At 51.8% G+C, this 54,247-nt stretch overlaps 3 protein-coding genes across 5 annotated transcripts in view; 2 read left to right on the forward strand and 1 right to left on the reverse strand.

Moving 5' to 3' along the window:
- Nucleotides 1-3,065: 3,065 nt before the first annotated feature.
- Nr1d1 (nuclear receptor subfamily 1 group D member 1) lies at nucleotides 3,066-10,576 on the forward strand. The gene is made up of 8 exons (XM_075990813.1): nucleotides 3,066-3,854; nucleotides 6,460-6,783; nucleotides 7,054-7,142; nucleotides 7,247-7,391; nucleotides 7,688-8,331; nucleotides 8,645-8,830; nucleotides 9,252-9,462; nucleotides 10,090-10,576. The coding sequence occupies exons 1-8, from the start codon at nucleotides 3,824-3,826 to the stop codon at nucleotides 10,287-10,289; spliced, it is 1,830 nt and encodes a 609-aa protein (XP_075846928.1). The 5' UTR covers nucleotides 3,066-3,823; the 3' UTR covers nucleotides 10,290-10,576.
- Nucleotides 10,577-13,727: 3,151 nt separating this feature from the next.
- Nucleotides 13,728-37,341, reverse strand: Thra (thyroid hormone receptor alpha). Its single transcript, XM_075990814.1, has 9 exons — nucleotides 37,203-37,341; nucleotides 24,904-25,258; nucleotides 22,416-22,483; nucleotides 21,538-21,638; nucleotides 17,523-17,670; nucleotides 16,736-16,941; nucleotides 15,767-15,913; nucleotides 15,010-15,268; nucleotides 13,728-14,104 (listed from the first exon to the last, which is right to left on the reverse strand). Exons 2-9 carry the CDS (start codon nucleotides 24,954-24,956, stop codon nucleotides 13,854-13,856), a joined length of 1,233 nt encoding a protein of 410 aa, XP_075846929.1. The 5' UTR covers nucleotides 24,957-25,258; nucleotides 37,203-37,341; the 3' UTR covers nucleotides 13,728-13,853.
- An 11,460-nt stretch (nucleotides 37,342-48,801) lies between these two features.
- The window catches only part of Med24 (mediator complex subunit 24), a 25,216-nt gene continuing 19,770 nt past the window's right edge, over nucleotides 48,802-54,247 (forward strand). The window contains exons 1-3 of one of the 3 annotated variants that reach the window (XM_075990816.1): nucleotides 48,802-48,858; nucleotides 49,259-49,580; nucleotides 49,664-49,746. In XM_075990816.1, the coding sequence (XP_075846931.1) occupies nucleotides 49,451-49,580; nucleotides 49,664-49,746 (213 nt within the window). In that variant the 5' untranslated portion in view covers nucleotides 48,802-48,858; nucleotides 49,259-49,450. The other 2 variants (XM_075990815.1, XM_075990817.1) reach the window with 2 other exon arrangements.

The following is a 54,247-nucleotide window of genomic DNA, read 5'->3' on the forward strand; positions in this document are numbered from 1 at the left end:
AGGTATGGTCAGTCACCATATTGGCTATAAGTAGATTGTACCAAACTATACCTGTTGTCTTTTTTTGGGTTTTTTTTTTTTTTTTTTTTTTTTGGTTTTTCAAGACAGAGTTTCTCTGTGGTTTTGGAGCCTGTCCTGGAACTAGCTCTTGTAGACCAGGCTGGTCTCGAACTCACAGAGATCTGCCTGCCTCTGCCTCCCAAGTGCTGGGATTAAAGGCGTGCGCCACCACTGCCCGGCTGTCTTTTTTTTTTTTAAAGCTTAATTTTTATTTTATGTGTATGGGCATTTTGCCTGCATGCATGTGTGTGCCTGGTACCCATGAAGGCCAGACGAGTGTGCCAGATTCTCTGTTGCTGGAATTACAGGTGTTGTGAGCTGCCATGTTGGGTGCTGGGAATTGGATCCTTGTCCTTTGTAAGAGCAGCACTGATTCCTAGCTCCTAAATTATCTCTCTAGCCCCTACACCTGTTGTCTTACACCAAGGTTTAGGTCAAAGAGAGGCCATCCATCTACTCTAGTTCCCCCTAGGTGAGAGAACACATCCCTTTGGTGGCATTGGTTCCTTGGTTCCTCTGCAATTCTTCCAGAAGCCCCTGATATAGGAGCACAGTTTACACATCAGAATTTTTTAGAACCAAGAAAAAGCCCTACTTTTCACTTTATTCCCTTAGATTCAACAAAAGAGCCAGAGAGTGGGAAGTGGGCGCATATTCTTATACCCACTGCAAGGACATTCAGTTACTTCTTTGACTTGGGTGTATTAGTAACATCTGCAAACCCGGCCCGTGGGTGGCAGGCGTAGGAAGATTAAAACTGCAAGACCATCCTATAGAACCAGACCCCGTCTAAAAAAAAAAAAAAAAAGGCAGAGCCCTGAGTGAGGTGCAGAGGAAACAGGGGTCAGAGTTAAGCCCCTCCTTCCTTTCCTCCCAGCCTCTGCCTTCATACCTCATACAGACAGCAAAACAACCTTGCTTCTTGCTGACTGCATTTCAGCTCTGGTTCCCTCTGACTTCCCACTGGCTGCAAACTCCAGAGGAGAGTCTTGACCTCTGGCCCTTCCTTCTTCTGGAAACATGCTTAGCTAAAGGATGTGGGCCGGACCACCACGGCTATAAACAAAGCAGAGGGCCTTGGGGGCCCCCAGAGCAGCTAAGGGGAACGCGCTGTGTAGGAGGGAATGCGATTTTGGATTTTGAGCAGCTCTGACAGATACCTAGGTGGGGTCCCCTGGCACTGACCCAGTCATGAAGGTCACAAAGACTAGGCAGCAGGGGACAGACCAGCTCACCTCCCAACTCTCCTTCCATACACAGTGGGAGGAGAAAGGGAATGGAGGCTGAGTTCAAAAACCAAGTTTTCCTGGAAAGCCTCTTTCCTTGTTTGTCCTAGCTCCTCCCAGTTCCTCCCATGGTGCTCTGCAGCAGCCTCCTAGCTCTGGGCCCAAGGGGCAGGGCGGGCCAGAGAAAAGCCTGCTTCCTGTCTGTCCCACTCTTGTTAGGTGTGTGGGCGGGGACAGAGTTGAAGCCTGCTGCCTAGTCAACATCATTGCCCTTAACTCCCGACTTACTTTTTCCTTGCTGCCCTCACTCCAGCTTTGAGGTGGTGGTGGTAGTGGTGGTGGGGTGACTCATACTGTTTAAGTCTCAAACCCCTAGACTCAAGTGGTCCTCCTAGTTCTGTTTCCCAAGCAGCCCAGGACAAACCGCGGTGCCTGCGTATGTGGTTTTCTCTGCTTCCTAGGTGGCTGCCCTGTTTCCCAGGATTCCATTCTTTCTCCGGAGCTGCCTAAAAGCAAGTGAAGAAAGGCTTCGGCTAAAAAAGAAAGCCGTCCCCAGAAGCACTGCGATTAAGGAGGACTGGGAGAGAGAAGCAGGTGGCTCAGCGCACTTGGCTGCTTGCGGGTGTTTCCATCTCTGTACAGCCCAAACCCTAGAACATACCTCTTCTGCAGACCCGAGTTTTATTCCTGACACAATTGCTGCTCTCAAAGAGAGATGCTAGTTGCTCCTAAGCCCGTTCAGTGTCTCATCTTCTCACCTATCCATGATCTCTGTGGTATTCATAAGAAACAAGCAGTGGTCGGGTGGTGGCACACGCCTTTAATCCCAGCACTCCAGAGGCAGAGACAGGTGGATCTCTGTGAGTGCGAGGCCAGCCTGGTCTACAGAGCTAGTTCCAGGACAGCTAGGGCTGTTACACAGAGAAACTCAGGTTTCAGAAAACCAAACAAAAACAAACAGTGGATGCTCGACCTTAGGTCAGTGGCTTCTTTTCTTCTTCAGTAAGGGGAAGGAAGAATTTTTTTCCCTTCCTAAATAGGATCCTGCCATGTAGTGCTGACCAGCCTCAAATTCACGGCAGTCCTCCTGCCTCAGTCTCTCAAGTATGGTGATGACAGGCATGAGCCACCACACCCTGCCAATGGGGGGGGTGATCCACATGTCCTGTCTGGTAACAGGGAACTCCTGCTCCCAAGAAGCACTGCAGGGAGCAGACCCTTCCACGTTAAAGCGCTTTCACTATGAAGTTTCCCTGTTGTACTTTGTATTTCCCAGATAAAGGGAAATGACTCACCCCAGAGTCAGTTGAGTGGGCAGTGTGGTGTCATATAAGCAAACAGGGAGTCCCTAGGGATAGCCCGACTCTGTCATTCCTTTCTCGCGGGTGTTCTTCCTTGGACGGGGAGGGGGGGTGTAAGGGAAAGGGGAACACATTGTCTATCCCGCCTTGTCACCATAGCAAAAAGCAGCTTAAATTCTTGACTCCAGGGAAATCTTCTCCAGCTTGTTTACCGTGTCTCGTCACCCCATCCCCCCTAACCCCGTCACCAGTAACCTCAGGGCGAGGCCAATTCTGCAATCACGTGAAGTTCTCACGTTTGCTTAGGTTTGCAAAAAGGGCCTTTTAGCTTTGATCTCCCATGGAGCAGTAAGCCTTGCCAGGCCCTCCCCAGGAATTCACATGCCCTCGCCATACAAGGCTTTCCAAACACGCCACCCTGACTCTTCAGAAAACTCCACCCCAGTCCACTTTCAGCTCCTCCCCGCTGCCAACCAGCACTTTTGCTTAGCAGAAAAGGGGGACTATACGCACTCCGCCTACTTTATCAGTGGACTACAAATCCCGACAATCTTGGCGGTGCGCAGACGCATAGAGCTCAACGTGCCGGCTGCTGGAAAAGTGTGTCACTGGGGCACGAGGCGCTCCCTGGAATCACATGGTACCTGCTCCAGTGCCGCGTGCGGCCCGGGAACCCTGGGCTGCTGGCGCCTGCGCAGAGCCCTCTGTCCCAGGGAAAGGCTCGGGCAAAAGGCGGTTGAGATTGGCAGAGTGAAATATTACTGCTGAGGGAACGTAGCAGGGCACACGTCTCTCTTTGCGTCTGGGTGCCTCGTTTCTCCATCACCTACTTACTTCCTGGTTTCAGCTTCTCTCCCTTTGGGACTTTTGCACCCGGAGCTCCAGATTCGCTACCCTGCAGCGTTGCGGAGCCTTCAGGAGTGGCATCCGGTGCACTGCAGAGACGCGACCCTTCTTGCTACCTTATAGCCAGATCTGCTGCAGACTGATTGCTCACACACATTCTCTCTGCTCTTCCCATGCATATCAGACCTCGGTTGCCTCAGCGTCCTACCCTTCTGCAGGGCTGCAGTCCGGCCACCCCCAAACCTTACTGCTCGGTGCCTGGAATCCTGATTTCGAGCCGCGGGGTCCACTTGCCTCCCTCAGCCATTGCCCAGGGGACGAGGGGAACTACCGTAACCTCCAGTTTGTGTCAAGGTCCAGTTTGAATGACCGCTCTCAGCCGGTGAAGACATGACGACTCTGGACTCCAACAACAACACAGGTACTGAGATTCTTATCCTCATCCTTGCTCTGTCACTGTCTCCATTTCCATCCACGGCTTATGAGAGGAACTTTGTAAGGGACTGGGGATTCCCTCTGACCGGCGTTTGCTACTGTGCTGAGAGCCACTAAGTAGGGTTCCCAGAGCGGGTTACTCTGGCTGGGAATGCCCCTAAAGCATATCCTCACCGCTACCCCTCTGAATTCCCCTGAGCCCGAGGAACTTGAATATTGGGCAGATGAGATGGAGGGTGGATACTAGTGGCGAGTGGAAGAGTTTAGGGAGACCGAGCACTTTGAAGCAGTGTCTGGAAACGTCCCCATCTGTCCACCCCTTTGAGCTGTATGTAGTATGCCTGTCGCTTTTCTCTTTCCTCCAGTTCTAGCCTACTTCCAGGGAGTCTGGGAAGCTGTGGGACTAGAGGGTCTGAAGGAATGGGTCAATCTTGCAGGGGAATCCTCAGTGGCAGTAGGGAACTCCACTTAAGGAGTCGGGTGCTTGGGGCTCATCTCCAGGCAGGGCACCCACAGCGCCTGAGTCCGGGGAGGGCTCACATGGCTGCAGAGCCCGACCCACGTGCTGCATTTGTTTTCATTCAGTAGAGCCGTGGCCACCATCCCATTGGTCATTGCTTCCCGGCCTCGTTACATAATGAGCTCCGCCCCTCAAGTTGCCTGAGCGACGCGTGTTCCCTTCCCTCCTCCTTTCAGTTGTCCCGGCCCAGCTTGGTTTTAGGGCCCAGCCTTCGACCCACGACGCCGCCGGAGGGGCGGGGCGAGGGCGGGTTTCTGCTGGCGCTACAGAAGGGAAGAGGAGAAGGCGGTGCTTCGAGTTCCGGGGTTCCTCGTTGGGGAGCCACGTGCAACGGGCACACGTGGAGCGGGGACGTGAGGCCAGCTGAGGGCCAGGCTCCCGCCCCGCCCTTCTCCACCTAGATCTGGGTGAAGCTGGGCTGACTCACTGCCCCCGCCTGCCTTCTTTTCCTCTCCGACTGCCTGACCCTTTTTACCCTCCATGACCGAGACTTGAGTAAGATGGGGCCACCCCTGTGACTTGTTCTGGCCTCAAGTTTGTGCTTCCCAGCGAGACCTCACACTAGATCATCCTTACTCCCCTCTATTCCGATCGCACCAACATCGTCTAAAAACACTAAACTGCTCCTAGACCCAGTTTTTCCATGTTCGTTCCCAAAGTCATACTGTTCCTCAAGTATGTCTTTGCCCACCACGAATGTCTTCTCGGCCAAAACGTGAACGTCTTAGAATCAAAGCAGAAACCGTACTTCTTTTCATCGTGCTGGTTTTTCCCTGCGGAAAGGGAAACACTACAAGAGGAAGCGTTGGTTTCCTCTAGGTCGGAAAGCAGACTGGGAGCGATGCGCATCTAGATTAAGAACTAGGGTCTTTTGAGCAGTGCCCCTCCGTTCAAAGTTGGAAGACTTTTTGAGTGACTTTCTCATGCCCTCTTTCAGAATAGATAAACTAGGTCAAGTTCATCTAGGTCCACATAAACATCCCATCCCCCCAGCCCAGCGTGAAACCGTACCCGCTTAGCCACTCTGCAACTATTTTACGGGCAGCTGGGTTCACCCTGGACCAACCTTGAGCTATTTTAAGGCTGCCCTGCCTAGTTTAGTGTGTGTCAGTGGGTGAGCAAGACATGTGCTTCTGTAGACACGGTGGCATGGCATGTGTCAGCACACACACGTGTCTGGGAATCCTCCCTTTTCCCACTCCACCCATGGCAGGCCAAGCAAAGTGCTTGGCAGAGGTGTGGCAGGCAAGTCATCCTCCTCTTCGGCAAATACCACAGGGGCAGAACCACGTCATTGGCGATATAACCAGAGGGACAGAGTCCCCGAGTGACTGTAGAGCCAAAGTCATCATCTGGCTGAGCCCTGAAAAGGGGAATGCCTAAATCCCCAGGCTGGACCTTCCTTCCATCTCCTGCAGCTCTTATCTCTAGGTCTTTCTTGGACTCAGAGTCATTGTGACTCATTCCTTGGAGGCCAGGGGAGCCAGGCTGAACCGAGTCCTTCCCTGCGGTTCTCTGTGAGACTGTGTCTTTGGGCTTAAAGGGATAAATGACTGCCTTCCCTTTGTATGACCTCTGTTCTCTTAACTCTTGGCTAGCTACCCCTCACAGCCCCTCACTGGATAGGTCTTGATGTAGAATTGGCAGCTGGTTTATTTGTGAACGGCTGTCAGCTGCTCTTCCCATCCCCAAAGCTGCCCCTTATAACTGAGTTACTAGCTGCAGTTGCTCTTCCCCCGGGAAAATATCTAGGGCAGGGGTTCCCATGTCTGAGGTGCCCAGTAGGGTTTTGCCTCACACCCTAAGCAGAAGTTGGATGTGTTGTGTAAACAAATGGCCCTGGGTGTTCCTTGTGACGAGGTTGGCCATCATATGTAGGATATGATGGAGAGTTTCTTAGAGTTTTATGTTGACCGTGTCGTGGCTAGTGTGTGTGAGAGAATTGCTTATTACTTAAAGGTTAGGTGTTCCACACGCATATTTCCTAAGAGGAGCAGTATTTTGGTGATCAGGTGGTGCCTTGAACCCCAGACACGATGGCTGATACCCTCCTCTTGGATTCTCGTCCTAGGCGGTGTCATCACCTACATTGGCTCCAGCGGCTCCTCTCCCAGCCGGACCAGCCCGGAGTCCCTCTATAGTGACAGCTCCAACGGCAGCTTCCAGTCCCTGACTCAAGGTTGTCCCACATACTTCCCACCGTCACCCACTGGCTCCCTCACCCAGGACCCCACCCGCTCTTTTGGAAGTGTACCACCCAGCCTCAGTGATGATAGCCCTCCTTCTTCAGCCTCCTCCTCCTCCTTCTATAATGGGAGCCCCCCAGGAAGTCTACAAGTGGCCATGGAAGACAGCAACCGAGTGTCTCCCAGCAAGGGCACCAGCAACATTACCAGTGAGTGAACACCCAGCTGATTTAAGGGAAAGGCAGTGACCGAGGATTCAGTTGATAGTTGGTTTCCATCTGCCAGTTACCCTCAGAGTCTGCATCCTGACCTTTGGGATGCTGTTAGAGTTGTCCGAGCTTCTGTCCAGTCCAGTCTGGTCTGGTCTGGTCACCTGAGTGCTCCTAGACTTGGGAGCCCCTCCTTTGCAGCCTGGAAAGCCTCCACATCCCAGGCCCCTGAAGCCTCTCTGCTTACGCTCTGCCTGTCTCTTCCCACAGAGCTGAACGGCATGGTGCTGCTGTGTAAAGTGTGTGGGGACGTGGCCTCGGGCTTCCACTATGGCGTGCATGCCTGTGAGGGCTGCAAGGTGAGGCAGGTTGGGCTAGAGGCCCCTCCGGCAGGTGCTGCCCTCCCGCTGTGAGGCAAGGCTCAGTTTAGAGAAGATGCTCACTAGTCGCCCCTGCTTCCCAGGGCTTCTTCCGCCGGAGCATCCAACAGAATATCCAGTACAAACGGTGTCTGAAAAACGAGAACTGCTCCATTGTCCGCATCAATCGCAACCGCTGCCAGCAGTGTCGCTTCAAGAAGTGTCTCTCTGTTGGCATGTCTAGAGATGGTAAGGCAGCATGCCCATGTCTCCTCCTGGCCCCATTTCCTTCCACCCAGTTCATGTCATTTGCATGGAGGCTGCACATGTGTTAACATCTTGGGCAGACACACTCGTCCCCCATTCATCTCCCCCCACACACTGCCCCGTCATCTACTATCATATCCTTTGAGTGGCCTTGCTGGTTTCAGTTCTGAAGTGGAACCCCAGCATTCAGGGTCTTGCCCTTTCAGGAGGAAGGAAGGAAGGGAGGGAGGCATGTGAGTCTGTGAGAACTTCCTGGCACTACTCTCATCCTGTTGCAGCTGTACGTTTCGGGCGCATCCCCAAGAGGGAGAAGCAACGGATGCTCGCTGAGATGCAGAGCGCCATGAACTTGGCCAACAACCAACTGAGCAGCCTGTGCCCTCTGGAGACCTCGCCTACCCCACACCCCACCTCAGGCTCCGTAGGCCCCTCACCACCTCCTGCGCCAGCCCCGACACCTTTGGTGGGCTTCTCTCAGTTCCCACAACAGCTGACACCACCCAGATCCCCCAGCCCTGAGCCCACCGTGGAGGATGTGATATCCCAGGTGGCTCGGGCCCATCGAGAAATCTTCACCTACGCCCATGACAAGTTAGGCACCTCACCTGGCAATCTCAATGCCAATCACGCATCAAGTAGCCCTGCAGCTACTACCCCACACCGCTGGGAGAGTCAGGGGTGCCCGCCTACCCCTAACGACAACAACATTTTGGCGGCTCAGCGTCATAACGAAGCGCTGAACGGTCTGTGCCAGAGCCCCTCCTCCTACCCTCCTACCTGGCCCTCTGGCTCTGCCCACCATAGTTGCCACCAGCCCAACAGCAACGGGCATCGTCTCTGCCCCACCCACGTATACTCGGCCTCAGAAGGCGAGGCACCTGCCAACAGTCTACGGCAAGGCAACACCAAGAATGTTCTGCTGGTGAGGGCACGGAGCCAGTGTGGAGAGAGGGAGGGGGCCTGGAAGGTTGGACCCAGCATAAGGCAGCTAGCGTTCCCGGAGCCTGACAGTGGGGATACCCTCTGCCCAGGAAATGCTATTCTACCCTGAAGCCTGGGTTCTGCCTGGGAACCTTTAACCACCAGTTGGCAACTGAATGCTATCTTAGGTGAGAGACCCATCCTCAGGGGCCATAGCCCTTAGCCCAGGCAGAACCTGGAAAGCAGTCGGGCTGGGGGAGCCCAGGTGAGCCCGTCTGGCTGATATGCCTCTCCTTACTCCATCTTCCCCCTAGGCATGTCCCATGAACATGTATCCCCACGGACGCAGTGGCCGGACCGTGCAAGAGATTTGGGAAGACTTCTCAATGAGCTTCACGCCTGCTGTGCGGGAGGTGGTAGAGTTTGCCAAGCACATCCCCGGCTTCCGTGACCTTTCCCAGCATGACCAGGTGACCCTACTGAAGGCTGGCACCTTTGAGGTGAGCGGAAGTTGCTGTTCCCTGTTCTTGACTATGGGAAGGACCCAGTTAGAATAGCTTGGTGACTAGGGTGTAAAGGGGTTCACAGAGACTTTGGAACTGTGTTTTCTCTCTGATGGAGGAGGTGGAACTAACTCCTACTACCACAACCGGCAATGTGGAACTTTGGTGTCTACTCAAAACTCACGGCATCCAAGTAACCCCTGGAACATATTGTTCCTCACTTCTCAACAGTAGATGGATGGTCTTAGGTTAAATGTACATTCCAGAACTGGTGGGCACTTCCACCTGGGTTTCCCCGCCCCCCACCATTGACCGTTCATAGGCTTCCCCATTACTGGCAATCTAAGGCAACACACTTGACGTTTTGGGGGCAAACCGTAGCGGTCATTTGGCAAATGCTCCTCCCACCTCACTTTAGGTGTTGATGGTGCGTTTTGCATCATTGTTCAACGTGAAGGACCAGACAGTGATGTTCCTGAGCCGCACAACCTACAGTCTGCAGGAGCTCGGTGCCATGGGCATGGGCGACCTGCTCAATGCCATGTTTGACTTCAGTGAGAAGCTCAACTCCCTGGCGCTTACCGAGGAGGAGCTGGGCCTTTTCACCGCTGTGGTGCTTGTCTCTGCAGGTAGGCCAAGCTCTCGCCTGACCCCGGAGGAGGCACACACGCAGTTCAATTTAACATACCTTTTATGGAGTACCTACTCTATGCCAGGCCCTGCACTGGGCACTGGGGTACAGACATGATTCAGACACAGTCTAGCTTGGGAAACAGACTCATGCCCGACTAATTATAAAACAGTGAGATAAGTGTCACAGTAGAAGCATGAACCAAGGAAGCACAGACAACTATTTCTGCCTGGGAGAGCTGGGGAAGGAGGTGACACTTGAGAAGGGCCTCAAAGGGACAAGATATTGCAAGGCAGAGGGGGGAAGGGCATCCCAGGCAGGGGGAACTACAGAGCAAATAGCAAGGGAGCTTGGCCATGTGTGGCTTGCTCAGGGTAGGAGGGTGGTCTTGAGGGGTTGGAGCTGGCCAGCCTGTGGCCTTGCTCCCAGCATTTGGGCATGCCCTGCTCTGGGGCAGAGGCCTGGGAGGAGGAGTAAGTAGCGCCCTCCTTTTCCTCCCCCATCACCCTCCGAGGGGCCTTAGGGAGAGGCTGCCTTGCCTGCCAGGTCCTCGCAGACCTCCGGGTCCTCGTCAGAGGAGGAGGAGCTCAGGGAGCCTGCCTCACTGCTGTCGTCTTCCCCACAGACCGCTCGGGAATGGAGAATTCCGCTTCGGTGGAGCAGCTCCAGGAGACGCTGCTGCGGGCTCTTCGGGCTCTGGTGCTGAAGAACCGGCCCTCGGAGACTTCCCGCTTCACCAAGCTGCTGCTCAAGCTGCCGGACCTGCGGACCCTGAACAACATGCATTCCGAGAAGCTGCTGTCCTTCCGGGTGGACGCCCAGTGACCCGCCCGGCCGGCCTTCTGCCGCTGCCCCCTTGTACAGAATCGAACTCTGCACTTCTCTCTCCTTTACGAGACGAAAAGGAAAAGCAAACCAGAATCTTATTTATATTGTTATAAAATATTCCAAGATGAGCCTCTGGCCCCCTGAGCCTTCTTGTAAATAACCCTTCCCCCACCCCCACACCATGCTTCCCATCCTCCCCTATTTAAACCACTCTTGCTCCCCCACCCTCCTCTGGCCCCCTGATCTGTTCTGTTCCTGTCTCAAATCCAATAGTTCACAGCTGAGTTGGCTTCTGTGATGTGTGCTCGTTTGGGGGGGTGGGAGTGGAGGGGACTACTGCCAAGGCTGGGGGGGGGCACCTCTCCATCTGGTCAGCTTGTGGGGTGGGTACTCTGCCAGCAGATGGGAGAATATGGGGAAACAGCACGCAGGTCTAAGGGGGTGCCCAAGGGGGTATTTTCATCATATATTTATTACATAAATATATAGTAAAATAGACGAGCAACAATTACCATAAAAATATCTTTCTTTAAAATCCTGACCCAAAACACAATGGGGTGAAAAATCGCACATAACAGACATACTGATTGTCAACTGTGGGGCAGGAGTAGGAGCCCCTCAAGTCACCCCTACCGGTCCCACCCCTCTCTGGGGAAGGGACCTATCTCCTTCCCTGTTTTCTAGGCATAAACCCCCTCCCCCCACCCCAGCACCAGCTTCTCATACATTCAGTAGCGCCTCTGGGTAGTGTCCCTCTCCACCCAGGAGTTCCTAGGGCAGGAAGTATGTTCCCCCTAGTGGACGGTGTCTGTCACACGCCCTGCCCCGCCCTCTCCCAGCCCTGTAGACCCACCACCCAGGGAAGGGGTAGGGGCTCCTCCTCCCCCACCCTCCCCAAGTCTGAGCAGGGAGGAGGCTGGATGAGGTATGTGTGTTCTAAGTGATGGGACGGGGGATACTGAGATGGAGAGGCAGTGGTAGGGGCAGGGTAGTGGTCATGGCTCTGGCACCCCCTTGTCCTGGCCTGGCCCCCCCAACCTTCTCCCAGCAACCCATCCTCCCATCAATACTGCACCTGCTGCCTCACCCGGCCTGCCCTAGTGCCCCGGGCCAACACTGGGGGAAGGCATGCTAAGCACCCATGCCAAGGCCAACCCCCCATTAGCACCAATGGCCCCCAGGAGAGGGCCCTGTCGCCCACTTCCACAGCAGGGACTGGGACAGCTGCCTCTCTAGAACAGGTGCGTGGCACTCCTGAGTCTCTCTGGCTCCTCCCCACAACGTAGTCACTCATACATTCACACACAGGAACACACACACACTCCACATCACTGAGGGGAAGGGGAAGAAGGGCTGAGGGGAAGGGGCTCACAGCTCATATGATTTGGGGAAGGGGAGGGATTCCCAAGTGCCTGTAAGAGGCCATGCCCATGGCTGAGAATGGGAATGGAAAGGGAGGAGTGGAGCCAGGGGAAGGGAGACAGCAGGCAGGTCAGGAACTCCACTGGGCCCCCAGGTATTGGGGGGGGGGGTATGAGAGGGTTTACCCATGGGACTGGAGGAATATGTAAATCAGTACCCCAGGAGAGAGAAAGAGGATAGAGATAAAGATAGCACAGGTGGCCCAGGGGCCCCGAGGGGTGGGGCAGGCACATGCACAGGTGACAGGAGGTGCTCCTCCAGGCCCTCTGCCCAGTTGGAACACCTGAACAGTGGCAGAGGACACTGCCCTGGGGACAGAAAAGCATTGCCTTCCTCTGTGTGTGTGTGTGTGTGTGTGTGTGTAGGGGCTGTGGCAGGCTGAGGGTCAGAGTGGGGTGGCAGGTTCCCCACTGCTTAAGACATTTTTGCCCCAATAGTGCAAAGCGCAGGAAGCCCTGGCACCCCCTCCCCCGCCCCCTGCCCCAGTCATTCCCCAATGGCTTCCGGGGGGCATCTATGTCCACCCATCCATCCCTGCCGACATGCAGCCCTGAGCCCAGGGCCACTGGTCTGCTCTGTTTCTCCCTTTCCTCCCTTCCCTCCCACTCGTGGGAGGGCCACTTCCTCCCGCCCTCTCTCTCTGCAGAGGAGTGGGCTGTAGCCAAGGGGAGGAGAAGGAGGAGGAGGGCAGCTCACCCAAGGGCAGACCAACAGAGCACTCCTCACCAGAGGGTGGGAGATGGCTCAAGCCAAAGTCCCTGAATTAGAAAAGAAGAGGGGAGCGGGTTCCCAGGGGCAGAGGGGTGGCTGGCCTAAAGAGCTTAAAAAAAAAACCGGAGGAGTGCCAACTGCCTCCTCCCCTGGGCCCCTAAGTGCCACTGACAGAAACACCCCCGCTGCACGCCAACCTGCCCTATGTCTGGCTTAGTGCGTCAAGTGGGAGTCAGTACGGAGGGCAAAGGGAGCCCAGAGAACAGACAGGAAACGGAGTCCCACAGGGGCAGAGGTTCTGGGAGACACACGTCCACCCCACCCCCCATGCAGCAGCATCTGGATTGTAGCTAATACTGCAGGATATGAGGAGGGAAGGAGCCTGGGCCACAGTTTTTCCTGTGTGTGGGTGCCAAGGTATAGCAGGAGGGGGACAGGAGGCCCCTGGGGCTGGGCACTTGAAAGGGGAGCTGTGTGGGCAACAGGGCAGGCTGGTGAGGGGCCAGCTGGCATCCAGCGTGAGAGGTAGATGGAACTCAGCGGGCACGAGTGGCAGAGAGCAGAGGAAGTACTGGGGTGCAGTGCCAAAGGGGCACAGGGGTGGGGGCAAGGCAAGGGGGGGTGCCAGGACCCTGTTGTGTCACCTCACAGCTCCACAGCTCGAACCAGCAGCCTTGGAGGTCTGCTGGGGGCATCTCTCTGGGGGTCGGAAGGGCAGCTCTCAAAGTGCATGGGGGTGGGAAGGGGGGGGGTCCTTCCCCTTGGGCCAGCCTCAGCTAATAACTTAATATCATCTCTCTATGTCTCTCTCTCTCTAACGCTCTCTTTTTTGTCTTTTTTTTTTCTTTTCTGTCTAGTTTTTCTTCATTTATATTCTCCCCTCGCTTGGTTTTCCAAAGTGCAGTTAGGGTGACGACCATTTTTAGCCTCCAGGGGAGGAGCCAAACCAAGCCAAGCTGTCCTTTGCACCTAGGACCCAGGTATTAGGGGAAGTAGAGACCTGTGGCCTGAAGGGAAATCTAGGCCAAGGAACTTGGCAGGGCTCTCCTGTGTGTATAGGGGTGAGTGAGGGCATCTGCCCCTATTCCTCATTCCTCCTGACCCTACAATCAGGATGGCTCGTCCCTCTCAGTTCTTCCTCCCTTCCCCTAGTTCCTTAGAGGCTGGGGGGGGGGGGTCCCAGAAATTCTAGGACTTAGGTCCCAGTCTCCCACACTGTCTTTCATAGCAAGTTCATTTGTTGCCCTGTCGGAGGGCTGGAGGTTCTGAGGGGGACTGGGCAGTGCAGGGGTGTATGGGAGCTGCAGCTATCCAAGGATGGGAGGAAGGAGAGAAGAGGTGGGGGGGTTCTCCCTCAACCCCCAGCTCTGTCCCTTCTCTCCAGGCTCCTCCCCACCAGCTCCGCACACCCTCTGGCCGCCTGAGGCTTTAGACTTCCTGATCCTCAAAGACCTCGAGGAAGAGTGGGGGAAAGAGTTCGGTGGGGCACTCGACTTTCATGTGGAGGAAGCGGCTGGCGTGGCAGGCCCCGATCATGCGGAGGTCAGTCACCTTCATCAGCAGCTTGGGCCAGAAGTGTGGAATGTTGTGTTTGCGGTGGTTAACGTAGTGCTCAAAGGCCAGCAGGTACGCCTCCTGACTCTTCTCAATCTTGTCCACACACAGCAGGCCGGAGCGGTCTGCAAGGAGGGAAGGCATGAGTGTTGGGGGGAGTTGGGGAAAACACGGGCAAGAACATTCGGGAGGGCATGGAGGGACATTGAGGCCGGGAGGCTGGGAGAGATCGGGGAAGAAAACAGCACTGGGCAGGAGTGGCTCACGCCTTTACCCCAGCGCTTGGGAGGCAGAGGCAGGCGGATCTCTGAGTTCGAGGCCAGCCTGGTCTACAGAGGGAGTTCCAGGACAGCCAGAACTACAAAACCCTGTCTCAGAAAGAAAAAAAAAATTAAAAAAATTTAAAAAAAAGGGGGCTGAAGAGATGGCTCAGTGGTTAAGAGCCCTGGCTGTTCTTCCAAAGGACCTGGATTTAATTCCCAGCACCCAAATGGCAACTCACAACTGTCTGTAACTCCAAGATCTGACAGCCTCACACAGACATACACATGTGTGCAAAACACCAGTGCATATAAAATAAAAATAAATAAATTATAAAAAAAATAGCACTGAGGGACATGGGTCCATGAGCAGCCACCTAGCAGAAAGAGGTGACTGGGGCTCAAGGAGGGGCACTAGGAGCCTGGGTATGAAGCGATCCATAAGGAGGACAGAGAAACAGAGAGATGGCATGGGAAGAGAGGAAAACTGGAGACAGAGGAGGAACAGGTGCACAGAGTAGGCTGGAGGGCAAAGGCAATAAGTAGTCTGCAGATCAAACATAGGAGCAAAAAAAAATTAATTAAAAAAATAAAATAACAGAGCATGGACTCGGGGTCGGAGGATGGATTGGGTTACAGAGAAGGAGCAGGCGTGTAGAGATAAGAGTGCCAATGCAAGATTCACGAAGGGGGCAAGCAAGAAGCCTAGGGTGGAGATAAACTCTAGAGCCCCTGACAATTTCTGGGACCTCCCAGCCGTGGCTAGATACCTGTTGACATCAGCAGCACAGCCTGTAGCAGAGCCACTTCCGTGTCATCCAGGTTAAAGGCAGAGAGTGACTTGCCCAGTTCAAAGATGGCGTCAGAGACTACACCCAGGCCACCATTCTTGAGCTGCTCCCGCTTAACCGCCATCTCCCCACTCAGGGTCAGGGTGTCGCTCTCAGGGTCATAGCGGACAGCTGCCCGCAGGGACATGATCTCCATGCAGCACCCCTTCAGGAGGATGATCTGGTCTTCGCAAGGCAGCTGTGGAACAGCAGGACCACAGACTGCTCAGTACAGCCTCCCCATGCCCCACAATCCCCCCCCCACCTCTTTGCTGGGCCACGCCCACCTATGCACTACTGCACTTAAGCCTCACAGGTATTCCTAAAAGTGAGGTCCCATCATTCTCCCAGTCTTCTTCAAAACACTGAAGCACAGGGCACCCAGGTGACTTGGCCAAGGTCCCACAGCTAGTACAGAAGCCTATTTCCAGTCAGTGCTACGCAGAATGAAGGGATGAGTCATGCTGCCTGGAGGTAAAATGGTCACTCTAGGAGCGTGCATGTGTGTGTGTGTGTGTGTGTGTGTGTGTGTGTGTGTACGCAAGCACATACACTCACATGCCAAATCACTGTTAGTCTACTACAGGAATCAAACCCTCAGTCCAGAGCCCATCAGGGGACTCCCCAGTGAGACTGTGTGACCTGGGAGTGACTCTGGGTTCCCTCTAGCAAGTCCCTCCTTCCGTTTGCTGCTCACCTCGGAGAACATGGGCAGTTTTTTGGCAAAGTCCACCACACGGGTGATGGCCGGGGTGATGATCTTGGTAAACTCGCTGAAGGCCTCTAGGTCTACCTTGTCTCCATCCGGCATGGAGACAATGGGTGACTGGCCAATGTCATCCGGCTAGAGGGAGAGAGGAGGGTCAGCTGGGGCTGCAGACCCCTTGCAATCGCTCACTGAGGCTCCCTGTCCACCAGGGGGAGCTCCAAGGCAGCTTGGGGGGGGGGGGAGTCCCAGCCTTGACTGTGTTCCAGCCCTCAAGGTTTCTTTCAACTTTGGGGAAGAGGACAGTCCAGAGCGAGCATTTCAGATTTGCCAATACTAATAATAGTGAGAATATTAGTTAATAAATTGTAATAAAAACACAGCCATAATGGCTGACAACATGACACCTGGCTGTACATGTACCTATTCTACAGAGTTCCTTTTAGTCCTCACCACAAATGTATATGGAAGGCAGAGTCACCAGCACTTCACAGACAAAAGCCAGCAGAGCTAAGTAGTATGACCAGAGTCACACAACCGGTCCTTTACAAACACATCTGCGTGGCTTTGGGGAAATTATCTTTGTGTATTTTCCATCCCTTAGCATACTGTATCGGGGAACCAGGCCCCAATAGTTCATCTCCTTCCAGTCTAACCATCCACTTGGCAGTCACCTCGCTGAGGGTTCAACACAATGCCTAGAGCCCTGTAGGTGCCCCCAAATACTGTTGTGTTGATTTAAGTCCTCAGCCCCCGTGGGTTAGCTCTGCCTTGGAATTCAGAAGAAGAAAAAGCCTGGTTGTCATGGAGCGCCCCACTGGATGGGACAGACAGGCTCCAGAGAGCAAAGGCACGTTACAGGCACAGAAAATGCGAACTGCCGAACGGTACAGAGCGCCAAGGGGCACCAGCCGCCAGGAGAGGCCAGCCTCTGCGCTCTCACCGCGCATGCTTTCTTACCAGGAATTTTCGCCTCTGCTTCCAATGGCTACCCTGGGCATTGGTGCTGCGATGGGCCTCCGTCGCAACATGGATCAGATCCCACTCTTCAGGAGTGGGCTCTGGTCTCTGCTGCAGTGATCGGATCATCTCCTCCTTTCGCCTCCGCTCCCGGTTCTGCTCGATCAGCTTGCGTTTGGCCACCCGCTTTGAATCATCTAGAACCACTGTGGACAGACAAAAGACACTTTGCATGGCAATCCCCCACGGTGCTCAGAAATTGCTTGTCCTAGTACAAAGGTCAAGTGACTTCCCAAATCACTTAGCAATAAGGTGGCACAATACAAGCCATGCTTGATCACTGGGACCAAGTCAACTCTAAGTAGGCTGGCCCAAGGGATAACATGTCTTGGTCTGAGCTATGGAGTAAGGAGTCGCTAGCTGACCCTGCTACCCAACCCACAGTTGAGAAAACGGCCTGCAGGAACCCTACTAGGTTGGGTGTTTAGAAATTTTTACTCAACAGCTCCCTCTCTAAGGTCTTCAAAAGGCAAGATGCATCAAGCCTACATTTCATTTCCTTTGGGCACCAGATCCCAAATCTGAGATTAAGACTTTACAATCAACCTGACCTGGACTTGCTTCAGCCAATAGCCTTTAAGAGGCGGGCTATCGGCTGAAGGAGCTCCAACAGCACCAGCGGACTGGCTATCAGTCCGCCCTGAAGGTTCCCAGGATCCACCCACCACCCTTGCCGCTCAGCCCCACCACAGCTGCCTGACTCCACTGCCCCACGGGTGCCTCTTACAGTCCATGGCCATGCCCACAGCGATGCACTTCTTAAAGCGGCACAGCTGGCACTGGTTCCGGGTGATCTTGTCGATGACACAGCAGCTGTCATACTTGCAGGAGTAGGTGGGATGGAGGTTCTTCTGGATTGTGCGGCGAAAAAAGCCCTAGGGTGGGGGCATATGGGGCAGGGTCTCACCCTTGTGACTTCCTCTCCGGAGCCAACCACAGAGTTCACCGAGTAGGGGTGGGGCCAGGGAAGCAAGTGTCTCCTGGCACCCACTGTAGGGCGATTATTGCTGGCTCCTACCAGGCCAAAGGATCTGAGAAATACAGGCCCTTCCCTCAGGCTGCAGAGGGACGAGGAATGTCTGTGGCGGCAGAACAATGAGTGGGGTAGGCAGCGGTAGGCCTGGGCTGCTGTGGGTGCTATGAGACCTTGGAAGGCTACTTTAAATCATTTTAAAATCTGTATCATATATATTTTCAAGACAGAGTCTCCTGTACCCTAGGCTGGTCTCAAACTCACTGCGGAGCCAAGTATGACCTTGAACTTCTGAGCTCTGGAGTGCTAGGATTATGGGCTTGTGCCACAACAGCTGGTGTGTGTGGAGTTCAGCTGGAACCCAGGGTTTGTGCCTACCGAGCAAGCACTCAACCCGAAGAGCTACACTGCCAGTCCTAGGGAGTCCAATTAATAGCTTGCCTGGTTTGTTTAATGACTCTAAAAGCGATGCTGACCCCAAAAGCATCCTCATGCACAATATTTTGCCTGTTGTCTGTGCAGATGGGATTTATGAAATAGGAAGATCAATATTCAAGAAAATGCACCGACTGGGAACATTAATAGCTTTTCATTTTTTTCCAATTTGTTGCTTTAGTCTTTGTTTTAAATGAAAAAAACCTGAAGAATCAGAATGATGGCAACATAAAGTGCTGATTCCTGTTGACCCTTACCATGTGATGTGCCCTTGGCATGTATGTGCCTTTCATGCATGTTACATTTAATTTCGATGCCATGATTGGGCCTTCTGTGGAAGACATTAAGATCTGAGAGTCCAGGGGCTGGAGAGATAGCTTAGCAGTTAAGAGCACTGGCTGCTCTTCCAGAGGCCCCGGATTCAACTCCCAGCACCCACATGGCAGCTCACAACTGTCTGTAACTCCAGTTTCAGGGGATCTGACACCCTCAAACCAATGCACATAAAGTTAAATAAATTATTATTTTTAAGATTTATCCTGCATGTATGCTTGCAGACCAGAAGAGGGCACCAGATTTCATCATAGATGGTTGTGAGCCACCATGTGATTGCTGGGAATTGAACTCAGGACCTCTGGAAGAGCAGCCAGTGCTCTTAACCTCTGAGCCATCTTTCCAGCCCCCAATAAATTAATTTTTTAAAAAAATAAAAGGTCTGAGAGTCCAGACCTAGAGTGAATTAAAATCACAGCACCAAGATACACCCTCCTAGGCATCAGTATGGACCTACAAAACCAACTCTAGACGTGGAGATAGGGCACCTCTGTCTTTGGAGGATGTTCCCCTGGAACCCAGTTGTCCTTGGAGCTAAGGATCCTTGTTCTCGGTTTTGTTGCTACTATTATTTCCTGGAACACTGCTTTGAAACTTAGAATCTCAACTGGTTTTGGTTTGGTTGACAGTAGGAGAGAGAATCTTTAAGTTTCTGCATTGTGTGTGAATGCCTTTGTGTGTTAGTTTGAAGGAGAGTCTTGTTTTGTTTTCCTAGACAGGGTCTCTCTGTGTAGCCCTGGCCTTGAACTCTGTAGACCAGGCTGGCCTTGAATTCAGAGATCCATCTGACTCTGCCTCTCAAGTGCTGGGATTAAAGGTATGTGCCACCACCAGTGGCTGGCCACCTTGAGAAATATGTAGCCCAGGCTAGCCTCAAACCCACTATTTAGTTAAGGAGGGCCTTGAACTTTTGATTATTTTGCTTCCGTCTTCTCAATATGGGACTATAGGCATGCACCACCATGCCTGGTTTCACTTACTTTTAAGTGATCTCTTTCTAGAAAGACCTGTATTTGCAGAAGGTCCTGGAAAAGCCATACAAGTTGAAAAGGATTGAATCTAATAGGCTTTTCCAAGTCTGTGGCCTCTGACCCTCTGCTAGAAAGAACCTTTGGTTGTCTTTTCCTCAAGGTCCCTATCATGACCCTTCAGCACGGGTTCTCACCTTTTCAGGTACACTGGGATCACCTGGGACACTTGGTAACAGCAGATTCCTGGGCTTCACCACAATAACGTTTGGACTAAGTAGGGGGCAGATGCAGCTTGGGAATCTGTATTATAGCTAGCGCTGTAGGTGGCCCAGGAGTCACACACCCCTGTGTGTGTGTGTGTACGTGTATATGTGCACGTACATGCAGAGGCCAGAGGTCAACACCTACGGTCCTCGTCAATCATTCTCCACCCTTTTGATCTCCTTTTGCAAGTGTTCTCCCTGGAGAACTTACTGGCCAGCTAGACTGGCTAGCCAGCAGGCCCCAAAGATCTTCCTATTTGCCTCACAGTTTTGGATTGCAGACAGACATGCTGCACTCTTGGTTTCTGATGTGGAGCTGGGACCTGAACTCACACCCTCATGCTCAGGCAGCAAACGCTTTCCCCACAGAGCCATCTCGCCAGACCTCTAGGATCCATATTTTGAAAGACAGTAGTAGTTCCTGTTTGTAGATTGCTTCTTTGGTGGACTGCTAGTAGCTTGAGGGTAGGGTACATGCTGACATACTGTATCCCTTAGCCTTTTTTTTCCTTTTTGTTCTTTTTGTTGTCACTGTGTAGTCCTGGCTGGTCTGGAATTCACTACATAGATCAGCTTGGCTTCAGCTCATAGGCATCAGCTAGCCTGTGCCTCCAGGGCACTGGAGTTAAAGGCATGTGCTACTGTGCTACAAAAGACAGGGTCTGATTATATAGATGAGGCTAACCCATAACCCACTATATATCTATATATCTAGATCTATATATATCTCCATATCTCAAGGTAAATTCATAATCTCCATGTCTCAGTTTCCGAACTGCTGGAATTACAGGTGTGCAGTACCACAGTACCACTCTTGGATTCTCGCCCCTCATTCCTAGCACTCTGCAAGGGTGGGAGGAGCCACGCTAACTGCAGGATGGGAGGAGCCACGCTGACTGCAGGGTGGGAGGAGCCACGCTGACTGCAGGGTGGGAGGAGCCACACTGACTGCAGGGTGGGAGGAGCCACACTGACTGCAGGGTGGGAGGAGCCACACTGACTGCAGGGTGGGAGGAGCCACACTGACTGCAGAGTGGGAGGAGCCACACTGACTGCAGGGTGGGAGGAGCCACAGACTGCAGGGTGGGAGGAGCCACACTGACTGCAGGGTGGGAGGAGCCACACTGACTGCAGGGTGGGAGGAGCCACACTAACTGCAGGGTGGGAGGAGCCACACTGACTGCAGGGTGGGAGGAGCCACACTGACTGCAGGGTGGGAGGAGCCACACTGACTGCAGGGTGGGAGGAGCCACACTATTTTAGAGACTCTCACAGTCATAACTCTTACCTCTCCCATACTTTTCTTTTTTCAGTTTTTCAAGACAGGGTTGCTCTGTGTAACATTCCTGGCTGTCCAGGAACTAGCTCTGTAGACCAGGCTGGCCTCGAACTCACTGAGATTCACCCACCTCTGCCTTCAAGTGCTGGGATTAAAGGCGTGTGCTACCATCTCTGCCATACTCCTTTTCATCCCTCTACAGTTATGTAAAGCGGTACCAGGTGAATTATCTGATTTAATTTGCTTATTAACTCTATGACAAAGGCAGCATAATATCCCCATTTTATAAATAAAGAAACTGAGGTTTGAGAGGTTAAGCATATGAAAGGATTATGAATGAACAAATGAACGAATGAATGCATGGGAAGAGAAATGATATGACAGGTAGGCTCTAGGGTCCATGTTCACAGAGACTGACTGTCATGCCAGGTGTGGAGACTCACAGGGGTTGGGCAATGGGGAAGGGACAGGAGATGGCTCGTCCATACCTTGCAGCCCTCACAAGTGATACAGCGGTAGTGATAACCGGTCGCCTTGTCCCCACACACGACACACTGCTCGTCTTTGTCCAGGTAACTAGGGATATACCCTGGGAAGGGGGAAAGGGTGGAGGCAGTGGGCATGGTGCGGAGCCCGGTGGAGGAACTTTACTGTACCCACCCAACTTTGCCTTCCTCCTTTTTCTCCTAGGCCAACTTCACTGAAGGGTTCTTTATCTCAAAGCAGAAAGGGAAAGTCCTGGAGACATAGAGGGGGACGGAGGGGTAGGACTGCCCATCTCTTTCCCTTCAAACACGCGGAGTCTTCGCTCTTTAGACTGCCCGTTCAGTGCCCCCCCTTCCGTGTATTCATTTATTCTTGAGCCTGGGTCTTACTATGTGGCCCAGGCTGGTTTTGAACCCCTGGGTTCAGGTTATCCTGCTATGTCAGTATCCCAAACAGCTGTAACTGCAGGTGGGTGCCACCGCACTTGGCCTAGCGAGGGCTTTTTGTTGTTGTTGTTGTTGTTACATCTAAGTATAGGGAGTTGGGAGAAGAAACACCCCACCTTAGGAGAACAGACACCCTAAGGCTGGTAGAACTTTCAAGGAGGAGGTTATGGGAGGGTGAAAGGGCCCCTCCTGATCTAATTTCTCCTTAAAGGCCAAGATATGTTTTGAATCACCATTCTCACCCCCATACACACCCAACCCATGTTCTGGAAGCTGTTCCCTCTAGACAGAGGGGGTCCAGGCTCAGCCTTGGAGGAAGCAAGTGTGCTCTGCAGGGGTGAGGGCAGGGAGAGGGACATGTGCAGCCAGGCTCACCTGACATGCTGTTCTGCAGGGGTGAGGGCAGGGAGAGGGGTATGTATAGCCAGGCTCACCTGACATGCTGGTTTTCAGGGAACATTGGCCGTTCTTTCTTTTCCGCTTTCCATCTGGTGACCTGGCACTGCATGGGGCAAAGTGGGAAGAATCACACAGTGGCCTTGGGCCAATCCCTTCTCATCTAAGAGGCTTCCACAACCCCCCATGCCTGGCTCCCTCTGTCTTAGGTCTTTAGTCCACCTCCCACCCCTACATCAGCTGACGAAGGTTAGGAGGGTCTAGCTATCTGGTAGCTGCATGGGAGAGATAAGGGGCTTAAATGGGGCCCATACCATGTTTAGGGCCCCGGCACAAGACAAGTATTGCTATGAGACTCCAAAATACACACACGCCTCACATATACAAGCAACGTTCTAAAGCCCACCCCCAACACACACATACACATTTCCCCCACAGTCTAGAGGACATTCGCATAGTTAAGCCTTAAATATATGCCAAATATGCTGAAATGCTCTTTGGAATATTCTTGAAGCTATGTAACCTTTACAGTGTATATATCTGCAATATGACACCCACGCACGTGAATAACTATGCAGCCTTCAGGATAAACCCAAGTATGGCAATAAGCTTTAGGATCTACAAATTCGTGCGATTTTCAGGGCATCCTCTAATGTATTAAATGACTTGTAGGAGGTGCCCGTGTGTTACAGAACCCCCTGGACAGGCACCTGTTTGTGCCACCTCTCTCTCCCATGTGAACATGTGTCTTAATTACTAGGTCATGTACACACGCTGAATAACCCATGCTGACGGCAAATATTAGGTCAGCCTGTTCACGGCCTCTATGTAACAAATCGGAAAACTGAGGTGCCATTTGTGCCCTGTGATGCCAAGCACTGGAACCAGTCAGGAACAGGACCCTGGGCTGCTCCATGCAAGGTATTATTAGCAACTGTCAGCCACAGCACATATATGTTGCCAGGTTTTCCACATATGTGTTACGTAACTTCAGCACACACAGGTTACATAAGCCTCTACGCATGCAAGGATTGTATAACCTTCCACACCCACCCTGTGTGTGACTTGTTGCAGGGCCCCACCTCCTACAGCCTGACACGACTCCCAACACACTGACACAGTGACCTTGGCCAGGGTCACGGTCACGGACAGCCTTGGGCTTCACCCCCCTCCCCCCGGGGATTACCCCTCTCTGGCTCCGCTGGGGCTGGAAGGTCAGGCTTGCCTCCCGCCTTGTGTGTGAGAGTGTGTGAGTGCAGGCGAACTCAGGCCACCTAGATCCCAGTCGAAGTGGCGGCTTTGGCTGTCACTAGACTCAGAGCCCTCTGGTGCAGTTCCACACGCTGCCACAAGGTGGCACATAGCCATGGGGGAGGGGAGGGCTAGGAGCCGAGGAGCCTCCGTTCTGAGGGACTAGGATTCTCATTTCTACTTTTTTTTTTTTTTTTTTTTTTTTTTACAAGATCTTAGAGCAGGCTCGCCCAGAAGCCTGGGCAGGGAAACAAAGCAGATGCAAGTGACAGCTACATGGTGACAGTCTGTCTCATAGTCTGAGCATGGACCAAGGGCTTTGGGGAACGGGGCTCACCCCACCTACACAACCACGAACTCCATCCACTATTTCTGCCCCTCCAAAGAACCAGTCTTGAACACAAGGGCTTTGCCTGGCCAAGTTTCCGCCTTCTGGCTCAGGACCCGATCTCCTAGACAACGGCTAGCTACACTGCTCCCCAGAGCACCCCACCCCCACTATTTCCCTGGCCATACGCACAGGCTGTACCAGCTCTGGGGATATCATGCCAAATGGGACAGAGCCCTGTGCCACTTGGAGCGGACCGGGAAGGCACGGACCCTCTGAACTGATCTAGGGCAGTGCCGAGAGGTAACCCGTCCGGAGTCGTGTGTACAAGGTGACGCCTCCTCCACGTGTGAATAAAACTTTCATGGTTGACGCGTACTTCCACTTCCTGGGAGGAGCACCATCGCAGGACCCGCCTTGGACCATGAACAGGGAAGAGTGTGTGGGGTTTCCAATAGATTCCAAAAATAAGTGTGGGCTGTGACCAACAGTTATTGGTGCCTGTACCCGGAAATGTTATGTTACATGCACCATGGCTTGTGGACGAGCATGCTTGCTTGTGGTCAGACGGTGAATGGACTGGACGGAAGAAGAAAATGGTAGGGCCATGGAGATCACACACGTGCAAGTGAGGGCAATAACGGAGAGGGAAGGATGGGGGCATTTGAGACTACCCGGCACTACCAAAGAAGGGACCACATGTCTGTTGCCTGTAATGATTCTGTTTCTTATCACTTCCTCCTGCAAAGTAAGCACCTCTCAAGCCAAGCGCCTAATGTCCCTGAGACACATGAACGTGCCCTCAGTCCCCGGACGAAGGCAGGCAGCAGGCCCACTGGCCTCATGTACATCTTCAGGGAGATTTAAAGGAGACCAGCTCTCTTAAGCCCAGAGAGCTCTCCGAGTCTGATGCTATGAGTAGGTACTACCAAGATGCCATCCATTACCTGCTCTCCTCTGGGTCCGACCCACACTCCACCTTGCTTGGCTTCTGTTCCATTCACTTCAATTCCATCCAGGATGCCCTCCAGCACGCCAAGAGATTGGGGTGGGCACACTGCCCCCCCCTGCAACGCCCACAGGCCACCCACCCCCCGCCTCCCAGGCCCTAGGGCACAGCACCCATGGTACCCGCCTCAGTACTCAGCCTTTCACACCATGCCCTGCGCCCCAAAGGGGTGAGGGGAGTGGTGGGAGGGGCCAGGGAGTGGCAGGTGGGAGAGCTAGGGGCAAGCCGGGTTGGTGAATGGTACTGGGTTAGGAGCTGGGAGGTCTTCAGTGTCTTGTCGTTCCTGGAGATGTCTGTGGAGAGAAGGGAGAGGCAGGGGTAAGAAGCTGCCATAGGGGTGGGTCAGTGAGCAACCGTTAGTGGAAATATTCAGTAGCTTCCTGGGGCCTGTAGCAAAATGGCAGTGGGCATGGAGGGAAGGTACAGGAATAGGACCGGAATAACCTTATATCACAGGGACAGGAGAGCTACAACACAGGCCCCAGACACAGGGAGGGATGAAGGGAAAGAATGAGGTCATCTATGCAGCAGGTAACAAGTCTCAATACTCACATTCAAACAAATGCCTGGCCTTTTATGAGTGCCTATTAAATATCAACTATTGTTACCTCCCTTTACCCAAGATTTCTTAGCATCTGTCAGTGTTACAGGGCAAGAGGGATCAGAGACAAGTAGCTCGCAGCACAGGCATGGGGAGGGGTTCCCACAAAGGCAGGGTGGGGCAGAGGCATAGCATATAGGGATGATGAATGTTCACACTAGTGTCTTTTGGGGGCGGGGCAATTCTGGGTGGTCCCAGGGCCTTCTGTACTCTAGGCCAGTCCTCTGCCTCTGGTTTAGGTCCCTAGCCCCAGGCTGGTGTCTTAAAGGAGCTAGACAACAAAAATGAACGAGAACGGACTCTCTCCGCTTCCAGTACATGAACAAAACCCCAACTCTTACCCCTCCAAGATATTATTTGTTTGTTTGTTTCTGAGACAAGGTTTCTCTGTCTCAAAGACTGTCCTGGAGCTAGCTCTTATAGACCAGGCTGGCCTAGAATTCACAAAGATCCACTTACCTCTGCCTCCCGAGTGCTGGGATTAAAAGCACGGGCCACCACCACATGGCTATTATTATTTTTTTGAGACCAGGTCTCACAATGTAGCTCTAGCTAGCCTGGAACTCACGATGTACATCAGATTGTCCTAGAACTTACAGAAATTCATCTGTCTCTGCTTCTGGACGGCTGGGAGTAAGAGTGTGCCTCACCATGCCTGACCCCTTTAAGAAAGGTTTTTAAATCTCTCAAACCAAGTTCCAAATCCCAGTGTCCAGTTAAGGATGAGGACGAGCTTATTTAGCCGATCGATTGCCATTCACCAGGATGGGAGAAGGAAGGAAAGTGATTTTTGCTGGTGTTGACTGGGCAGATACGATTGCCTTCCGAAGGGGGCTCGAGAACTGTGCAGACGGAAGAGGCAGGCATGTCGTCCCAGCACTTGGGAGCTACAGAGGCAGGAGGATTAGAAATTCAATGTTGGCTGGGCAGTGGTGGCACACACTTTTAATCCCAGCACTCAGGAAGCAGAGGCAGGTGGATCTCTGTGAGTCTGAGGCCAGCCTGGTCTACAGAGGGAGTTTCAAGAAGTTTCAGGATAGCCAGGGCTACACATTGAGAAACCATGTCTTGGGACGGGGTGAGGGGAAGTTCTAGGTTATCTTCAGCCACACAGTTTGAGTGCCAGAAACCCTGTCCTTAAAAAGAAATTTTTGCCCCCAGATGGAGCCAGGTTTGCTAATGTCTGCCTATAGTTCTAGAATTCAGGAAGCTGAGGCAGGCAGACAGTCACAAATCCAAGACAAGTCTGGGCTATACAGTGAACTCTATATCAAAAACAAAATAGCATAACATTAAAAAATAAAGTAAAACGAACTTTCCAGGTGGGGAAACCGAGTCTCAGTAGGCTTGGCAAGTCCCTCAAGTTCACGCAGCGAGGAAGCAGGAAGCTCAGGGATGGCGCTAGCCTTAGTCTGCTGCTTGGAGCCAGGATAGTGCCAGAGCAGGCACCCACCTCCAGTGCCTCTGGCTGCAGGCCTGTGGTACCCTGTCCGCATGTGCACAGACAGGTGCGGGCATATGGGAGGGGGACAAAGGGTAGAGTTCCCCACTTGCAACTTCATCACCTGGCTGCTGCACCAGAGACCTTGCCTTAGGCCCCCGCCCCACCCCCATGAGCTGATAAGGAGTTGGGGTGAGAGGAGGGGGCAGAGATAAAGCAGAGCACTGGGCAGGGGCAGGGCAGCAGGACAGGCTCTCTGCACCCAGGCAAGCCCCTGGAGTGGGGAAAATAGGATCACAGAAGAGGGGGCCATTCTGTCTCTGACACCCCCCCCCCATCAGGACTGGGCACTGGGGACTGGACAGGAATCTGGGGGGTGATGAGTGGGGAGACTTAGCCCAGGGAGCCATCAAGAAAGTGGGTCAAGTTTTTCTTGGCTTGTGGAGAAATTCCTGTTATAAATTTATAATGGCGTAGCCAGCCCTAAGGGGTGGAGGTGGGGGAGGAAGAGAAGTGGGCGGGGATGCCCATGGCTGGGCACTGGAGCCTACGGCTTTTAGCTAGAACGGAGGGGCACCAGCAAGGAGCTGGACAAGAGAGGCTAGTTTGTTCCCGTTGCTGTCTGGGCCCAGCAAGGCTTCATTCAGTCTGTCTGTCTGCCTGCCTGAATCTCTTTTTCTCTTTCTTTCTCTCTCTCTTTGGGTCTGGGTGTCTCCCTCTCCGCCGCCCCCCCTCGCCCCGACTGTGCCTCGGTGCTTGGCACACCCTGGCTGCGGTGTTGCCCCCGCCTGTCTCCTGCCCGCCTGGCACCCTGCCACCACTTGTTTACAGAAGCTGGAAAAATCCACTCGCCAGCCGGAGGCCCAAGCGCCCCCAGGGAAGGGAGGAGGCAGACCCAGGAGTGGGCAAGCAGAGAGAGGGGCAGCCCTGGGGAACAGGCCTTGGGGGCAGGCAAAGAAGGCCAGGGTGTGTAGGAATGGGTATTAGCAGCTGTGGGCAGGGCCTGACAGGGAACCTCAGCAGGAGCCAGTGGCATGGGAAGCTCCTGCCTCAGGCCAGAGCTCTGGAGGTGCCCTTCCCCCCAGCATCCCACCGCTACCAGTTGCTACAAGGCAGACGTGGGGCAGTGCCAACCTAAGCCACCCTGTTTATTTCCCCTCTCTCCTCCCTGGCCCAGCCTTAACTCCAAGTGTGTCTGGGCACTGCCAAGGGCTTGCACTGCACGTGCCCACAGTGGGAGGGGCAGGGTCCTTGTCTGTCTCACCTCTGTGCTGAGCTGGTGCCAGGTGGTGTAGCCCAGGTTATGGCTATCCCCTGGCAGTGGAAGAAGATGTCAAGGTGCCATCCTCACTTCTTAGAGATTTTTGCCTGGCACCTATCAAGAGTCTAGAACCCCTGGGGACACCTGATAAACCTCTCTAAGGACGCCTATGGGCCTCTATGGATACCCAGGGCCCAGGCAGAGGCCCGGCATGCAGGAAGGCACCAATTACGTGAGCTGCAGGCAGGAAAAGGTTAGTGGGGAAGGGGTATTATATCAAGGATAACCATCCTGAAGGTCAGCCTCTCTTCCCTCTTCCTGGAGTACAGCTTAATACGCTCCAGCTCCTACCTAGCACGTTCTATGCAGCGGGGGGAAAGGGGTTCAGACCCAAAGACAGAGGGGGTGAAGCAACGGGGTTCAGGCATTTATTTGGACAGCAGGACAAGAAGGCCCACCTGTCCATTAGCCTGGCCACCCACTCCTTTGTCCGATAAGAGCTGTTGGGTGGCAGCATGGGCAAGTTGCCCATAGAGGGGAAGCATTTCATTAAGCCTAAGTGATTCTGCAATGGGGGGACAGGGACAAGCCAATGCGGCATCCATAGGCACTACGCCAGGTTCCCACTGCCGCCTTTCCTACTCCGCAGTTCTGTGGATCCCTGGGATCCGCCCAAAGGAGGCCTGAGACTGCTAGCAGGGACTCTGCCCCTAGCCGGCTAGCAGCAAGTAGTATGCATGCAGCTTCTGAGTCTCTGTACTGGGCTATGGCTCTTCCTTTCTGGGGCCCCTGAACTTTGCCCTTAATGCTTTGAAGAAAGCTCAGCCATCCTTGTCAAACACACACGCACGCACGCACGCACATACACACACAGACGGACATGTGCATGTGTGTGTGCGGGCACACACACACACACACAGAGGCAATGAGGAGCTGTAAAGGGGAGAAAAGGGAAGAAGAGACAGGTAATGGGAATGATGAGGAAAAAGGGAAAGAAAAATACAAAGAGAAGAACAAAGAGATGAGGCAGAGATGTGGGTAGAGCTAGGGGTTTCAAGGAAGTAGGGGGGAAAGGAAGAAGGGAGCAATGAGGACGGGAGAGGAAGGGGTGAGATGGGTAGGGCAGATAAAGAGAGGAGAGGTAGATGAAAGAGAGAGACAAAAGGAGAAAGGAAAGTAACAAAGAAAAATGGGTGGGGGGTGCTTCTGCCCTTCCTAAGTCCCACCCCATGGAAGCTGGGGGAGGGGGGACAGAAATGGTTTCCACGGTGACAGCTGGTTCTTGGTGGCCTGGCATGTGGGCTATTAATAGTGCTGTGGGTAGGTTCACACCTCCCTCTCCCCTTCCCCTCTGCTTGCTATTAGGATGAGGGGGGAACCCCCTACCCCAACTCCCAGTCATCCTGCATACCTGTCCTGATCCCACACTATGGAATCATCAAGGGTAATGTGGAGAGGCCAGGGCAGCCACTGTAGCCCAAACACACACGGGCATGCACAGGCAAACAGGTATCTGTGTGCAGACGTGCCCGGTGCCAACGTGGGTTCCCACAAGTAACGCCGACCTAAGACTGGCTCAGGGTATCTATGGCCATTGGGGACCTGTGGTGGCAACATATACCCTATGTTTCAGGACAGATGCCTCCCTAGGACTGGGGCCTCTCCTCCCCCTTCCCCGGCCCCTACCCTGCTCTGTTCTCAGGTATGGATTGGGCAGGATTGCCCCACCCAATTTTCTGCTATCCCAGTGCCAGGAAAGAATGAAGGCGGGAAGGCCGGGACTATTTGGCAGGTGTTTCTGTGGCAGAGAAGTACACACAGACTTAGGAGCAGTTTATAGGTGTGGGGGTAGGGACCAAGAGAGGCAGCACCTCTGGGTGGGATCTTGCTTGAGCACTCTGGAACTTAAGAGCAGTGACCTGGCCTTCTGATTTCCTAGCTACTGTGGGCCTTAAAACTAGGGATGGGAGATTAGTTGGGGGATGTGCACTGCGGGGAGGGGGAGACTGGTTGCTTAAACAAAGGATCCTCCCTGTCCGTCCTCCACCACCACCACCACAAAGACTATAACAGGAAATCTCCCCCCTGCAGGTCAAAGACAGAAAGACATAAACAGTAGCCCTGTCTTGGGCCAGATGCCCAGTATTGACATCAAAGACTGTGCTCCCAACCCACTCCCCATCGCCTTGCCCACCTGCTTCTCTCTCTTCCCCCCAGTCCACGCTAATTCCATAAAGCATCCAGGGTGCTAGGTCTAGAGGTCACCTCTCTGGCTATGCCCAGCCTCCACACTTAGTGATGGATGGCTATACACCCAGTCCTCACAGAATTTCAGGTCCTCTTTCCCAAGTCCCTTCAGAAAAACCAGCAAGAATTCTGTCACCAGAAAGGCAGAATTAGGACCGCGCCCCCCCAAACAAAAACAAACAAACAAAAAAACCCTGGGCATAGTGTATTCTCCCCACCCCACCCCCAGTAGAGGGGTAATTGGAGCTGGGAGCTGGGGCAGCTGAATGCTGGAGGCATGAATGTCATGGGGCCAAGGCGCTTGCAGCAGATGGCATCATGGGCACAAGGCTTGGGGGTACTCCCTCAACACTCCCCTCTTGGAAGGCAGAAGTTGTTTGGCAGCTACATCACCTGGGAAGGGAAGAAATGGTAGAGGGGAAAGAAAGACAGGATGTTCTCCTGGGCACCCCAGGGAGGCAAGAGCTAGCCCCCACCCAGTCAGAACTGGCAGAGGCAGAGGGAGGGAGGCAGAGAGGGGGGCGACACAGATAGAGGGGGAGGGCGGAGGGAAAGAATAGAAAAGGAAGGAAGGAGAGAATGGAAGGGAAGGGAAGGGAGGGAGGGAGGGAGGGAGGGAGAGAGAGAGAGAGAGAGAGAGAGAGAGAGAGAGAGAGAGAGAGACACGGAGAACAGAGCAAATGCAGCTGAGTCTCAGGCACACACATGGACACGTGCAGACTCACACATTCAGCCCGCATGCGCAGAACTACAGGGCTCCAGTACCCGTTCCAGGAGATATTCAGAGCCCTACCCAGCCCACACATGCACAAAACACTCTCACATGGATGCATGCACAACACACCCACTCACTGATGTGTATGGAAATGCTGAGAGTCCCCAAAGCTTGTTCCCTCCTCCTCCCCATGCCTGCTAAAAGAGAAAATGAAACAGGCAACCAGGGCTTCGGAGCCAGAAGTCCATTTCTTCCTTACAAGAGGAAGGGGAGGAGGAGGAAGAGAAGGTGGGTGGCTGCTTGGCCCAAACCACCACTCTTTGCCACTCCTGAGTGGGTGTGGCTGTGCCTCTAGCATTAACCTGTAAATCCTGACTCCCTTTCTTCAGATCAAAAGCCCACCACCAAAGCAAAGGAGCAGGGCAGTATTTCCGGGTACAATAATATCCATTTTGTCTCCCTGTCTACCTGTGAACTTCTGACCCCTCTGAACAAACAGGAAGAAGGACCCTATTGGTATCCCTCTCTTGCCTGTCAGGCAAAAGGACATGACACGTGTCCCACTGCAGGAGATCCACAGATGTCTCAGTGAGAGACGGAACTGTCTCTGGTTCCTGGTGGCACGTGCATCCTCAGCCTGGTATGTGCCAGGCTGGGGAGGAGAGAAGAATCCACAGGAACAGCTTACCATGCCAGGCGGCACTACCCGAACAAGCTACCATCTTGCCTTATGCGTCTTGTCTTTTTTTTTTTTCCCTGCAGTATTAGGGATCAAACTTAGAATCTCATGTATGCCAGAAAGTGTTCTGCTACCGAGCTATAACCCTACGCCCAATATTATGTTCTTAACCCTTAACCTAAGTGGGTAATATATAATAAAAAGCCAGGCCCCAAGTTATACAACTGGTAAATGGCAAAAACCCAGCCCCTAACTCCCAGCCAGTATTCTTTCCACACACCACACCTGCCTCCCCTCAAGAGGCTCCAAAGTTCCCTAAGCGCCACCACAGCCAGCAGCCATGAGAACTGGAATTGAGACTGTCTCTCACACCAAAGGCTCCAAGTCCCTTCACTATGACAGGGCCCATTCATTGTCCTTACTTCACCTTGAAGAGCAGGGGCTTGAGGGAAAGAGGATCCTGATTCTTAGAGTCACAGCCAAGTAAGGGACACCAATACAGACCCAGGCTCTCCGGGTGCTATGTGTTGGTCCTTCCCTAACATCTCAGTTTCCTCCCTGCCACCACCTCTTACTAATGGGCACTGTGTGCCAGGGGAATCTGGCATCCGTGAGCCAGGACTGTCCTGGTAGGTAGCTGGGGTGATGGTACCCGAAGGAGGAGGAAGGGCACTGCCCCCTTCCTGAGTTCCTAGGCTTGTGGCGATAACACTGCTTTTGCTCATGCATGTGTTTCTCTCTCTCTCTCTCTCTCTCTCTCTCTCTCTCTCTCTCTCTCTCTCTCTCTCTCCCCCCCCCCCCCCCATTGTCAACACTCAGACTTGTCCCAAGAGAGATGTAGTGACACCCAGGCATTCATGCATGTGCCTTTAGCTGAGGAGGTGTGTCCCAGGTTGAGATGCCAAAGGCTCCTTTTAAATTAAAAGACAAGGGGGGCTGGAGAGATGGCTCAGTGGTTAAGAGTATCGCCTGCTCTTCCAAAGGTCCTGAGTTCAATTCCCAGCAACCACATGGTGGCTCACAACCATCTGTAATGAGGTCTGGTGCCCTCTTCTGGCCTGTAGACATACACACAGATAGAATATTGTATACATAATAAATAAATAAATATTTTTAAAAAATTAAAAGACAAGGGTCAGAAGGGGCTCTTAGTTCTTGTTAGATCAAACACCTGCGAGCAAAGGCGCTATATGAACAGTGAAGAGGCTGGACATGCATTGCTTCCCCACTCACTTCCATCCCCATTCCTGTAATGTCTGGGAGACCCAAATTGCTACTACAGTTCTACCAGAAATCCCAGGGTCTCCGGGCATGAACTGGGTGCATTTGGGGGGATGGGGTGACACAAGCTCGCTATGTGTCCACGGCTGGCTTCAGACTCCTGCTCTTCCTTTGTCAGGCTTTCCAGCCAGTTCTAGGAGTCAAAACTTGTGCTATTTGCTATATCTCACTATGAACTGGGCACCTTTAAAGCACTGTATATGTGCCTGTCTGTTTGAGATAATGTCTCACATAGCTCAGGCTGGCCTCTCTCAATGTGGACGTGAACGGCCTTGATCCTCCTGCCTCAGTCTCCCAAACATTATTTTTTGAGATAGGGTTTCTTTGTGTAGCCTTGGCTGTCCTGGAACTCACTCTGTAGATCAGGCTGGCCTTGAACTCAGAGATCCACCTGTCTAAGCCTCCAAGTGCTGGGATTAAAGGCGTACGCCACTATCATCCCGCTCGCATTTAATATATTTTAACAACTATAAATGTCAAAAGCTAAATGAGATAGATATTATTATCTCTTGTTTATAGATAAGTCAAAAAAGAAATTTAAGTCCTCTCAAGGTTACACAAATTAGCAGGAGACATTTAGGATTCAAACCCAAGCAGTTGAACTCCAAAGCAAACAACAAAATCCCGCTTTTAACCATAGTAACGTGGGACCTGGAATATGACCTGGTAGAACAATGTTCTTCCATCTGGCTATGTATCCCCTGTGACAAACCTCAATTTATCTTTTTGTTGAAGTCTATGAGTACTATATGATGGACTCATTACTAGTATGTTCTCATCCAAGCAGGCCAAGGCTAGAGGGAGCGTAGCCAGGCTTGCTTGCCCCTGCCCCCAGGCTTTGGGTCTCTGGTGCCAGTAGTCTCTGTTCAAATTCCCTCCTTGAAAGAGTCACCCTTTCTGTCCCCACATGTGGGTTATAGCCCACTCCCCAAACTGGCACAGTCTAAACAGCTGTACCCTCAGAACCAAGGCTGAAGCTAAGATACAGCTGTTGGGACATCTCTGAGGTGGGTCTCAGCTGCCAGGGGTGTGGAGAAAGGCCATCATGAGTCCTAATGTGGACCCAACTGGGTCCTGCCAACTCCTGTCACTGCACGGGTGGAGGGGGGCATGGTTTTCCCGCCTGGGTCAGTTAGGGGAGGAGTCTCCTCCTTGCCTCCTTAAAGAGTTGAGGCCTGAACCTGCAGTGACCCCTCTGAAGTGGTGTTCCCTAGCTGGGCCTGCCAGCTTGAGGGGTCAACAGAGGCTGTAGCCTACTCCCCTCCCTTTCCCCATTCCCAGCCCCAATACTTGCTGGCCAGCCACAGCTGCAGCATTAAGGAAGCGCAGGATGTCCTGAGCAGCCAGCTGAGTACCCCCACCCCCCCCCAACCTCCTGCTGACCCCAGAGGCAGGCTGGGCGGGCCAGAGAGTCCGAATTTGAGTATTAACTGGAAAAATATGAAGAATGTTGCTGCCAGCTCTGAGAAAGAGGCCGTGGCAGAAAGGGAGACAAGCACAGGGCAAGAGAGAGAGAGAGTTAGTTACAGACTGGCAGAGTCACAAGGAGAGAGTCAGACACCCCAAGACAGCAACAGAAAGACAGACAAGACTGAGTTAGAGAGAAATTCCACGTCAAAAATACACCTCACTCAAACAGACACTGGCCAGCGTAAGGCCTCCTTCTCCGGAGGAAAGCTTCCAAGTTTGGACAGGAGGGCCAGAGGTGAGAAAAGGGGCAGATTCACAGTGGGAGGCAGGCACTCAGCTGGGGACAACTAAGGGTCCCCAGGAAAGGCCCAGCCAAATAACCCCTAGCAGGGGCGGCCAGATCCCCACTGGTTTAAAGGCTAAGGATGAGAGAGGGCCAGAAAGCCACTCCCAATTCTTCCCCAGACACCCCTCCCCCAGCAACCAGGACAATCCCAGCTGTTAGAAGTCACTGGACACTGCTGCAGGCCCATGACTCGGCCCTCTGGAACCCCCCTTGTACCCACTTTGCTCTTGTTTCTCTGTCCCTCTAAAAGTCGGGTGGGGGGGGAGCCCATTGCTACACAGTGGCTGAGCCTAGAAGATAGAAAGGAGTCAGAGAGAATAGTCTGAGATTGTGTGCATTTAAGTGCCTTCCTGTCCCGCTACAATGTGTCTGTCTGCAGGGGTTATCTGGACACTGCCAGGTGGGACCGGTAACTGCAAACCAGAGCCCTGTGCGTGGCCCCTGCACCTGTGAAACGAGGTGTAAAGGAGTGCACCTGTGCCCGAAGTTCCCACAGTCAATCAATTAACATGTGTTTACAGAGCACACACTGTGCTAGGCTCTGGGTGGGATCCAGGGCTCTTCTAGAGATTCTCCCATGTCTCAAGGAGCTTGCCGTCTAGTAACTGGGTGGTATGACAACCGACAGTAACGAGACCATATATGCATGCTTTGCACCATCATGCAGAAAAGTCCTTCTATACAGACGAATTTGATTTTCTTGGTAGCAGAGGTTTTATTGTCTACAGAACCTCGGCTCCACAGATGAATCCAGGGAAATACTTGTTGCTAGGTTGTGTACACATGTATTGATGTGTAGTTGTGTTTTCTGTTTGACTGACTGACAGTGACTGTCATGGCAAGCAATGATGACTGCATGACTGCGCACATGTGAGCGCATGTGTGTGTGCTCTGAGTGACAGGGTCTTTTGTAACTGCGTGGCAGTGTGCAATTGTTATGTATGCACGCACGCATGCACGCATGCATGCCTGAGATAGTGACAGCGACTCCTTCTTGCCCCTGTGTGTGACAGCATCTCCCTGTGACCCTATGCATGGGTATGTGCACAGGCTGTCTCTCTGCTCTTGGTCTCCCGTGGGTGTGTCCAACCCCTCTGAGCTCCACCAGGCAGCGGCAGCCTCCTCTTCCCTTGTCCCCATGTGGGTGTGTCCAGCAGCTCCTGTCCTTGAATCTGCCTGGGTGTCCCTGGGTGTGCAAGTGGTTGTCTGTGTGGGCATATCTGTGTCTGCATGTCACCTTTGCCTCCCCCTTCATCTTGGACAATGGCCCCCTTTATCCCCTCCCCCTCCTGGGTCCAGAGCCAGCATTCAGGGGCAGGCTCCCATCTCTCTGGCTCTCCTTCTGTGCGTCGCCCCCCCCACGCCCCCCGCCCCGCGCTCCGGTCCCTGAAATGGGTGGCTCTCTCCATTGCCTTTGACATCTTCCCAGGCCTTCCTTTCACACTGGACAAGGGAGGGCCCTAGGCAGAAAAGGGGCACCAGAGACACGTTGCAAAGGGAGGGAAACACAGGGAGAGCATGCACACACACACACATGCACAAGCACACTCACACACAACACGGGTCCATTCCTTCCTCTCTTCCCCACCATAGGCCAGCAATTCTCCTAATCATCCAGGGACCATCGAGTACACCCCCACTACTACAGGCTCACATTCCCCCCACCCCACCCCACCCGCCGCGTTTTTGCAATTAGGAGTGTTGCAACCAGAAAGCCATGCTCAACTGGGAAGGCAGAGAGGGGAGGGGGACTTCTCTCTCCCTCAGCCCATGCAAGCCCCCCCACCCTGCCGCACCCACATTACCCTCAGTAGCTGGAGGCAGCTTTGCAAAGGCCGTTCGGCCTCTTTGGCTTGGGGGTGGGGGGGGGCACGACAGGCTTCTGGCACACCGTAAACAAACCGCGGCGCGGCGGGCGGGGGAGCCTCGGCAGGCAGCGGGGCCCAGCCCGGGAATGCGCAGCAGACCGGCCGGACAGAGGCCGGGCGGGCCCTCGAAGGGGAGGCCCAGACGCCATCTCCACGGGCGAACCCCGGGGCCCACCGACCACTTAACAGCACCTCCCTTCCCCAGGGCGTAAGTGGCTAGCTCTCGAGCCGTGACAGGGTCACCCGGGTGCCCGGAAAGGCAGAGGTCGGCGGCGGGAACCCCCTGGGCGCCCCCAGCCCGCCTACGAGCTGGCCAAAGACCCGCGGCTTTGCATAATCAATCGCGATGCATTTGCATATTAATGCCCCCTCGCTCCCTCCTCCTTACCTTGGCTTGGCGCGCTGAACCGAGTTGGGCAACGACGCGGGGGTCTCAGCGCCCCGTGCCGGGGGCGTCCATGGGGGGCCGGTGGGGCCCGGGCCGCCCGCCTCCAGCGCCGGGGTGTGAGTGCGAGTGAGCGCGGGGGGGGGCGGGGGGCGAGTGTGGCGGCCCCGCGGCTCCTCCGGCAGAGGCGGCGGCCGCTCTGGCTCCTCCCTCCCCCGCCCCGCTCCGGCTGGGGCTCCGGCTCCGCGCGCCCGGCCGGCTCACGGCTGCTCCCTGCAGGCCGCCTCGCAGCCGCCGGCCCCCGCCCCTCGTCCCCCGCCGCGCCCCGGGACCCCGGCCGGCCGCCCCGCTGTCACTCTCGAACGCCTTGACCCCTACCAAGCTCAGACTCGCCCACCTCCCGCTCTGCGGCTCCGTCGAGGAGCGAAGCTCGGTGACACATTTTGAGAAAGATGTCATTTTGTTAAAAAAAAAAAAATAGCTTTCGCTCACTGGGAGAATTGGGGGTTTTCTGGTTTGAACTCTGGGGTAGAGGGGAAGTTTCGGGGAGCTCTCTGTACCTTGTAAAGCTTGGAGAAAGTCCAGATACCAAACGCTAGGGGTAGTTTGTTTCAGAGTTCGGGTCCCTTCTCTCCAAGCAACTCTGCGTGACCTTGAACAAATTACAGCTGCCAGGGCTAGAGCTTAAAACCCAGGTGTTGGACAGGTTACTTCTGAAATCCTCCTCACTTCCACCATCTTATTTTCTAAGCCGTTTAGAGGCTCCCTCTACGTTATGCCTCCTCTCTCATTTCTGACATTAAGGCTGGATCTACCGTCTCCTCTTGCAAACGTTTCTGTTCTCCATAGGGGCTCTTTCTATTCTCTGCCCACCAGCCATTTCCCCAACAATATACAACCCGCGCTAAGCTTGGGGAGGGGGGTCGGGCAAGACTTGCCACTGCCACTCATCCCCCTAGCTTCACTGAGGTGGGATTTCCCCTCATGTTTGCACCATCAAAATCTAAATGGTTCCAGGGCCAACAACCTAAGGAGCAAAGTGACTGCAAATACATGGACTCGTTTTCTCAAAGGAGAGGTCTCCATGCCAGTTCTGGACCCCTGCGCGCGCACGCGCACGCACGTGCGCCACACACACACACACACACACACACACACACACACACACACACACCCCTCTGCATTCATGGACATAAAACCCTGTCAGTGACGCCAGAGCCCCTTTCATCTCGGGATCTACTACCGCCAGGCAAAAGTCTAATTACCCTAGCACCCCCCTCTGGACCCGCCGGTTCCCCCGCTGTCATTAGCCCAGTTTTACCAGCGGGGGCCATAGCCTTCCCACGGCTCTCAGGGCGGAGCCCTGCCTCCACAGCCTGCTCTTGGGGAGGAGCCAGGGAGTGTGTCAGGGGAGCTGCTCTTCTAACCGGTCAGTTTATACTGGATAGAATCGCTTGCTGAGTGGGATGCTGACCAATAGTCTATCCAAGATGGGCTGCCCTTACTCATCTTAGTCTCAGCCATCTACACCCTGAGCCACGGAGCCTCTTCTCTTACAAGGGATTTTAAGGGTTTGCAATGCATGAGGGGAAGGAAGAATGCCTCTTTTGGGGCTCCTGATACAAAAGGGAAGAAAGCTGGGATGAGGGAAGAGTAAAGTGGAAGGCAACAGTTGCTGGTGATGGGACACACACACACACACACACACACACACACACACACACAATGGTTGAAGGAAGCCAGCACTGTGCAGTGGCAGCTGCAGTGGGGAACTGAAGCTGCAGTGTGCAGAGTCAGCATGCAGTAAATGAACCTGTTCAGTCCGGGCTCCCAGTGGACATGCAACAGCTGCAGTTCAGAGCAGGAGGCTGCAGTGTGCAGTCAGTGCACTGAGGATGGCTCTCTGCCAAAGGAAGCCACCTCGACAATAATCAGATCTGACTGAAACCCCGGAGAGCAAAGCAATGTACAGACTCAGGGTCCGTGCTCAAGCCCATATGGAAACAGTCTCCCGAGACAGGGTTACCAGAGGAGCTGAGAGATAATCCCAGGGTATGAGAAATACAATTATATTCTGCCTGAGGGGTTCAGCAGAAGTCTGGACCAGGACGAGGACTGAGAGAATCCAGATGGGAAGGTGGAACTCTTGTCTTTCTCCAGATTCTGGAGGGGGTTTTTGTTTGTTTTATTTTACTTGTTGGTCTCGTTCCTTGCTTGTCTGTTTTAAAGACAGGGTCTTGGTACTAATGTACTATGTAGCCCTAATTGCCAGAATGCTTGGAACTTGTAATACTCCTGCCTCTGTCCCTCACGTGCTGAATCCTGGGATTAAAGTCATGCTCCACCATATTTAGCAGTTGGGTCATTCTCCTCTACCGCTGTCTTGATAAAGGCTTTAAAGATGGAGGATAGCTACGTAAATTCTCAATATCCCACCCCAGGTGAGATCTAGCAAATGAAACACCTACAAGCCCACCTTCAACCAGCCCTGCCACGGACAGAGTGGGGCACACTGAACAACCAAGCTTCGCCATTCCCGCCTTCCCGAGTCCCCAGTGTGGGCTGATAACAGACCTGGACAAGGGCAAAGTGAAGGACAGTCTGCCTCCAGAGCTGGCTTCTCACCAGATGCCAGGATCCAGTCCAGGTCTCGGCTTATAGCCCCTGACCTGGTGTTGCATCATCCCTCTGCCACCTGCTCATCCTGCCCACCTGTTTCCTGGAGCTTCGGTTTATCCCCAGCTCCCGGCCTCTCTTTGCCATGAACCACACCCCCATCACGCCGTTTCCTCCTATCCCCTCATCTCTGCTACGAGGCACTCCTTCACCTATGGGGAAAGCCAGAAGGTGGGTCTTGAGTGAGACAGTTAAGGACCCTCCAAGGGGCTCTCTCTGCCAGCCCCCTCCTCTGCAGCATGGATTTTGGTTGCCAAGGAAGCAGGAGGAACAGTCTGTTCTCTGGGCTCCAGTGGGAGCAGACGTGCCCAAGCCCCGCCCTCTCTCCTTTTCTCTTCTCCCTCCCTTAATCCAAACGGTTGCTAGGAAGCACCCCAAGATTTCTTGAGGGCTCCACCTCCTATGAACCAGGAGCTATCTTTCTGCAGAGCTTCCTCCCAAAGCTCGGCAGCTCAAACCCACTCAGCATCCTTCACCCCTGCTAGGAAGCTTGTAGATCCCTAGTGATCTGAGGAAGAAGAGAATGGGCCCTTCTGCCAGCCAACCATGCAGCTAGCTAGCCCGGACCTCAGTACTCGCCCTCCATATTTCCTCTTTACTTCTTGTTTGGAGGTCAAGTTCAGAGCCTACAAAGCACAGGCACACACTTTACCACCAGGCCACCCTCCAGCTGTGGCAGCTTCTCTGGAGTTTACAGAATGATGGAGCTCACTGAGTGACATCAGGGAGTGGCAAGGTCTTCATCAGATCTTGGGTCTGCAGACGAAGCCCCGTTTATTGGGGGTGTGGTGAAAAGACAGGTGAGGGAATTTAAGTGCCCCCAGCTAAGAGAACCTGAACCCCAAAGCTTCTCCCCCTCGATGCTCTCGGGATTGGGATTTAGAAGTGTTGGAAGTGACTTTTGCAGAGGACCTGAGTTTGGTTCCCAGCAACCCTTACGGTGGCTTAGAACCAGTCTTCTGAATCTCAGAGGGCACCGGACACACGAGGTGCACATGCATATACACATGTAAGCAAAATGCTCATAACAAATAAAAAGTTGAACAATCAAAGCAATAGAAAGGGTCAGTGAGCTGGATTAAAGGGTCTTGCAGCCAAGCCTGAGGACCTGCGTTCAATCCCTGAGACTCCCATGACGGAAGAAAAGCATTGATTCCTGCCAGTTGTCCTCCGACCTCCCTAGGTATGAGTGTGAACACGGATAGACATAAACATGGCTTTTTGTTTTTTTTTTTGTTTGGTTTTGGTTTTTCGAGACAGGGTTTCTCTGTAGCGTTGGAGCCTGTCCTGGAACTCACTCTATAGACCAGGCTGGCCTCAAACTCACAGCAATGATATTTCATTTATATTTTAATAAATAAAGCTTGCCTGAATATCAGAAAGTAAAACAGTCCCACTGGCCAGTCTTACAGACCAGGCAGTGGTGACACACACCTTTAACCCCACTAGTCACACTAGTTTGCCAAAGAAACCGGGCAGTAATAGTGCATGCCTTTAATCCCAGTCCTATAGAGGAATATAAAACGGGAGAAGGCAGCTTTAAAACACAGTCTTGCCGGATGGTGGTGGTGCACGCCTTTAATTCCAGCACTCTGGAGGCAGAGGCAGGCGGATCTCTGGGAGCTCGAGGCCAGCCTGGTCTACAAGAGGTAGTTCCAGGACAGGCACCAAAGCTACAGAGAAACCCAGTCTTGAAAAACCAAAGGAAAAAAAAAACACAGTCTTATTCTGAGGATTCCTGGAGGCAGGATCACCATTTTGGACTGAGGTAGAGGTAAGAGCCAGTGACTGGCTGTTTTGCTTTTCTGACCTTCAAGTTGAACCCCAATATCTGTCTCTGAGTTTTTATTAGTCAGGCTACAGTGGGCCTTGGTGTTGACACTCAGGGAAGATATGAAAAAATAAACCAAGCCAGGATGTGGTGGTGCAGATTAACCTCAGCACTTGATCTCAGATGCTGACAGATCTCTGAGTTCAAGGTCAACCTGGTCTACAGAGTGACTTCCAGAACAGCCAAGGCTACATAGAGAAACCCTGTCTCTAAAAACCAGAAGTAAAGTTAAAATAACAAATAAATCAATGCTTTCTCTGGGTTGTTCTTCAAGGTTTCTCCTACCTTTATTCATTCATTTGACTTTCTTTCCTTTTTATTTAATTTTATTTTTGAGGCAGGGTCTTGCTTGTAATCCCTCTGGCTGTCCTGAGACTCACCATGTAGATCAGACTGACCTCAAACTCAGAGATCTGCTTGCCTCTGTCACCTGAGTGTTGACTTCATAAAAAAAAAAAAGCCTATTATAGCTGGCGGTGGTAGCACATGCCTTTAATTCCAGCACTCAGGAGTCAGAGGCAGGAGGATCTCTAATTCTGAGTGAGTTTGAGGCCAGCCTGGTCTATGGAACTAGCTCGAGGACAGTTAGGACTTGTCACACAGAGAAACCCTGTCTTGAACAAAAAAAAAAAAAAAAAGAAAAACAAACAAACAAACCTATTATATTTATATGGGTGTTTTACTTGCACTAATGTCTGTGCACCCCATTCATGCCTGGTGCATGAAGAGGCCAGAAAATAGCCCCAAACCCCCTGGGCAGGAGTTGGCTATAGTTGTTAGCCACCATATGGGTGCTGGGAATCAAGCTCAAATCCTCTGGATGAACAGTGTTGTAGCTGACTATCCTGTGAACCAAACAACTGCCATCTTGGGGTGTTCAGTATCTTCCACTGCCAAAAGATCACCCTGGTTGGGCTTGTTATTTCACACCCCCTCATGGAGAGCTGTGGAGGGTCACAGAACCCTTCCCGGAGCATCCAGCTCTTCCCTACCTTCTGTTGCATGGAGTGCCGCTTTGATTGCAGGTAGTCTCCAGCAAGGGCTAGAGTATAGGTGCGCGACTGGTGTGTTTAGCTCCATCTATTCAGCTATGTGGAAGCCCTCAGCCCTCCTAGAAGTCCTCAGTCTTACAGGTGTGGCCTGTAGCGAAGGATTACCATGCTCCATAAGTAAACCCTCAGCTATGCTTCCTAAGGAAATCCAGGAAGTTCATTGATTCCCCAGAGCGAACCTTGGTAGAACTGTGCCCCTCCCGTCTGTCATTGAGACCTTAGGTGAAGGGAAAGACACTGCTTACATCTCCTCCTGGGAAGGAGTTTTAACAAGAAGCAGCCAGTGCTTTTAACCACGGAGCCATCTCTCCAGCCCCTCATTTGACTTAAAAAAAATTTTTTTGTTTTAATGTGTGCCAAGCGTTGGATCCTCCAAATGTTCCCACCTTCTGGTTTCAGTTTCCCAGAATCCCCTCATCCTGCTTTTGCCAACAGGAGAGAAAAGAACGGGGTGGTGACCAGTTTTTACCACCAGAGTGGAGGGCTTGCTGCCCTGTAGCCCCACCTCCAGTTAGAGGAGCGGGTGGCACAGTGTACGTGGAGGTCAAGAATATAAGACACAGCAAGGGCCGAGGAAAGAGCAAGTCAGCAAACCGCTAGCTTTGTAATCATGAGGTGCTCAGTCCCATCCCTCGAGCCCACATAAAAAGCTGGGTGTCAGCTGGGTGTCACGGCACGCATCTCGAATCCCAGGACTCAGGAGCGGAGGCCAGCAGATTTTTAAAAGTTTGAGGCCAGCGAGGTCTACATAGAGAGACCCTGTTTCCAACAAATAAACAGCAAACAAATAAACAAACAAAATAAAACAACACCAAAGCTGGGCGTGGTGACGAGACCTTGTAATCCTACTGCTAGGGAGACAGAGATGTGTGGATAGATCCCTGGGGGTTCTTAGCTTAACCTATATGGTGAATTCCAAGCTAGTGAGAGACCCCAGCTCAAATAAATAAATACATAAATAAAGGAGCAGAACGTGAGGAAGGACACACCCAGGCTTGTCCCCTGGACACACACATACCAGTTCAGAGTAGAGTGGCTTAGTGGCTTTAGGGGCTTAATGAGAAGGGCACTACCAAGGAAATGGCGGGCTGCCCTCTGTGCCCTAGTGCTGGTGCTCAGGGTCACAGCACCTCCCTTCCTTTCATCAGTTGTCAGGAGTGCGGAGTGGGGAGGCAGCCTTCACGGTGTTGGGAAACGTACAGAGTCTCCATCTTTCTATCTGGGTACGTGGGAAAGTACACCTGTAGTTACACTTGAGGAAGAAAAGGCCGGAGGACAAGGAGCTGGAGACCAGTCTGGGTCAGATGTCTTAATAAATTCCAACCCAGCCTGGGACGTACAGCAAGTTTCTGTCTCAAAAACAACAAAACCCAGGGGTAGAGATATGGTTTTGTAGTTAAGAGCTCTAGCTGCTCTTTCAGAGGACCCAGGTTCAGGTCCAAGCACCTACACGGTAGCTTAAAACTGTCTATAACTCCAGTTCCAAGGGCTCTGGCTCCCTCTTCTGGCCTCTGTGGGCTCTGCACACATGTAGAGAACAGACATACATACAAACGTGACACAATACACATAAAGTTAAAAATAAATAAATCCTTAAAAAAAAAACCCAGCCGGGCGATGGTGGCGCACGCCTTTAATCCCAGCACTCGGGAGGCAGAGGCAGGTGGATCTCTGTGAGTTCGAGACCAGCCTGGTCTACAGAGCTAGTTCCAGGACAGGCTCCAAAGCCACAGAGAAACCCTGTCTCGAAAAAGCAAAAAAAAAAAAAAAAAAACCCAAAGAACCCCAAACAAATTCTGCTTTTCACTTCAGGGTTAGCAGGAAGATAGAGACATAGTACTGGGGATCCAAGGATTGTCTGGGAAGTATAATCGCCTATAGCCTTCTTTGCATTATCTCCTCCCATACATAAATAGAAAGCAGGTGGGTTTTTTTTTGTTGTTGTTGTTTGACAGAGTTTCTCCATGTAGTCCTGGCTATCCTGGAACTCACTGTGTAGAGCAGGTTGGCTTTGAACTCAGAGATCCACCTGCTTCTACTCCCCAGTGCTAAGATTAAAGGTATGTGCCACCATGCCTTGCTTAAATAATTTTTTTTGTTTGCTTGTTTGTTTTGTTTTTTGAGACAGGATTTCTCTGTAGCTTTGGGGCCTGTCCTGGAACTAGCTTTTGTAGACCAGGCTGGCCTTGAACTCACAGAGATCTACCTGCCTCTATCTCCCCAGTGCTGGGATCAAAGGTGTGCACCACTATCTCCTGGTACTTAAATAATTTTTTAATTATTTTATTGGCATGGGTGTTTTGCTGGCATGTGTGTTTGTGCATCATTTTGCATGCGGTGCCCTAGGAAGCCAGAAAAGGATGTAGGGTCTCCTGAACTGGGGTTACAGACAGTTGTGAACTGCTGTGTAGGTGCTGGGAATTGAACCTGGGTCCTCTGGAAGAACAGCCAGTGCCTCTAACTGCTGGGTCATCTCTCCAACCTTTGAAAGCAGAGGCTTCAGCTTGGGAACTAGCTTGGAATTATGCATGTGAGTCTGTCAGAAAGACTTTCTTCCCTCGTGCGGCTGGTATTTATGAAGTGTGAGTCAGGCTATCCTCCATTCAGGAGAGTGGCAAGACTCAGTTTCCCTCTGAGAAAAAGTGAATCTGAAATTCTCTGGAGCTTGTATGCTTTTAAATGATTTTACTGTTTCTGGGTTTTTGGGTCTGGGCTCTTGGTACATTTTTTATATCCAATTTTTAGTAGTTTAGATAAAAAAAATGCCCATTCCCTTTGGGCAAAAAACCCTATTCCTTGTTTTAAGGTCTCTCTCTTTTTTAATAATGCATGTTTTACCTAATGTATATATGTGTGTGTCTGCTGCCTATGGAGGTCAGAGAGGGATCATAGCCCCTGGAGCAGGCTGTGAGCCACTGTATGGATGCTGGGAACTGAATTTAGATTCTCTAGGAGAGCAACACATCAAACTCTGTTTCTTGCCACCTCGTACTCCAAAGCCATGAAGCTTTTTCATGGGCTCCCGATGTTTCTACATCATTTACCTGTTGGCTCCACCTGCCCCCATTCCCTAGCTAGACCTCTCCCTTAGCCAGATGGGCCAATGTGGTGGAAATGTTGCTAAGTGTCTCAGCTCAACCTTATACTTAAAGCCCTCAGGAAGTTGAAACAAGAGCATGAGTTGAAGCTAACCTGGCTACATTGTGAGTTTTAGGCTAGCCTGAGATATACAGTGTTTCAAAAAACAAAACAAAAAAAAATTAAAAAGGGATGGGAAGATGGCTCAGTCTTCCCATTCTTGTCCCGTAAACATAAGGACCTAAATTTGGAACCATGTCTATAATGAGCGCTGGGGGAGCGGTGGTAGTCGAGACAGGTGGATCCCTGGTCAGCTCTCTAGCTGAAGGAATGGAGCGAGCTCCAGGTTCAATGGCAGACTCTCTCAAACAAATTGAGTGAAGAAAATGATTAGGGATGACACTGAAGTCAACCTCTCACTTCCACATGTGCATATGCACCACACACACACACGTGCGCACACACATACACACATGCACACACACGTGCACGTACACACACGTGTACACACACACACGTGCACACACACATACACACATGCATGCACACACGCATACACACACACCACACACAAAGAAGATAAACCACTAAATGGTAAAGATACTGGGGCTCAGAGCTAGGAAGTGGGATTCCAGTGAAGCGAGTAAAGGGGGGTGGGGGAGTTTGAGAGGAGCTGGGGACATGCTCCATACTCCCCAAAGAGAAGGCATTATCTTTTGTCTCATTCTTGGGAGCATTATCATGGAGTCGTCCCTGTGTAGCAGGTAATTCTGAGCGCTTAAGAGAGCTCCCAGGAGGAAGGAGGTGGGATTGGGAGAACAAGAAGTCGATGATGATGGCCCTTGCCCAGAGCTGAGGAAGCCCTCGTACACACTGTTGAGTCCTTGGGGAAACTCTGCCAAGCCTAAAGAATGGGCTGCTGGTGAGGAGCAGGGGGCCAGGGAAGGCAGATGGCTCAATACCAAAAGCTGCCTCTCATCATTATGAAGTGTGGAGGAGGAACAACCTCCCTCTCAGAAATCTGCCAGGCTTTGCGCCAGAGGGAAGGATTTGAGCTCAGAATCTAACCATCATCAGGCCTGAGTATCCCCACCCCCTCCCATATGGGCTGAACCCAACACCCACTAATTCAATAAGGCACACTCCCAGAGTTGACAGCCTCTCTCCAAGAGGGGCAGTTTGGGCTATGAGGGGCAGGAAAAGAGCAGCCGTATCTGGAAACAATTTATGGCGGTGGTGGCAGGGCATCGGGCTGTGTAACAGAAAAGAGTAGGGGTCACAACGGACAAAGGTGTAGTGAGGGACGGCAGGTAGATGAGAGGCTGAAGAGAAGGAGGCCTGTGGCAGCCCAGAGTGCAGGTCTCTTTGGAAGGGGAGCCTGAGGGTTATGAATCAGGAGCCTGAGTTCTCCCTCCTTCCTGCTTTGGAAGCTTTGGCTACACACACTTGGCAGCTATTTTGTATAAATACTAGTCTCCAGTAGTATCCCTTGGGAAGGCACAAGAAACAGAATAAGAATGGGGGGGTGCAAAAAGGGAGGAAAGCCATAGGCAGTACCTGTCTTACAAGGATGTGATCTGGCCCTACTCCTCCAACCATCCTCTCCCTGTTTATAGCATGGTCCTATCAGTCTCCTTCTAAAGGTGCACAAGGCCATTTCTAGAGCCTTCATGGGTGCTTTCTCGAGATTCCTCCTGATTTTCATTCAAAAGGCAGCTTGGGTTAGGGAATACAGTTCAGTGACAGAGAGCTTGCATAGCTGGACAAAAAGGAGGGTGGGACTAAAGAGAGTTGTTGGGGACTATAAATTGAATTTGAAGAAACAAGTTGAGATATCTGTCTCCCCAGGATCTATAATTAGGAGCCAAGAAAAAGAGGGTGATAGAACACTGGCTGGGGGCCTCCAAGTGTGCTTTACAGACGGGGTCACCCACAAGTGTGCTTTACAGATGGGGTCACCCACAGTACCATATCACATTTTGTTTTCCTAGGCCTTTTAAACAGTTTTTTGAGTCATACAATAATGTTAACCTCTTTTCTGTTCGTCCGTCCTTCCTTTTTTCCCCCCTCTGAGACAGGATTTCTCTTTGTAGCCCTGGCTGTCCTGGAGCTCACTCTGCAGACCAGGCTACCAGGCTGGACTCAGACTCAAGAGATCTGCCTGCCTCTGCCTCCCAAGTGCTAGAATTAAAGGTGTGGGGCGCCACCGCCCAGCTTCAGCTTTTTCCTTACTTTTCTTCATATATAAACAATATTCAGGATCAGGGGATTCTGGGAGTACTGTCAGATTTAGGGGTGACATGGTGGTATGTGTGCACCTAGTCACACCTCAGTGTCCCTTTTGGAACAGAAACGTGAAATGAGAACTATGGTGGCAACAGGGGCTTTGGAGAACAAAAACCGGGCTGGAGAGATGGCTCAGAGGCTAAGAGCATTGCCTGCTCTTCCAAAGGTCCTGAGTTCAATTCCCAGCAACCACATGGTGGCTCACAACCATCTGTAATGGGGTCTGGTGCCTTCTGGCCTTCAGGCATACACACAGACAGAATATTGTATACATAATAAATAAATAAATAGAACAAAACCCCAACAGAAGCCAGGTTAGAATACATAACATCCATGGGCCTACTTACTGGGAAATAACCAGAGTATCAGAATAATTGAAGGTATAGATAGATAGCTACAACATTGAGAGACAGAGGGTTTCTGCCCTGGGCACTGAGTCTCCTGGTACTAACTCCTCAGCTTTTTGGATAATCTCAGGGAAAAACCAACAGAACCAATTGATCCTTTTGCGTGCTTGGCCTGGGGTGGAGGTGAGTGTGGGGGAGGGTGTGTGTGGGGGGAGAGACGGTGGTGGTGGTGGTGGTGTAGCTAAATCTAAAGGAACTACAATTCCCAGAAGGACTTGCCTCTTACTACGTTTCTATTGGTCGGTGCCTGTTACCACGAGCCAATAGTAAATGAGTTCTTTAAAAGGTGCCAAAATGGCGCTGCCTACGACGTAGATCTCGGTTTTCCGGTAGGCTTAAATTTGGGGAAATGGTGAATGAAAGAAGGGGGAGGATTACGGCTTCAGGGCTGAGGAAGGTAGAGGAATTGGGGAATGGGTATATATGGGAGTTGGGGTGGTAGTGGTGGGGGACACAGCTAGGGCGAAGGGCATAGTTAGGGAACCGGAGCGGGCTTTGAACCCCTTTGACACACCTTCTGTCCCAATTCAAGCAAAGATTGTTCAGAAGGGGAGAGGGTGACAGAATCTCCACCTTGCCACCTCCATTTCTACTCTTAGTTTTTCTGTCTTGCTTAAGTCTTCCCGAATTTCCCTTCTATTTATCTCTCCCTTATTTTTTTTCCTCAGAACTCCATCTCTCTTTTGGCTCCATTTATTTATTTATTTATTTTTGGATTTTTCGAGACAGGGTTTCTCCGTAAGCTTTTGGTTCCTGTCCTCGGAACTAGCTCTTGTAGAGGCTGGCCTCGAACTCCCAGAGATCCGCCTGCCTCTGCCTCCCGAGTGCTGGGATTAAAGGCGTGCGCCACCACCGCCCGGCTTCTAGCTCCATTTTTAAACTCCCGCCTCACCACCGGTCTCGCCTCCTTGGAGTGAAATCATGAAGGTGGTGAACCTGAAGCAAGCCATTTTGCAAGCCTGGAAAGAGCGATGGAGCGACTACCAGTGGGCAATCAACATGAAGAAATTCTTTCCGAGAGGAGCCACCTGGGACATTCTCAACCTAGCAGGTCTCCAGTGCAACTGGGAAGGACGGGTGGGAGTGGTAGGCCCAGGAAAGATGTTACCACTCAGTCTTTAATTTCCCGTGCAGACGCGCTCCTGGAACAGGCCATGATTGGACCGTCCCCAAATCCTCTCATCCTGTCCTACCTGAAATACGCCATCAGTTCCCAGGTAAACCTTTCCATCCCCTGGCTTTTGGAGGTAAAACACCGGGAGAACAGTTTTCAGTTTAGGCTTGCTTTCTTACAAAGTTAACCCTTCATTTTGTGATGAACATTGCATTCTTTTGCTCTTATCGTATACATTTACAATTAAAGCTTTTCAAATTTATATAATATGGGGACGGGCATGTGGAAGTAAGAAGACAATTCTGTGGCGTCGAGTCTGTTCTTCCCACCTTCATGTAGATTCTCTGGGGATTTGAACTTATGTCAGCAGGGTTGCATGCCAAGCACCTGCACCCACCGAGCCTTCTTAGCAGCCCCTTGTTTCTATTTTTGAGACAGTGTCTTATGTAGCCCAGGTTGGACTTAAATTCCTGATTTTTCTGCTACTACTTCCCATAGTTTGGGAGTGGGTGGTTGCTGATAAACCAACCTGGGATCCGGACATACTAGGCAAGCGTTCCATATTTGAGTTGTAGCCCTACCCTAGTATTTCAGACAATAGCAGGCCCTGGGGATTTGGTCCTAGCACACAGGGAATGTAGAAGGTGATGCAGGCTCGCTAATCATTGATAGGATGGATTTGTGGTATGGTTAGGACAGAATATGGAAATGATGGAAGGAGGGCTTGGACACGATCCCTGCTCCTGTCTGAGCAGCCAGGGAAGGTGTTCTAGAGGAAGTGGTTTTTTTTTTTTTTTTTTTAAGATTATTCATTTTATTACTTAATGTGTGTGGGTGTTTTTCCTACAAATATGTCATGGTCAGGCAGTGCCTGTGGAAGGCAGAGAAGGGTGTTGGGGTCCCTGGGACTGGAGTTACAGACAGTTGTGAGCTGCCATGTAGGTGCTGAGAATCAAACCCAGGTCCTCTGGGAGAGCAGTCAAGTGCTCTTAACCTCTGAGCCATCTCTTCAGCCCCTAGGAAGTGATGTTTAAACGGAAGTCTTGGTAGTGAGTTGGAGTTAGCCACACAGATTAGTGAGGCAGAGGGGAGAAGTAGACACAGGCTGGGAGAGAGAAATCACAAGACATTCGTTACTGAAAGTAAGGCTGGAAATAGAGTTCACGGGTAAAGCATTTGCCTAGCATGTACAAGGCCCTGGGTTTTCTCCCCGGTGCCACAGAACTGAAGGTCATGTGGCATTGCTGCACCAGAGCTGGGCTCTGCACAGAGGTTCTGTTTAGGTGTATCGTACACATACTTGATGTCATAGGGATTAAAACAGAAATGTAAGGCATATTGTCCAGAGGTATGGATGTACCTGAGTTAGGAGAGTACTTGCCCAGCATGGACAAGGTTCTGGGTTTTTTGTTTTTTGAGACATGGTCTCTTCACATAGCCTTGGCTGGCCTCAAACTTACTGTGTAAACTAGGCTGACCTTGAATGCATGGAAATTGCCTCTGCCTCAAGTTCTGAGATTAAAGGTGGGAACCAAGGTCCTGGCTCGGTGAAAGCAGGAAGCAGGTCAGAAATTCAAGGTTATCTGTGGATACCTAATGAGTTTGAGGTCTACCTCAGAGAGAGAGGTATATGTTTTTTATTTGTTTTGCTTGTTTTTTGAGACTGGGTTTCTCTGTGGCTTTGGAGCCTGTCCTTTGTAGACCAGGTTGGCCTCTAACTCACAGAGATCCGCCTGCCTCTGCCTCCCGATTGCTGGGATTAAAGGCATGCGCCACGACTGCCCAGTTTGAGAGGTGTAAATTTTAAAATAACAGTAAAAGGCCAGACACACCTTCAATCCCAGCACCCAGGAAGCAGAAAAGGTGAACTCTGTGTGAGTCTGAGGCCAGCCTGCTCTACATAATAAGTTCTAAAACAGCCAGGGCTACATGGAGAAATTGTCTCAAACAACAACAACAACCAAACAAACAAAAAACTTTGAAGCAAAACAAAATGAAAATATAGTAACAATGAAAATAACTGTATTTTCCAAATTAGTGAGGAGATTGGCATCATTTTAGTTTTGCCAATCTGTGTAATGCCTCACTTAATATTACTAAATTCTCCCACGAGCTTCTTCATTCAGTGCCTGCAATGAGGCTGCCTGTCTTGACATATAGTAAAAGTCTGATTTCACATATCAAACATTTGATTTGAAAAGGAATAATTTTTTTTAATGGTTTTTCAAGATAGGGTTTCTCTGTTTTGCTCTGGCTGTGCAGATAGACCAGGTTGACCTTGAACTCAGAAATCTTCCAGGCCAGCCTCCACCTCTGCCTCTTCAGTGCTGGGTTTAAGGGCGTGTGCCACCAATGCCCTGCAAGGAAGAATTATTTTAAAAATAGATTTAACTTTTCTTTATTAGCATTGTTTGTGTGGAGCTGTGTGCAAGTGGGCATGCATGCCGTTGAGCCTGTGTTGCAGTCAGAAGTCATGGGTTGACTTTTTTTCCCTTCCACCGTGAATTCTGGGGCTGGAGTTCAGGTTGGGTTATCGGGCATGCGCCACAAACACAATCTCCAAACCGTTCTGCCAGCATGCAGAAGAGGTATTTTAGTAAGTTTTCAGAGATGGATGTTCTTTGTTACTTTTTTTTTTCTTGAGACAAGGTCTCTCCATCAAGCTCTGGCTGTCCTGAAACTCACTCGTAGCCAGGCTGGCCTCAAATCAGAGACCTACCTATTTCTGCTTTCCAAGTGCTGGGACTAACGGCGAGCACCACCATGCCTAGTTTGTTCTTTTTTTCTATACTAAACTTAACAGGTACTGTGAGCACCATTATTGATGACTTTGTACAGTTACATCAATCCTTTGGTCTCTCTTGCACTTTTATTCCTAGTGCTGGGGATCCAGTCTAGGAACTCAGACGTACTAGGTGAGTGCTCTACCACCTGGATACACCTCAATGGCCCTTTTGTACTTTGAATGGATTTTTTACCAAGGCATAATTGTTTGTTTTGAGACACTCTCCCTGTGTAGTCCAGGTTGGCCTCAGCCCTCCGGATGCTAGATTACAGCTGTGCTGCAGCTTTGGAGCATTGCACACAATGTTTGCAGCATCATGAAATGGTCCTTTTGGAACTGTAGCTGAGGTACACAGATAATCTAGTTCTTGCCACATTTAACTATACTATATCTTTACGCATCATCAACTCTCTACTGCACAGCTATGAGAAAATGTGAGCAAGGATGTAAATTATACCTTAGTAATATTTTTAAATTATTTGACAGCCGGGTGGTGGTGATGCAGGTCTTTAATCTCAGCTCTCAGGAGGGAGAGACAGGCCGATATCTAAGAGTTGAAGGCCAGCCTGGTCTACCGAGTGAGTTTCAAGACAGCCAGAGATACACAGAAAAACTGTCTCAAAAAAAAAATTCTTCTACTTTTATTTTGTGTGTGTGTGTGCACGCGCACGCGCGCGTGTGTGTGTGTGTGTGTGTGTGTGTGTGTGCGCGCGTGCGTGTGCCTGCACCATCACATACACATGGAAGTCAGAGGACAGCTTTTGGGAGTTGATTATCTCCTTCAACCAGTGGTCTTAGGTATCAAACTCGAGTGTCAGGCTTGGCAGCAGTAGCTGCCCTTATCTGCTGAATCATCTGCTCTGCCTTGTTTAACCACAGCTGGGGCTTCCAGTCCCTCTAAAATGGTGTTGGGAACTCTAAGGGTTCCTTGAATCATACCTTGAGTTCTGCTGGCTAGGACTTCAAGGAAAGTGGTGTATTTCAATTTGTTTGTTTTGAGACAGAATCTCACTCTTTTTAGTTCAGCCTGGCATTATACTCATGGCAATTCTTCTGCCTTAGCCTCCCAAACATGGGGATCACATTTGTGAATCACCGTGACTCTGGTAGAAAAGTGATTTCGAGAAGTAGAGGTCAGGTAATACGGACCCCATGGCCATGTGAGGAGTGTGGACTTTATCCCAGAGTGGTGAGTCGTCACCGAGGGAGTTTTAGAACGAGAAATAGGGTTTTAAGATTTTTATTGGCAGAGAGTGCCCAGTGGATAAAGAAGTATGAGAACTGGAGTTCAGATCCCCAGAACCCAAGGAAATGCTGGGTGAGCATGGCAGCCTGCCTGTAATTCCAGCGCTTGGAGGGCAGAACTGCCATGTCCTGAGCTAATAATAGGCCCGCTAGCTGAACCTTATCAGTGAGTACGGGTTCAGTTGGAAGACCTGCATCAAGGAGTCAGGTGGTGAGCTGTCGCTGGACCTCAACCTCAGGCTCCACATGCATGTGCACATACATGCATGGATAGCAGCACACACAGGAACACACATGCATATGCACACACACCATGCACACACGAGGAAAACAATTTTGTATGTGTGTTATATAATGTTCCCTGCTTACTATAATTTAAGTTGCTTATAATTTGTTTTTACCACGGTAATCATTGGACCATGAAACTCCCTTTTACACATTTACCTGCATATCTGGGAAAATATCTCTATGATAAATACTTAAAAATGTAACTTCTGGCTTGGTAGTGTTGGCATGTACTTTTAATCCCTGCACTCAGGAGATAGAGATGGGTATTTTTGAGTTTGAGGCCAGC

This window comes from Microtus pennsylvanicus, chromosome 11 (genome assembly GCF_037038515.1).
Source record: "Microtus pennsylvanicus isolate mMicPen1 chromosome 11, mMicPen1.hap1, whole genome shotgun sequence".
In the NCBI taxonomy this organism is placed as follows: Eukaryota; Metazoa; Chordata; class Mammalia; order Rodentia; family Cricetidae; genus Microtus; species Microtus pennsylvanicus.

Excerpts from the sequence above, each read along its gene's own strand:
- Nr1d1 (XM_075990813.1), top strand. The coding sequence starts at position 3,824 with ATGACGACTCTGGACTCCAACAACAACACAG. Across the intron at positions 8,332-8,644 it reads ACACCAAGAATGTTCTGCTG|GCATGTCCCATGAACATGTA; the intron begins GTGAGGGCACGG and ends TCTTCCCCCTAG. Across the intron at positions 8,831-9,251 it reads TGAAGGCTGGCACCTTTGAG|GTGTTGATGGTGCGTTTTGC; the intron begins GTGAGCGGAAGT and ends ACCTCACTTTAG.
- Thra (XM_075990814.1), bottom strand. The coding sequence starts at position 24,956 with ATGGAACAGAAGCCAAGCAAGGTGGAGTGTGGGTCGGACCCAGAGGAG. Across the intron at positions 17,671-21,537 it reads TCACTTGTGAGGGCTGCAAG|GGCTTTTTTCGCCGCACAAT; the intron begins GTATGGACGAGC and ends CCCCCACCCTAG. Across the intron at positions 15,269-15,766 it reads AACTGCCCATGTTCTCCGAG|CTGCCTTGCGAAGACCAGAT; the intron begins GTGAGCAGCAAA and ends GCTGTTCCACAG.